This window comes from Nycticebus coucang, chromosome 14 (assembly GCF_027406575.1).
Source record: "Nycticebus coucang isolate mNycCou1 chromosome 14, mNycCou1.pri, whole genome shotgun sequence".
Taxonomy (NCBI): Eukaryota; Metazoa; Chordata; class Mammalia; order Primates; family Lorisidae; genus Nycticebus; species Nycticebus coucang.
The window spans coordinates 15,832,357-15,904,445 of record NC_069793.1 but is presented as its reverse complement, the minus strand read 5'-3'; the positions used below and the strand labels follow the sequence as shown (position 1 = coordinate 15,904,445).

Sequence of the window (72,089 nt, the reverse complement as noted above, 5' to 3'; positions counted from 1 at the left end):
AGTCTACCCTTACCGGCAAGCTTTTTGTTCTTAACTATACTCACTATTACCTAAAGCTTTTTGATCAGATAATCTCAATAATATGTAGTTCTTAAGTTATTTATTCCCATCAAGTGGTTGGTGCTTTATATCATAAACAAAGATTAATTAAAAGCACTTTCACTAGTTAAGAAAAGTTGCCAAGAAGTCTTGACTGGAAAGTAAATTGAAGGTTATTAGCAAAGCAGATGTAAAAAAGTGAAAACGGATTGACTTGTACTTATATTCAAGCCTGTGTATGTCTGTGTGCATGAGTGTAGTAATTTGAATAAAAACGTGTTTTATTCCATCAAAGCTCCTCAGAGCTACATTGTCTGTCTTCCTCCCATGTGACTTTGCACATTATTCACCAATGGAGTAAAGTTTGCTCTTTAATTGCAAGTATAACATTCATCTTTCAGCCTGATAACAGTTTCCTGGAATCAATATTTCCCAGACTGTCTTCTAGGGAAATATGAGAATATAATTACGTTTTGACATACAAGATAAAGACAAACATTTTATATGAAAGATTTAGAAAACTGGAAAACATTTTCACATGTGGGCTGGCTTTCTGGCATTTTGGATCATAAAGGGACCTTAAGAATGTAAGTTATGTTCAAAGTAACACAGGCTGAAGGGAGTCTAGAGACCAAGCCTAATAAAACTGGTCTATAGGTCAAGATCGCTGCCTCCAGACTACTTTTCTGACTTGAAAATTAAACAAAGCAAAAGTTCACTGTTTTTTTAAACTACTTTCCTGCCCCCCCAAAAAATGACTCTAGGTCATACAGCAGGAATGTGAAGGAACGGCCTAAATGGTACTTCCTACTTCTTCCCATTTCCAGCCACTTTTTTCAGGAATTTGAACCCAATCAGCAGCATAGCAGAAAGTTAGAAACTTACTGTTCATAAGCAGCCTAAAATGGAGTGTCTACCCGGTTAATATTGCATTCTACTCTTTCTAGAACTTGTTAAGCTCGTTCAAAGCTTTCATTTGCCTGGTTTCCGCTTCCCTATGACTTTCCTCAAGGCCTCTTTCACGTCCTTGTTCCTGAGGCCATAGATGATGGGATTCAGCATGGGGATCACCGTGGTGTAGAACACAGCCACCACCTTGCCCTGCTCCACCGACTCCTCGGTGGGGCGTCTCAAGTACATGCACAGGAGGGTTCCGTAGAAGATGGTGACGACCGTCAGGTGGGAGCCACACGTGGAGAAAGCTTTTCTCCTCCCTTCTGCAGATCGGCTTCGGAGGATCGCCACGAGGATGAACACGTAGGACGTGAGGATGATCAGAAGGGACTGGGCGTTGCTATAGCCGGCAACTATGAACATGGACAGCTCTTTGGCGTAGGTGTCCGAGCACGCCAGTTTGATCAGAGGAGGGTCCGCACAATAGAAATGGTTGATTTCGTTGGCACCACAGAAGGAGAGGCTGTAGGTCCTCAAGGTCTCCATCACGCTGAAGAGGAAGCCGTACACGTAAGGGACAATGACCAGGCGGACACAGACGCTCCTGGACATCTTGCTGCTGTAGAGCAGCGGACTGCAGATGGCCATGTAGCGGTCGTAGGCCATGACAGCCAGCATGCAGTGCTCCGTGAGCACCACGGCGATGACCACGTAGCACTGCACCAAGCAGCCTGCGTAGGAAATGGTCTTCTGCTCCTATAAGAAATTTTCTAGCATCTTGGGAGTGACATTGGTGGAGAAACACAGATCTAGAATGGATAAACTAGAGAGAAAAAAGTACATGGGAGTGTGAAGTCGAGAATCGATTTTGATTAAAACAATCATGCCCAGGTTTCCTACCACAGTGACCACGTAGACAAAAAGGAATAGCGCAAAGAAAGCCACTCGCAACTCTGGACGGCTCGTGAGACCCAGGAGAATGAATTCCGTCACCTGAGTGTAGTTTCTTACGGGCATCTCTGCAGCTCATTTATGAGGCATTGGTTTGATGATCTAAGGAGAAACAGGAAAGGATTTCTTTTCATCACTAAAACGCAGTTAAATTTTATACTTTGTTCTAAAAGATTGAAAAGGTTTCAGTAATATTATGTCAGTGGTGTTTTTGTGATTAGGTAGGAATAGATACACTATAAAGCAAGTCCAAATGTTCTTCATCCAGTCATTCACATTCAATCTGAATTTGTAATCATATCGTGCAAATAAGTTGGAGGTTTAAAACAAAGTTATAAACTGGACTATCTTTATAGTTGGGGAAATTTACTTTAGAACTCTAGATAATATATGCCGAAGAACAACAATAGACATCAAAATGCTTAGAACATCTATCTACATGGTTTCATAAACACATGAAGATACACAGGCATTTGGAAAGAACTTTAAGGATAACGCAAGCCAGTTTTTCATTCTGAAGTCTGAGAATTGGAATCCCAGGGAGGCAAAGTGACTTTTCCCACTGAGACCCTTGTTCGGTGATCTGCTAAGGTGGGATACATTTCACCAAGATGATAATATAACTCTTATGAGCAGTTCTTATTGTTGAACCTGACAAGAAATTCTATTTATTTGGGTTGTTTTTGCTGATGGGTATGTGTATGCTGTTTCTTTGCTTTGTAAGTTAATTGTGGGATACCTATGTAAACAAGCCCTTTTATTTGAGTCTTCAACATTCATGTTATGTTGTTAAAAACATTTCTTTCCATTTCCATACCACAATTTTGTCAATCTGCCTATTGGATTGAACAAGCATATTTATACTTATTCATGTATTCATATCTCAATTCAAGTGTGATAGTATATTCATTGCTCTTCGGTATCTTAGCATATATTTTAATTTGGTCTCACATTACAATTCCTTGCTATTTTATTATTATTTATTATTTATTCTGCTGCACAGAATCACCATTTAGTCCTCAGCTAGACTTAGAGTCCCTTTGATATTGCTGTACAAAGAGCCCTATATCGGTGAATTTTAAGGGAATTAACTCAATAACTCTAAAATGTTGAAGAATTTATTTCTTATAAGGACAGAGCCTTACTCTCTCAGCCAGGCATCATCATAACTGACTATAGCCTCCAACCATTGAGTTCAAGTGATCCTCCTGCCTCAGCCTCCCCAGTACCTGAGACTACAGGTACACACCACATACAAAGCTATTTTCTTATGTTTTGTAGAGACAGGATTTCACTATGTTTCCCAGGCTGCTTTTGAACTCCTGGCTTCAGGCAAACCTTCTGCCTTGGCCTCAAAAAGTGCTGAGATTACAGGCATGAGCCACTGCACCCAGCTGCATTTTCAGTTTCTCTAACTAAACTTACTCCCTGTTAATACCATACACACAGAAAACGCAAAGATCTGATCTGCTTTGATGCCATTTCCACATAAACTTAGGTCTGCTGAACATCTGTGTGTGTGTGTGTGTGTGTGTGCATGCGCCTTAAAAAATGGAGAGAGATGTTTTGTTCATTGAGAGCAGGAAAAGATAAATCTCTTCAAAATGATGCATAACGTCAATTAAATTACCATCAAAATTCTAACCTAATTTTTTATAAAAAAAGATTCTAAATTTATATAAAAAGTAAAGGTCTAGAAAGTTAATATCTTCCAAAACAATAAACAGAGCATCACTTATTAGATATAAAGACTTATTATAAAACTTTATATTTAGGACAGTGAGTTATTGACATACAATTGGAAAAAAAATACTGTAACCTGTATTCCAGAATAGAAATTCCAAAAACAGCTCCATACATAGATAACTCAATATATGACAAATGAGGCATTTCTGATCAGAGTTGAAATGAGGAACTATTTAAATATTTTCTGTTGGCTTAATTGATCATTTAAATGGAAAAATCATTAAATTGTATCTTTACTTCACAGCAGACACTGAAACATTTTTTAACCTTATCTGGTGGGTGTATTCTTATATTTTATGGAGCTTATAATTTATAAAGATGGGCTTTTATACTGAATTTTTTATGAACTGTTTTGAATATATAATACAACAAAACAAGGTAAAATATTGCATGTGTTGGCATGTCTTTAAACTTTAATTTACAAACAATCTCAGCATACTAATAATTGCCTAAAATAAAACTTACATCAAAATATTTCCCTGCCATGGGTTAATGCTGACATTAGAAAATGTCACTATCAGAGGACTCATCAGAAGCTATACAAAATTTATCCTTTCTAAGAAGGCTCAGTAAATCAAGGTAAAATAAACACTTAAATTTTTTACCTACCCTAAGTCTACTGGAGACATGTTAGCTATTAAATACAATAATATGAGGTCTTTTGAGAATTGTTCAGCTCTAACATGGAATGTTTTAGTTCAGAAAACACATTAAATCCCTTTGTAAAACCTTGTAAGCCATTCATTTATGTAACAAGTAATTATTGGTTATTTTTCAAGTGCCAACAGAACGATGGATGCTAGAAGTAGGGTTGTGGACAAAATAGAAGGAATAGTTTAAGTTATGTGAATAACCAGGCTCAGAGAATTTGTTTTTGGCCCCAGCTCACAGTTCAAGACCAGAAGAACAAAGAGAGGGATCATATAGGTCCCAGTGTGGTGATTTTCTTCTATAATACTCTATTTGCCCAGGAAAGTTAATCTCTTCCTTCAGTTGAATTGCCTGCTTCAGTAACAGATAACTGTTGCCTAAAGTGTTACGATTCAATTCATTCAATACTATTATCTTCCTATCCTGTTGCAATGCTTGCAGCTGTTGGCTACTGGAGGAACCAAATAGAAATAAAAGAAGTCCTGGTGTTAGGGTTTTCTTGGAGGTACAGATAGGGACAGACATTGTGACAAGGATAAGAAATAGAGGAGGAAGAAGAAAAGTCAGCCTAGGTCTCAGTGCCTTAAGAATAGGAAGAAATTTGGGCCCAGAATCTAGGATAGAGCCAGGAATTGTAATTTAATTGGCAATGAGGAAGACAAACTTCTCTTTGCACTCATAGCTGATGAACAACTTCTCCAATCTAACGTCTGTGTTTTAGAACTGACTGAGTCCCTAAGGAGCTTTGCAAAGTTGCTCAGGCCCCACTAGCCATCTAGACATGAATCCTTTTTAGTGGATGCTATTCTCACTAACCATATTTGAATTCCAGAATTGTGAGACAATAGCAAGCAGAGGCAACTAAATACAATTACAGAGCCCATGGGTAATTTATCATGCTGCTGCCCATAGGCCAGAAACACGCATAGCAAAGTGTTCAGATGCATTCTGTAAACTTGATGATGAACCAAGAATGATTCTGAGTCTGCATGAGCAGTCTAGAGAAACAGCATTCTCCACATCACCTTACTGTTCAGATTCTTGCCCTAATTAAGTTATTTGATTGTAAGTAAACTGATTCATATTTTAAGAATCTTGGTGTAAAAAAAACGAAATCAAATAATATTCTTGAAAAAAATTGGAAGTTTCCCTGGAGTACAAGTATTGCTTGGGAAAAACCAGATTCTAGACAGAAACAAGACATTGGGAAATAATTCAGAATCTTATACAATAAAAAAGAAGGACTTAGAAGATGTGCTCACCTAGATTCATTCTCTCCACACAGTGAAGCTCAGGAACAATTTTCCCATTGTTTAAGAGTCACAAGAAAAAGGTTGTTTGAGCTTCAGTTTCCTTTTTACGGGTCAGAAAAATATTTAAATGATTAAGTTACCTAGACATGAATGATTTACAATTTGTCTCTTTCATGTGGAGATTGGTAAAAGCAGACTACACTAAGACATTAGCAAATGGTAAATACAAAATTATTATTATTTGAAACTGATAATAGTGAACACGACTGTTGGAATATCCATAATAAGAATTCTACTGAAATATCTTAAAAGTGAAAGACAGCATCAAGTAAGCACCCTTCAGATTTCTTTCATGGCAAATGCATTGCTTTGCAAATTTACCTGAAATTACCTATTTCAATGCATCACTACTTAAAATATATACAATTTAATAAAGAGAATATATAAATCACTAGATATTAAAAAATAACACTAAAACACATTTCCTCTCCTACCTGTGAAAATACAGGTGTCTCCTTGATGACCTCAAGGGTCAAATTCTGGCCAGTGCTGGATGATTTATATTCACAATATTGACATCAGCATTTATGTCAGGAGGATTCCCAAATGTGTCAAGAAAAACAATTAGAAGTGGAATCCCAGTGGAGAATATCCTCTGAGGGAGAAATGCTAATTGATGGTACTGTACTGTCTTGAATCAAGATATTAGAAAAATGTCCAAATTTTATACACCTGAAGTGCAGTGTAACTGTTTATTATGAATACTATGGTGGTACTTTTGACAATACCCAAGACCATACCCTGAGGACAAGTAACTTTTCATAAAACTGAATTCAAGCAATGGTCCTCACCATTTCAAGAACACTACCGTAGTTCCTACATTAATTATCCTTCAACAAGTTCACACAAGAATATTTCCTAAGTTCAACGTTCAGTGCTGTTTAATTGGCATAATCCCTCCTCTAAAGGGGTTTGCAAGTTGCTGGTGTGCCTTATAAATAGATTATACTCATTACAAGTAATTGATTCCCAGAAAAAAATAACAAAACACAGGGAATGCCACAGATAAGAGAAACTGATAACTACCAAGGACAAAAACAGTACCTGGCATAGCCAATAGTCATTAAGGATATGTTGAATAAATTAATGACTTGCATATTTAACTTACTATATCTGTCATGCTTCCCTATTTAGAAAACTTTCCTAAAATTAACTCCAAAATTGAGCTCAGAGCATACGTGCCTCAATATGTATGGAGGAATATGTACATTACAAATAATATTTGATATTCGCAGTAACCCCATGGAACGGGTGTCAGTAGTGCTATTTTGTAGTTGAATTGACTGATACTAAGAAGCAACTTCTCTAAGTTTACATAGCTAACAAAAAAAAAATTAAGGAAAACTGGCACTCAGACTCAGTTTCAAATAATTAGGAGGCCAACCCTTTCCTACTGTACTCTTCTGTCTCAGTGTGAGGAGAATATTTTGTTAGTTGGTAATGAGAAGTACAGAGGCAGCTTGTTGGGTGGCATCAATTTTGGGATGGTTGGCCATGGAAGGCATCACACAAGAATGTACTTTCTTCTCTGTATTGAATTTTATTTTTTATCTCAGTAAGTGATCATTGATTCCCACCAAACCTCTTTCCATCCTGAGCAACAATTCTGCTTCTTAACACCTCGAATCACATCTCAGTCTTTCTTTTGTCCTGTGCTGTCTCATTTATTTCTGTCAAGTTATTATTATCATCATCATTATTGTTATTTACACATTGAATGATTTTTCAATTATAAAATTGTTATAAAAATAAATAAAATGGTATTTGTGAGAGTGATAAAAGTGATCAGATGTTTCTCAAATACTATGATAATTATAAATCAATCTCAAGGAAGATGCATTGCTACAGAGGCATTTTGCTCGAAATTCATTCCCTTAAATTCCTTCGGTATGCATGGTTCAGCATTGACTTTTGCCTGTCTCTATCCAATGAATAAACAACATATAGTGTGTGATCCTTCCTATCAGGTGCCAATAAAATTATATCCTCTAATTCTCTAATTCTTACTCAGTGTTCGATGGACATGCAATGTGTCATTTATGATAAAGAGCATGAATTTTTACTAACCCAAAGCGATCATCTGTTCTCCACCTAGAATGCATGATAGAATGGGAGAAGAGAGTATCATGGAGAAAAATCCGCAATTGGCCATAAATACAGGCAAAGGCAGAAGGAGGAAGGGGTGGCACATTATTACTCATTCAAAAACATGAGTGAACATCATCCCTTTTTGAGACTATAGTAAGTAGATTAAAAATTAAAAACATTGGTGGTGGAGTATTATGCTGGTCACTGTGGAGGATGGGTCTGAGAATTTCCTGGAGAGCTGGTTTAGTTACGGCCAATTTTTTCAACATGTGTATGTCATTAAAGTATTTGATTTCTCCATCCCAAGTGAAACTCAGTTTAGCTGGATACAGGATCCTGGGCTGAAAGTTTGATGTAAGCATTCCAAATTGTATATAAAATCAGCACATTGTACCACATAAAAGCATTGATGTATACGGTTATGATTTAATAAAAAAAAAAATAAAACATTTCCAACTGCAAAACAAAAAAAAAACAATAAAAATTAAAAACAAAGAAAAGACATGGCCCCTTTCTTTAAGAATTCTCTATATTAGTGGGAGGAACTGAGGTATATGTGAACAATTATTTTATCATGTTTAAATGCAATGATAGAATTGTAAATGTGTGGGTGAACCATAACATGGTATCTACAATGTATTAGAGAAACCTTGCAGGAGAAAACAATCCTGCAGTTAAGTCTTAATAAATGGTAAACAAAAATATCTAGTGGAGTATGGGAATTGATAGTAGAAAAGCCCATTAATTGTCCTATAGTATTCTTTTGCTTAATAAAAAGAATAATAATTTTTAAAGCTTGATTAAATTATTGTCTCATAGTTTATCTAACCTGAGGGAATATTGGTCAAATATTAGACAATAGTAACTGAAATATAGACATGTAAGCAAAGCACTGCAATCTGTTGGTCTCGGCAATGCTGGCAACCTACAGCACCATCCAGTAACATGGTCCCCTATTATTTCTCCACGTTGTTAAGCTCCAGCTATGTGGCCTTTCTTTCTGTGGCTCCAACATGCAGGCTTCGTTCCTGAAACTTTGTACTTGCTGTTAATTGTCTTGGTTACAGATCCCAGAGATCTTCTGATGTTTGCCTTCTTCTCATGATTTAGGCTTTGACTCAAATGTCGCCTCCTCCAGAGTCCTTTCCTATTCATCGAAATTAACCCATGAGCACAACCATCCCTGATGCAGCTGCCAAGTCATTCTTCAGTGAGTATTCCTGCTTTATATTCATGGCACTGACTAGTAACTGAAATGTTTCCTTGTCTGTTTGTTTAGGTATCTGACTCTCTGAGTACCCTGCCCTTAATAAATAATAAAGGGCTTTTTTCCATTTTTTTGTATTACTGAATGTCAAGTTTATAACATATTTTCCTATAATTGATAAAAGTTGGATGAACAAATCATAGGATTATTATCACTAAATTATATTATTTCTCTAATTAGTGAAGAATCCAATGGGAGGACAAAGGACTTCTGAGAAACAAATACGAAAATTATAGATCACTTATTCTTTTTGACCCTATAAGAAGAGCTTTATACGTTAATGGGAAAAGAGGAAAAGTAGCTACTATAGAAAAAGTAAAGCAAAACTAGAGACAAGTATTAACTATGAAAACCAAATAATTAAAACCAATTATCAAAACCAAAACAAATGATCATAATCATAGCATTTCTCATAGTGTGAATAATTAATATTAGCATTAGTGATGCTCATAGTATTATTTACAGGATTCTTCAGGTATTACTAAATTATGTCTATAGTAATTTTAAATATAATTATTATTAAACCAAAAATTCAAATGTTGCTCCATTGTGAAAATGAAGAAAAAGAGTGCTGGTTGTAGACTACAGGTGAAGGGATTGGTGAAAGAAAAACAACACGTTATCTCTAATAAATATCATTGTGTGTGTATATATATGTAATAATTATAATAAGCAATTTTAGCTAACCATATGTGTATATAAAACCATAGAAAAGAGACTAGAAGAACACAAAACAGAATATCAACTGTGATTTCATCAATATTTATAGAGTTTGCTGTCTATTTTACATAATTCAGACTGTTTGAATTTCTTTAGTTAATACTGCATCAATCAGAGGAGGCTATTCTGTGCCGTGGAAGGAAGCAAACTCTACATATTCTACAAGCTTATGAAAACTAAGTATACGTAGCATCCATTCTACATTTCCACTGAGAGTTGCCTGAGGCCTCTTGGTTGATGTCGCCTCACTGAGTAGCCATCATCTTAGTTCTTGCTGGTCACTAAGGGATAAAGAAAATGACCCATTGGAAAGTGCTCTCAAATGCAATTAAATGCTAACCATGGAGTGACTTATCTGAATTCTAATCTAATTTTCAATAAATAGTCATGTGCTCCCACCTAAACCCAAGGAATAGAAAAATTAAGTCATCCTTTGCACAAACAAAACAAAATGAAAAACTTAAAATACCTGGTAAACAAGATCAATGATAACTACAACACTAAATCTTTTTCATCAAAATTTTATGTGTTTTTATTTTGGAAAACAATGTTTTAATAGCCACAGAGTTCTTCATTTGTTTACCATATTTCTTTTTTTTTTTGTAGAGACAGTCTCACTTTATGGCCCTTGGTAGAGTGCCGTGGCCTCACACAGCTCACAGCAACCTCCAACTCCTGGGCTTAAGCGATTCTCTTGCCTCAGCCTCCCGAGTAGCTGGGACTACAGGCGCCCGCCACAACGCCCAGCTATTTTTTGGTTGCAGTTCAGCGGAGGCAGGGTTTGAACCCGCCACCCTCGGTATATGGGGCCAGCGCCTTACTGACTGAGCCACATTTCTTATTTCATCATTAATTCTGTCCTTAAAGTTAAGAAATAAATCTTAAGAAAAAAACCTTTGAAACCAAAATAATAGTGATTTCATTAAGAAAATTTCTTCCTTGACAGCTCTTTGATTAATGCTTCCTTCACATCTTTATTTCTAAGACTATAAATCATAGGGTTCAACATGGGGATTACTGTAGTATAAAATACAGCAACCATTTTTCCCTGTTCCACAGATTCCTTTGACGGACGTCTGACATACATAAAAAATAGAGTTACGTAGAATATAGTGACAGCTGTCAGATGGGAGCCACAGGTAGAGAAAGCTTTGTGTCTGCCTTCTATGGAGCGGATCCTCAAAATAGCAGAAAATATATAAAGGTAGGAAATAAGTATGATGCAGAGAGAAAGTGAAAGGTTGCATCCAGCCACAACAAACATTGATGTTTCTTTGTGGTGAGTGTCAGAACAAGCCAGCTTAATCAGTGGAGGGTCAGCACAGTAAAAGTGGTTAATTTCATTGTGGCCACAGAAGGACAAGTTGTAGGTCCACATGGTCTCCATCAGGCCAGTGAGGGCTCCATACACATAAGGCACAGAGACGAGGGCCATGCACACACTCCTGGACATTTTGCTGCCATAGAGCAGAGGGTTGCAGATGGCCATGTACCGATCAAAGGCCATCACAGCCAGGATATACATCTCCACGTGGACCAAGGCAATGAAAAGGTAACACTGCACCAGACAAGCAGGATAGGAGATGGTTTTCTTCTCAGAGAGGAAAATCTCCAGCATCTTTGGAGTCACATTGGAGGAGAAGCAGAGATCCACAAAGGACAAGTGGCTCAGGAAAAAGTACATGGGTGTGTGGAGCCGGACGTTGATCTGGACCAGTACAATCATGCCCAGGTTCCCTGCCACCGTGACCACATAAACTGCCAGAAAGAGCACGAAGAAGAAAACCTGTAATTCCAGGTAATCGGTCAGTCCCAGAAAAATAAACTCAGTCACCGAGGTGAAGTTTCTTCTCATAATTTCCTTCAATGGGTGATGGGAACTTTATATTACATTAGATTATAATGAAAAAAATAATAATTATTATCATTAGAGCAATGATTTTGCTGCTAAATCTCACCCTCCCTCAACAGTTTTCCTCACTCCATCAAATGTGATCTCAATGTTTGATGAATTTAAGTATCAGTCAAAAGCTATAAAATAGTGATATTCAAAGGAGCTCTCTGCCTTGTGTGACACAGCCCTTTGCTTGTCTTGTTTTATTTCCCTCTTTCTTTCCATGCACTTCTAATTCAGCTTTCATTTCCTTTTTTCTTCCCTGCTGTCTCCTCCTGTTCTTCTGCTCCTGCCTTTTATTTGAGAAAAGCATTTTATAAGTGTTCTCACCCAAAATGTAATCTTTAGAACTGAACAATCCCTTTACCCTAATTACAGTTAAGAGCAGAGAATGAGATAAGGGAGCAATAAATGCAAGATATCAAAAGAAAATTATTTTAAAATTAATTTGTTATTTTTTAATACTTTTCACCAAACCAATTTTTCTACCCTCCAAACTAAAGGGTAGAGATTTTCCAAGTAATACATGGAAGTGTTTGTTTCTTTTTGCTTAAAAAAAATATACATAGTTTTACTTTGACGATTGCCCAGTTTTTAAAATTCTCCAGCCATTAACACCTCATTAGAATTATTTTTGAGGAAATTTCTTATTGCCTAGAGATGAGGCTGATGAAAATTTTCTCTTCTTTTCCAACTTCTGGTTTCCAGCAAGGGACCAGATCCTCAATTCAGGTGGATTAGGCATGGATCAGATGCTAACTCACTGTTAAATGAGTTAGTGATTCAAAGTGGATAATATATTTTCTTTCAGAAAATTTAATACAGTGAGGTTTAAAGACCAGACCAATGCTGCAAAGGGACAGTGGCCCTGAGTGCCTTGACCTGCTCAGGCTCCAGACCTTCCTAGTTTGGTTATCTCTCAGCCTGGTCTTCTAGCTCCACATTGACTTAGAAAACCTCCATATCCTTCCAGAATATTCTTTCTTATACAGGATGACCACAGCTGTCTTCTGTTGCTTGCAACAAAGAAAAAACTGATAACACTAGTATTTACTAAAACGTGCATTTCAATTTTTTTATATGGAGTTCATTTATATTCACAAGGAGATCCCATAGAAAGCTATTCAGTGCATCCAAAATACTTAAAACAAAGAATTAATTTGTGATTTATACAACATCAAGTAAAATCTGTGTCTGCCCCTGTTAAATCAATGTAGTGATGTACCATTGTTCGATTTTGTACATCAAGCTCCCTTCATTTTTCTTCTATGATTCCTTGTTCACTATTCATTTTGAAATAAAATTTACATAAAGTGAACTTCACATGTTTTAACCACACAAGCTTCTGTAGCTGATAAATGCACACACCTATGTAATCTATAATGGGACTTTCTTAATTTGGGGGATGAAAACATGCAAATGGGTTAATATCTCAATAAAACTGTAATAGTATTAGCACAAAATAAATTCATATGTGTCATTAGATATTTCTGAGATACTGTTCTACTCACTGGACACATTCCTAATTCAGTTTTATTTATTGAACAAACAGTGTATCTCATATGCCAAGTTCTACTCTATGTGTTTTATAAATATTAACTCATTTAATCCTTATGACATTCTACCTCTAGTAGATATGGATAATGACATATTTCTCTCAAGTTTAATGCATAAAGAAATTCTTTGTGGACAGTAAAGTGTACTAGTAAAAATATGTGCTTTGGAGTCAATAGTTAAATTCACACTCTGGCATCAGCACTTATGATCTCAGTAATCTGGGACATGTTTCTTAATATTTCTGGACTATAAGTTTTTCTAATGCTAAATAGAATTAATAAATTCACTGACTATTTTGAGAATTACACAAAATAGAGTATACAATATGCATAGCACAGTGTCTAGTCCATGACCAACCTCAATAAATATTAGCTAAGTAAAAGAGCCCAGAGCACTCCAGTCAATATATTTCATCCCCTTATCTTCCATCATTAATCAGTTTTAGAAGAAAAAAATTCCTTAAATGCTAAATATCCACACTTTCTGATAACTGAAATTCTTCTCTTCATGTAGCCATTTAATCATCACAGTCATAAATCTTACTCTGATAACACATATGATTGTAGAAACAGATGGAACTTTCAGGATTGTAAGCACATTCAGAAAGAAGAAACCTACCTACCTATAGGGAAGAGCTGTCCTTACAAAAAATATATTAATGGCTTTTATGGTAAATAATATGGGAAGAATTTATAATATTTGCACATTGGTTCCATTTCCCTAAGAGCTTTCACAACTGTGCCAAGATGAAGCAATTACTTTGTTATTTTTGTTTTTCACTGAATGATATCTCTGGAGAAATAATAAGAGGCAAGATGAAGATTTAACAGGGGAGCCAACCATGGTCTAGTGCTTCTCTGCCTTAATTTTAGTCTCAAAATTATTCTTCTTATATTGAGAAGTCAATATGATATTGGTGATATCTTCTATGTATTCTCTATTGCCTTACATTTACCATGTTACTTTCGGTTCAATCCACCTTTCTGACACAGTTTCTTCTACATCATTGTCCTAACTCTGTGCCAAAATTCTATTAGCATTGCCTTTTTCACTCTGTATTATGGCTTGGATTTTGTCCACGGGGGTTAAGGCTAGAAGAATTAAAATGAAATAAAAATGGTCAAGCATTTTTTAAGGAATACAAAAAGGCAAGCACCTGTTTCCTTAACCTTTAAAGCTAAAGAAAACAATATAAAGCAGAATGCTTCACCAGTTTGAAACAGTTCAATAAGTCAGATTAGAAAATAGTAGTTTGGGCCTATTGGGATAGATCAGTAGTTTAGATGATAAGGTGGTTGACATTTACCCTCAGGTTAATGTATGTTCTTTGTTTAACGTCAATTTAAACATAATTTTCTTATCTATTTCCCCGTACTTTGTTTCTCTAGGTTTTGATGGTGATACAAGACCACCCATATACCACAAGTGTGGTCAAAATTCTTCTACCCACAAATTATCTTGATGATTTCAGTATTATTTGAAATTTCAACATTGTTAAGAACACGATAAAAAACCCATGATGTTTTAGGTCTGGGCAGTACTTTCCTGTGACCCTTTGTCCTGGTGAAGCTGTTCACCTCTCCAAGCCTCAATGGTTATTGCATTGTTAATAATGTGTTGAGTCTTCTTTACCATGTCATCCTCCTCCTCACTGGCCAGCCACTTCAGGTTGCAAAGGGAGGTTGCAACATGTCCCCATCTCCAAAAGCTTGTATTTTAAAGTTCTAACTGTAAGCACCACAGAGTATGACTATATTTAATGACAGAGTTTTTCACAGAGGAAAATAAAGGAGGTGATGTGAGTGGATGCTAATTCAATATGACTTGTGTCCTTATAAAATGAAGAGGTTGGGACACAGAGGAAACATCATGTGAAGATACATGGAAAAGATGTTCATTTGTAAACTAAAGAGAGAGGCCACACCTTGATCTTAAATTTGTAGTCTCTAGAAATGGAAGGAAATAAATTGTCATGTGGAAGACACTCAGTCTATGGTACTTAATTCTGGCAGCTTTAGCGAACCCACATACTCTGTGTACTGATGGATAAACAGAATGCTTTAATATTGGCATTGGCAAACTTTGCTTGCCCGAAGACTAGTACTATTTTTATAATTTTAAATAAAAATACCCTTCATATTGAAGTGTAATATACACAAAGAGAATGTGCACAGAATATAAGTATGCAGCTTCATGTAGTTTTAGAAAGTGACCATACTTGTTTGACCACCCTCTAAAATCATGATGTAGAACATTACCATTTCTCCACCCATCTTTTCTTTGTCTTAATTACTACTCTTCAAATTAACTACATCCTCACTTTTAACACTTTTAATTTTAAACCTAATTGTGTCTGTTTTTAATTTTGTATGATATTTATCTTACAGTGCTTGTTCAATTATGTCTAGTCTTTAAGTAAACACCATGCTGATGCTAAACTTTATGTTGGTGATTTTCATTAATGATTTTGAATGTGGTGAATATAGAGATAGTTCCTTCATTTCCATTGCTGTATAGTGAGGTACACTGGAATTATTACATACATTATATTTTTGACAGCTATGGAGAATGTTTCCAGATGTGGCTAATACTAATATAAACTTATGCATATCTCCTTATGACCACATCTATGTATTTCTTCCTATTAGAATTCTGGCTAGCAGTCCTGTATTATGGGATATAAATATGTTGAGCTTAAATTTATTCTGCCCAATAGTTTTTAACCAGTTATATAAATTTATCCTCCCACCAGCATTGGATGAGAGTTGCAATTTTTCTACCAAGTCTCCAATGTTTAATATCATCAGGATTTTTCTTTTCTTATTTTACTAATTTTCTTTTTTCTCTCTTTTGTTTCTTTTCTTTCTTTCTTTTTTTAAATTTTCTCCAAATGTTAATATCCTACTCTTCAGTTGTAAGCATTTCATTTCAGACACCAATATTGGAAGGTGGAAGATATTTCAGCACATGAAATGTTTTATAGTCCTCTTTAATTTCGTCTTACACTATTATAGATGAAATGATATAGAATATCAGGAAGACAAAAAGTGTTCTAACTAACAATTTAACACATTAAGGCTTGTTTCAGTGGGTGGGATTTATTATTTTTATTTTTAATTATGATGGGTGCATAATAGTACATCTTTATAGGATATATGTGATATCTGATATCAGCCTATAATGTGAATTAATTTTATCAGGGTAATTCTGGCATCCATAACCTCAGGAATTTAGTGTGTGTGTGTGCATGTATGTTAGGAACACTCCAATTATTCTGTTCTAATTATTTTAAAGTATGCACTAACTTCTTACTTATTATCATCATTTCATTGTGCTATCAAATATTACCCATTCTATCTAATTATTTAGCTATATTTTTACACCTACTAACCATCCCTACTTTATCCCCTTTTCCTGCTATCCTTCTCAGACTCTGATAACCATAGTTCTGCTCCATGAGATCAACTATTTCTAATTTAGTTCTCATATATGAATAAGAACAAGTAAGATACATCTTTCTGTGCTGAGCTTATTTCACTTAACATTAAGCATTCCAGTTCCCTTCATGTTGGGGATTTTATTCTTTTTTTGTGGCTGTGATTGTCCATTGTGTAATGTCACACAATTTCTTTATCCATTATTCTGCTGATGGACACTTGGGTTGATTCTACATCTTCACAATTGCGAAAGCACTTCAATAAACATGAAAATGCAGATATTCACATACTGAATTCCCTTCCTTGAATTTCTGGGTCATGTGGTAGATCTATTTTTAGTTTTTTGAGGACCCTCTATAATGCTTTCCATAGTAGCTGTATTAATTGACATTCCCACCAACAGTGTACAAGTATTCTCCTTTCTCCACATACTCACCAGCATTTGTTATTGCCTGTCTTTCTGCCACAGGCACTGCCCCCAAAAATGATTTTTCAAAAGAATTTTGTATGTTAATGTAAATAATTTATACAAAAATGTAGTCTAAAACCATATAATTTGCCCCTTCCAAAAAGAAAAGAAGAGAAAATTATGGTTTTATTGGTTGTATTCCCCAAAGTATAAATGTAATTTTCTTTACATTAACTCTTCACTATAGCAATCCCTACTTTTGGATCTGGACAGGCAAAACTCCCTTGAAGAATTAAAAATCCCTATATTCATATGGATAATCAGGTTTCTGTTATTCAAACTTCTCAATGGAAGGTTTCCCACAAATACAGATTTGGATAAATTTGCACTGAGTAATCTCTGACAAAAATATCATAAGCTATAGATCGCTTAACTGAAATTAGTAATGATGTTTATTTATAAAACAATTTCCTTTTGAACAGTTCTTTGAATAGAGCCTCTTTCACATCCTTGTTCCTCAGACTATAGATCATGGGATTAAACATGGGGATCACAGTGGTATAAAATACAGCAACCATTTTACCCTGTTCCACAGATTCACTTGAGGGGGGCCTAAGGTACATAAATATAAGAGTTGCATAGAATATAGTGACAGCTGTCAGATGGGAGCCACAGGTAGAGAAAGCTTTGTGTCTGCCTTCTATGGAGCGGATCCTCAAAATAGCAGAAAATATATAAAGGTAGGAAATAACTATGATGCAGAGAGAAAGTGAAAGGTTGCATCCAGCCACAACAAACATTGATGTTTCCTTGTGGTGAGTGTCAGAACAAGCCAGCTTAATCAGTGGAGGGTCAGCACAGTAGAAGTGGTTAATTTCATTGTGACCACAGAAGGACAAGTTGTAGGTCCACATGGTCTCCATCAGGCCAGTGAGGGCTCCATACACATAAGGCACAGAAACGAGGGCCATGCACACACTCCTGGACATTTTGCTGCCATAGAGCAGAGGGTTGCAGATGGCCATGTACCGATCAAAGGCCATCACAGCCAGGATATACATCTCCACGTGGACCAAGGCAATGAAAAGGTAACACTGCACCAGACAAGCAGGATAGGAGATGGTTTTCTTCTCAGAGAGGAAAATCTCCAGCATCTTTGGAGTCACATTGGAGGAGAAGCAGAGATCCACAAAGGACAAGTGGCTCAGGAAAAAGTACATGGGCGTGTGGAGCCGGGAGTTAACCTGGACCAGTACAATCATGCCCAGGTTCCCTACTACCGTGACCACGTAAACTGCCAGAAAGAGCACGAAGAAGACAACCTGTAATTCCAGGCGATCGGTCAGTCCCAAGAGAATGAACTCAGTCACTGATGTGAAGTTTCTTCTCATGATCTCTTTCTAAAGGAAATGAAAAGTGAGTCACATGGATGAGAACAACTCTACAAAAGGCAGAAAACCAAAAAAATTAAGTTGAAGCTCCTGGAATTTTTGGTGGAGCTGAACTGAACTTCCAGTTCACAATTTTATATAAATTGGAATTTGTTTAAGTGACTATTATTGTGTATTGTTTTTTACAGGAATGGAAACCATTATCTGACTAACACAAATTCTCTAAATCAGTGCCTAAGATTGCTGTAAGCCTGACTGCTACCCTGTTTCCCCAAAAATAAGACAGTGTTTTATTTTAAGGTGTGCTCCCAAAGATGTGCTAGGTCTTATTTTCAGGAGACGTCTTATCTTTCCTGTGAGTAGGTCTTATTTTGGGAGGATGTCTTATTTTTAGAGAAACAGGGTATATAAGATGGTAGGAAGTTACCATTATTAACTAGAATTTAATTAATCTCTCTGGTTTTATACAAGGACTATGGTGCAACTTAAAAAGCATAATGATAGTGCTAATACAATCCTGATGTCAGCTTCTTGAAACTTTTCACAATTGCCTTAACCCTCATATTCATCTGTTCCGTGCCACCTAGAAATCCAAAATGTTCATTAATACACAAACACAGACACATGTAGTATTGAAACCCCATGAAAAGTAGAATAAAGATACTTATAGCAAAAAAGGAACAAAAACTAAAATTTAAACATTAAATTTATTCTCACCTTAAAATGTTGTTGAAGGGATGTTTCTTAAGGGTTAAAAATGGTAACGTATGTAAAATCTGACAACATATGTAAGATACGTAAAGCTAACACAACACATTTTAATTTCTTCCTGTCTTTTGCTTAATCTTTAGAGCAAATACAAATTCTCAGATTTGGGACATTGGCACAACACAGACAACCACTCCTTTCTATAAAATCATTCGACTATCTCTAACCATGCACTCATTTCTAGCAAATAAGTCTATGGATTCTGAGTAGAAATAATAATACTTTGCTTAGTTCATAACAACACAAAATAGACAGCTCTACCTATAAAGAAGTAGGAAAACCAATGGGCCTCTAAGAATAATACAGAAAATTTCCTTGCGTTTATAAAGTCAATTTCTTTTCTCTAATGCATTAGACAAATCATAATGAAGCAATCATCTCTGCCAATTAAAGTTCCCCAAAGAAAGCTCAGGGTTTTAACATGGGAGTTAGAAATGGTTTGGAATCTCTTCTGAGTCACATCCTTCATTTTTCTTGGCACCTTCTGTACTACCTATGATCTCAGTCCCTCCATTCCTCATCAGAAAAGGCTACTTGCAAGGCAGAGCAAGTCATTCACGTATTTCACTTGACACCAATGAAGCAATAGCATGTTCTACCACATAGTGTCATTACAGAAAAAAGAGGGTTTTGTTTGTTAGGTTGGTTGGGGGGTTCTGTTGGGGGGGAGCTTTGTATTTGTATTGCTTTCTTTTTTAGAAAAATCCAAGAGAAAATGATTGAGATGATATTTACAGTGCTTTATTTTTAATTTTCCTGAGCCGTGATGTACGTTGTACAGTTGTCGAATTTCTCATTGATTAGATATTTTTAAAATATCTGATAAGAAAGTAGCTAATGTTCATAAAGAACACATTGAGCATTTTTTGCATATAATTCTATTGGAAATATTAAAAATCTGAGATGAGATTATGTATCTCCTTTATCTTGAAAAACATGGGCCTTAGAGAAAGTAATCGACTTTCCCATATTTAAAATGCTTGTGAGTAAACTGGATGAGGAAAAATGAAAACCTTACTATGAACCTCCTATCTTTAGTCACTAACATGCATGACTTCCTTGATGTTAATTCATCTCATTTGATGATTAAAATCAAAAATGTCAATGTTTTCCAGATATTTGGAACCAAGGCCTGATAAATTTATTCCAACATTTAACTAAAGGGTGAATCAAGAAAATAATTGTAGTTGAACTAAGCAATTCTGCTTTCACCGTGTCTGTGGAGAAGAAGCCATGCTCTGTAGATAATTTAAAGAAGTTTATTCTGAGCCAAATAGGACAGCTACCATTTTAGTTTTGCTATTGATTTCTTTAAGGAGTTGACATTACCTAGCCATATTTATAAGGTAAAATTAAAAAAACAGAGAGGTTGGCATACAAAGAGTAGAAAGATTCCAAATTTGTTGGTAAAATGAAAAGTGGGGCTCCCAGATACTTCCAAGCACAATCTGAAGATTGAATTGAACGTAGTCAGGTAAAAATCATATTTAATTGGTGTGAGCAGCCACAAGGTGGCAAGACGCGAGGATGTTCCATGTTGTCAGCTCTCGGAGAAAACCATCAGGATCTTAAATAAGTTTGCGTACAGCCACAGACATAGTCAACGGCAGCCACATAGACGTGGAGCACCTTGGACCCAAAATTGCGATTACACAGAACATAAATGACCACACAGGCTTGACTGCCACAGATAGTGACGAGGACCAAACATTGCCTTAGCAGGGATGCGACCATATGATGTTGTTCAAATAAACTGGTAGTGAAAATTATCCTTTCAAATAAAAAGTGAACTAGAATATGTGGAATTGGCAGATTTGTGAGGAGATAGTTTGAGGGTGTAACGTGCAGATGTAGGTCCAAGTTTTTCACCAAAATGAGAACACAAATTATTGGAGATGAAATCAAGAAGATAAGCTGCAGCACGGGACAACTGGTCAACCTCAGGAAGCTAAATTTCTTCTCTCTGGTCTGATTTATTCTGAACATTTCCAAATGAATTCTTCTATTTAACAAAACAAAAGCAGACAAATTATAAATGAATAAACAGTGCACATTTAATAAATTGTCAGTGTATTTGATATGTTTTGTAGAAACATCCCCTCACCTTAAAAATTAATGTGATAATCTCCGATTATTTTAGCTTTTCCTTCTTTCATCCATCTATCTATCTATCTATCTATCTATCTATCTATCTATCTATCTATCTATTTTTTAGAAAGCACGAACTACGTAATACCCAATAACTGCCTTCAAAATATTGTTTTTAACCTCGCAGCATTTATAATATTGTAGAGAACACTGTAGAGAACACATACACTAAATACATCTAAACAGTGATAAATTTATTCAAGGAAAATATATAGAAAATTATGAGAAGAAATTGAGTCTAAGCTAGATGAAGCAACTTTCTGTCCACTAATAAAAAGCTTCCCTAATTTTTAAGCTTTTAAACTCAAGCTGAATTAAATAAGTAGTTCAATCACCTTTATTGGTAAATGTTACATATCAGGTACTGTTTTTAGTGCTTTGTATGTATTAATCATTATCTCCTACACAGCACTCTTGTGAGAAAGTCTTCACCTTAAGGCGCATCTTCACCCTAAAAAAAAGAAAACTGAGCCAGAGGGAAGTCGTATAAGTCTATGAGTTAGTCAGATTCCAGAGTTCATGCTCTTGATTATTCATGTAGCTGATAAATGATGGAGTCAAGATCTGACTACAAAGGTCACCTTACTGAACAAGTTAATTTATCTACATGTTATAAAACACCATGTATTTTTCTACTGGATTGTATGACTCGAAGTGCATATGGCTGTTAAATACCTGATGTAAAACATTTTCAGAAAACAGGAAAAGATTGTATTACACACTGCATAGATTTTCCATTCAAAAAGGTATAGTGGGGAAAATTATATTCTAAAAGAAGAAACTTAACAACAAACTTTGAAGTCAAGCCAGTTTGACTCTTCATTTTGATCTACTTATGTGGTTTTACATTAACAATCTTAATTCCCTGTTTTCTTATCTTTAAAGTGGGTCCAGCAATACAGAGCTGATAATGCTGAAGGGCAGTCAAGTGGAACAACACACATTAAAATAGTGTCTGAACTTTGAAAATAAATATTATTTCTTTCTCTCCTCTTTGTATGTGCATGTGTGAATGTGTGTAAACATTTTTTGCATATCCCTTGTTTCCAAGAAAATACCTAATATATGAATAAAGATATTAGCCTTATTACATTACCATTTCCTAAAACATCTATTATTTTATACGCATGGATAAGGTTTCCTAAGAGAAATATCAATTAGAGTAATTGTTTTTTACACAGGTGGGGAATAAATATAAAATGTTTTATGATAATTATAGCTCCTTAAGGAAGTATGGTAAAAATTCTCTGTTTTTTCTAGATTCTTTCTACATGCTGTTATCCAATTTGATCAATAAATACGAAATCTAACATAATTAACTTTAAAAGAAGGGCATGAAATTGGTGAGTTCTTAAAATCCTTCATGACAAACTTTAATGAGAGCATTTTTAGTAAGTTATTAATAAGAAAAATATTCGACAATGTTTAGATAAATAAAATCAAAGGTTAGCAAAATAATTTATTAATACAAAAAATTTTCTGAGCGTACATTCTATGTCCATTACCATGCCATACACACTATAGATGATTTTGACAGGTAGATGGCACTATCCCTGACAACCAGTCAATTTATGAAAGAACTTGGTTTAATTCTTTTATCTCAGAATTGTGTGTATATAGGCCTGAGTTTCACGTTGATAACGTCATTCATAAATATAAATGACATAGGCACTTGTATTTCTGAAAAATACTTTGCCTGATGACTAATAATATGTTTTCTGAGTCCTTTGCTAGTCCACTCAAAGACATTTTTCTTGATTATCCTAAAAAGGATACACTTTGTTCACTTTTCAAACGGGAATTTGTTTACTTTTTAAAGTTATAATCATTGCTGAATCTTTGTTTGGTGTCAAGGTAGGCTGTAAAGATAGAAGCTTGGATCCTGAGATGAGAAAATTTATAAAAATAAAGGGGCTGTTTTGCATAACAAACTTATATGTGGTATGTGTTTAGGTTGAATTCAACTAACTTAATTAAATGTAAAAAAAGTTGCAAAAAATGTTTAACGTGTGCTTTAACAGAATTTGTAGGCCATGTGACTTTGATTTAGATAGCAACATCTAGTACAGAAAATAGAAATAATTGTATGTCATGATGTAGAATGAATAAATCTAAAAATTACTGTAGAAAGCAGTGAGCAGAAAAGTCAGTCCACTGACTTCAATCAAGAGGGAGGAGGAAGGGATGAGAGAAGAAAGAAGGACGAGAAAAAGGGAAAAAATCTACCTAATGGGTACAATGAATGCTATTTGAGTGATGGACACACCTGCAGCTAACACTCAAGCATTGCAAAAATGATCTATGTAACCTAAAACATTTACACCACCTTAAGGTTTTTTAATTTTAAAAAAATCAACTCTAAAGTAGAAAGATTTGAAATACAACTGAGAAAAACTATGTCTGTCGTGGGAGTGATGAATTACAGTTTTGTGGCTTTCCACTTTTCATTGAAAGTAACATCACATATGGGACCAATTGATCGCAAGACGGGTTTTGCTCAGATCCTGCCCATCAGCATAGGGGCAGGCTGGAGAGGGTGCACAAATGATGAACAAATTACCGTCTTGTAAAATAACACAGCAACCTTCATTGCTCAGGTTTAATCGCTTCCTCCCATTGTTGCATCAACACGTCACATTCGTACACTGTAACCCTTAACAATTTGGGTTGATTTTTCTCTTCATAGTGACGAGACGCCTACATACCTTGCTAGAGCTCCTTGAGAATGGTATTAGAAGCAGTGTGACTTACTATAGACGGTGATACTCAGTAAACATTCATCTGTTTCTTACACTCTGCAACTGCAAATTCATTGGAAATGCTACATTTTTAAAAAATCAAGTTGCACACCATGGCTTTGCAGTACAGACTAAAATCTGGTATGCCTATGCCCCCAGCTTTATTTTTATTACTAAGAACTGCCTTAGCTATACGGGGTTTTTTCCGGTTCCATACAAAACGCAGAATCATTTTTTCCAAATCTTGAAAGTACAATGTTGGTATTTTGATAGGAATGGCATTGAATAGGTAGATTGCTTCGGGAACTATAGACATTTTAAAAATGTTGATTCTTCCCATCCATGAGCATGGTGTGTTCTTCCATTTGTTAATATCCTCTGCTATTTCCTTTCTGAGGATTTCATAATTTTCTTTATAGAGGTCCTTCACCTCCTTCGTTAGGTATATTCCTGGGTATTTCATTTTCTTTGAAACTATGGTAAAGGGAGTTCTGTCATTAATTAGTTTCTCATCTTGACTGTTATTGGCATATACAAAGGCATGGTACTTGCACAAAAATAGAGACATAGACACTTGGAATTGAATAGAAAACCAAGAAATGAAACTAACATCTTACAACCACCTAATCTTCGATAAACCAAACAAGAACATACCTTGGGGGAAAGACTCCGTATTTAATAAAGGGTGTTGGGAGAACTGGATATCTACATGAAAAAGACTGAAACTGGACCCACACCTTTCCCCACTCACAAAAATTGATTTAAGATGGATAAAGGACTTAAATTTAAGGCATGAAACAATAAAAACCCTCAAAGAAAGCATAGGAAAAACACTGGAAGATATTGGCCTGGGGAAAGACTTCATGAAGAAGACTGCCATGGCAATTGCAACAGCAACAAAAATAAATAAATAGGACTTCATTAAACTGAAAAGCTTCTGTACAGCTAAGGAGACAACAACCAAAGCAAAGAGACAACCTACACAATGGGAAAGGATATTTGCATATTTTGAATCAGACAAAAGCTTGATAACTAGGATCTATAGAGAACTCAAATTAATCCACATGAAAAAGCCAACAATCCCATACATCAATGGGCAAGCGATCTGAATAGTACCTTCTCTATGGATGACAGACGAATGGCTAACAAATATATGAAAAAATGTTCATCATCTCTATATATTAGAGAAATGCAAATCAAAACCACCCTGAGATACCATCTAACCCCAGTGAGAATGGCCCACATCACAAAATCTCAAAACTGCAGATGCTGGCGTGGATGTGGAGAGAAGGGAACACTTTTACACTGCTGGTAGGACTGCAAACTAGTACAACCTTTCTGGAAGGAAGTATGGAGAAACCGCAAAGCACTCAAGCTAGACCTCCAATTTGATCCTGCAATTCCATTACTGGGCATCTACCCAGAAGGAAAAAAATCCTTTTATCATAAGGACACTTGTAGTAGACTGTTTCTTGCAGCTCAATTTACAATTGCCAAAATGTGGAAACAGCCTAAATGCCCACCAACCCGGGAATGGATTAACAAGCTGTGGTATATGTATACCATGGAATACTATTCAGCCATTAAAAAAAATGGAGTCTTTACATCCTTCGTATTAACCTGGATGGAAGTGGAAGACATTATTCTTAGTAAAGCATCACAAGAATGGAGAAGCATGAATCCTATGTACTCAATCTTGATATGAAGACAATTAAGGACAATTAAGGTTATGGCGGGGGAGGAAAAGCAGAGAGAGGGAAGGAGGGAGCAGGATAGGGCCTTGGTGTGTGCCACACCTTCTGGGGGCAAGACATGATTGCAAGAGGGACTTTACCTAACAAATGCAATCATTGTAACCTGGCTTTTTGTAGCTTCAATGAATCCCCAACAATAAAAAAGAAAAGAAAAGAAAAGAAAAAAAAAATCAGCTTGCCATTTGCTCTCATTAGCATTAACATAGACACAAGTGAACACATTTCATTCTAAAATTAGACATATAATAACTCATGGTGACAAAGGACCACTGTGGAAAGAAAATGGACTATGGAACAAATATTAAACATCTGGTCCATTATGAAATAGAGATTAATAAGAAACAGTTGAGGGAAAGCATGAAGTACTCCAGACCTCAGAGGTGTGGAAAGTCGCTGATAACTCTACAGAAGGCACAAGTCTTTAAGGCCATCTATCCTTATAAGAGATATTCTTTGTCTATTTTAGGAATTGATATCTAAGAAATAACTGCTTTAATTGGGGTAAAGCACATCTTGTCATGGCTGGAGGAGGTCTTACTGAAAGTAACTCTCACAAGTGAGGGTACATAAATGGATGTCAGGGCTGAACATGCAGCTTTTGTAAGTTTTCTCTCTTAGAGGTGAGAGCAAGTTTCATCAGCACTTATGACATTCCTCTAGAACATGAGATCGAAGCCGCTGCATGGTAAATTCTACAGAACTATACACCTCTGAAAAGCATCTCATGAAAGCGAACTTGTGTTTTAACAATTTTATATGGATATATGTGTACATATATAATCACCCTTTTGTCCATAGATAAATAGAAATTTGCTGGAAATGCAAACGGCTAACAGTGGTAACTTTCAGAAGAGAGAATAAATGATCAGAGTAGAGGAATGACTAACGGACTTACTTTATACGTTCTATAGAACCAAATGCTTTACTATAAAAACATAATTTTATAATATATTGATAATATACTAAATATATAAAGTTATCAATGTAAAATCAAATAAAAGAACTTAAGTATAATTATTCTCTATACATACTTACCATACCCTTCACACACACATACACACACTGTACTCATAAGTTGTATGTAAACTATAAATCTTCTGTACCTATGTCTTTATGCGTTGTTATTAGATTACAGTTTTTCATGATGAATTTAAAGTTGAAATATATTAAATTTGAATATAGATCTCATTAGTAATAGATATTTTATTTGATTTATAAAGAAAATACACTGTGATTTTACTTTGAAAGCACATTTCTTCTCATGAGTTTCCAAAAAGCTTGTTTCACATCCTTGTTCCTCAGACTGTAAATGATGGGGTTGAACATAGGGCTTACAAAAGTGTAGAAAACAGCAATGATTTTGGACTGTTCCACTGATTTGTCTGTGGGTGGTCTAACGTACATGCAGAACAGGGTCCCATAAAACACAGTCACCGCCACCAGGTGGGACCCACAGGTGGAGAAAGCCTTGCGCCTGCCCTCAGCAGAACGCATCTTCAGGATGGCGATGAGAATGAAGACGTAGGAGATGAGGATTATGAGGAGGGAGTTGGAGAGGTTAAATCCTGCCACCACGAACATGGATGTCTCCTTAATGAAAGTGTCAGAGCAGGAGAGTCGGATGAGGGGTGGGTCGGCACAATAGAAATGATTAATCACATTGGAGCCACAGAAGGTCAAGCGGTACGTCCACATGGTTTCCATCAAGCCGCTAAGGAACCCATAGACATACGGACCAGCGATCAGGCGGATACAGAGACTTTTGGACATTTTGCTGCTGTAAAGCAAAGGGTTACAGATGGCCACGTACCTGTCATAGGCCATTACAGCGAGCATATAATACTCAGTAATCACCATGGCAATGAAAAAGTAGCACTGGACTAAACAAGCAGCATAGGAAATGGTCTTCTTCTCTGATAAGAAGTTCACCAACATCTTGGGAGTCACATTAGTGGAATAGCACAAATCCAGGCAGGACAAACTGGCAAGAAAGAAGTACATGGGGGTGTGGAGACGTGAATCTATCCTGATCAACACCGTCATTCCCAGGTTCCCCCCCACAGTGATCAGGTAGATCACCAGGAACAGGACGAAGAGGATGGGCTGAAGCTCTGGAAGATCCGTTAATCCCAAGAGAATAAATTCCGTCACCAAGGTGGAATTTCCTCTGACCATTTTCCTAGGTACTGGCACTTGTCACTTAGATGATTTAAAACAAATTAAGAAGGTAAATAAGAATGGAAGAAAAAGTGTACTTTTCCAGTGTACTCAGCCCTACTATGAAACTAATTTAGGGTTTTCACATGAAAGCTATAACCCAGTTACAACCTAAGAATAGGGGGAAGGGGGAAAAGGAGGGGATGGTGGGGGAGGTGGATAGAGGGAAGGGGATTGGTGGGATTACACCAGCGGTGAAACTTGGTAAACGGTCTGTGAAGCTGGTGAATGATGCCCAATGATTATTATACATAGCTATGATTTAATAAAAAAAGGGGGGAGAAGAAGGTAAATAAGAATATCATCAGATCTTTTCCCTCTCTTCTTCTCTTATTCTCCTTGATTCTTTTTATTTCTCTCTCATTCACCCTCACACAGCTATATCCAGGAGAGTCTGAGAACATAGGCGCTGGTTGTCTAAAGAATGCCAAGCCCTCATTTAGTTGGGTAGATAATGTGAAGGTAATTCCTAAAGGAAATAGCTCCTATCTACCAGTTTGCATTGGAATGAGGAAATTGTGACCCAAAATATTTCTAATAGTGGATTGAACTGCCAACTTTCCTTTACAGGTTAGTATAAAATCACCAGCTTCTAAAATTTCTGCCCAGGACTGGTCCTGGACAAAAAGACAGCACATATTTGTAAAAATTTGAAGTTACTAACAATGTGTACACATACAGAAGCTCTGCCTTTGAAAATTTCATTCCTTAGGTGCTGTATTGAAGAACCCAGAATCATAGGGGAAAGAAATTTGGTTTTGTACTTTTCCAATTTCTATATCAATGAGATACAATAGTGTTTCAATCATTATGTGAAGAGACCAAGGATAAGGCCCCCAAATTTAGAATAACAAAGACCTATGGTGTTCAAGGTTATCTTCAGTTAGAGAAATTTGTACGAATAAAGTAAACAATATATGAATAGAAGAAAGAGAAATTTTCAGTTCTTAAATCATAGTTTTATGTGCATATCCTTTTTATTGCAGAAATTAAGGGGTTTATAGCAAGTAACAAAAAATGGAAAATTTGTGCTCGTCTCAGAACATGAATGTGGCTCATCTTTCTAGTACCATTTGTAAATAACTCAAGCTTCTTCATTATAGCATTATAAGGGGCAGCATTCTAAAACACTAATCAGGAAGACAGAATTATACTCAGTACAGAGTTCAAACAATACTAATTACAATGAACAGATTCTACTTTCAGATAGTATTATTAGGTCAGTAATACTTAGTATAATGAAAGGAAAAATGAAAAGTTGTTCTACTGGGAGTATAGAGAATACAATTTTGTTATGGAGTCTCAATGCTGCTTTGGGTTATATTACAAATAAGATCAGAGATCAAAACTCAAATGCCTATGGAAGGCATTTAGACAATAAAAATGAGTGGTGTAGATTGGGCTTAAGAGTCAACCATAGTGAACTAGGGAGTGGTTCCCAGTGAAAAAGGAGTCATTTAGCAACTATTGGGGCCAAAAGAATTTTTGCAACCTAGTAACACATCTTAAGAATTTTAAATACTACAATTCATTATTTTTATGTAAAATATCTCAAAGATACTGTTGCCAATTAATTAGCTTTTTTCTTTTAGTGTTATTATAACAATAATAACCCTTCCAGCTAATTAACTAGATTTTTAAATCTATCATTCACCAGGGAAGAAGCAGAAGTCTGTAGACTTGATCAAGTGTGATACAAAGAACAATTCCATAGACTGCCAATGACACCAATTAGCTACGTCCAATGTGTTGCTGAAAATTGAATCAAGCACCCTGACAAGTAAGCTACTTTGATTTTGTGATGTTTTCAGGCCCCTGTATGATTTCATCATTGTAAGAGGCTAAACTTCGTACATCAACAGTATGGAATACCACACACATCTAAGTACTGGTAACCATGGTTGCCTTGAAAATGCTTGTTCATCTTCATAGTTAGGAACACAAAAGTGATGTTAGATGTGATTAGTTCTCTACTAAAAACTTAACAATGTAGCTAATTGTATTTCAGAATTAAGGTAAGCATCAAAGGCCAAAGGGGCTTGAAGAGTAACTAGGAATTTTCTACAAGAGTGGGGAGAGTTTTAGGAGGTATGAACGGTACATGCAGAGACATTTCTCAGTAGGCTTTCAAGAGAAAACCCCAACATTTCACATAGGAATAAGAACGACTTTTCTATTGTGGCAAATAAGAATGTAAGATAATGGTAAGAAACCCAGCAAACTCAAAGTCTTCATCAATGGCCAAGAAATGGGAACACTCTTCCTGAAATGTACAAGGGGGCATATCTTTGAATTTGTCTTTGATACTTCACTTACCAGTGTGTGTGCCTATGATGATGAGTTAGAACTGCCATTCTCTGTTACTTTGAAACAGAAGTAACTTCAGGGATTAAATCTACAATTAGGACCTTTGGGAGAAAAATGCTGTAAAGAGTAAAAGTTCATTTTCCTCACTCCCCATTAGATGCATGATTTTGAAAAATATTTACCTTCTTATCTTTTATATTTACCTGTATATCTTTTGTTTCAATAGAACAAGGATGACTAGATATCTATTTAATCTTTATATCTATGCAATGAACCTTAAATATCATCACCTGGTTATTCATTCTATCATATTTAACAGAGAATAACAAATAAAATATAAATTCTAAAGAAAAAAGAAATGGGAATTTAATTTTTTATTTCCTATTTTCCTTCAAATAAATACAACACCCACCTCACATTTTAAGAAGAAACAAACTCTTATTTTGATACTAGTGCCCCCTCCTGTGAACATGAGCTCCAGGTTTACAAGTAACTACACTGATTACATTTCATTTCATCTCTAGAAGATTCCAGCAACTGATAAAGAACAAGTACAAATAAGAATAAGGAAAATGGGTTAGAAATATACATTAAGAATTTCCATAACTTTTTTCTGTAGAACCACTGGATATTAGGCAACAAAATAGGTCTATGGTAAAATAATTTTTGAAAACATTGGATTTTGGAAAAAGAAAAAAAAAAAGACTTCTCCATTGTAGGAAACCTCAGACCCTTTCCCATGTGTCTGCGTGTTGCCAACCTACAGAAGGAGGGAAAGAACGTGCAGCATTTTCCAAGTTTACTCTTTAAAGACTAAAGAATTGTAGAGTTTTCTCCTTGGGCTAAAAGTCCCTAATTCCATACTAGCCTCAGGGAATACCTAAATCCTAGAATCTCAACAACCAAACAAAATGCAAGGAAGTAAGCTATACCCTGCACTGCTCAGAAAACCACCCTCAATCCAGTTTGGCTACTGGTAGGATAATAAAGCACTTCCCAAGTTATCACTGATTTTCAAATGAAAAGTTTGAGCAGCTACATAAAGAGCATGGAGAAGGCAGAAATGAAATAGGTAGAAAAATTAAAGAGCTCTGAGGAAAACACAGTAGAATATGCTATCAGAGCTCTGAACATTAATCACAGGGGGGCACGAATCTGTTCTGCCTTCAAACATGCGATCTGTGCAGCAAAATCCTAACTAGTCTCTGTTTTCTCATCATGTAACATTTAAAAATACCAACGGTTGCTTATTCAGTATCTATTGAGGCAAGGCATAAGTCAAATCACTCTATATATATATGGATGAAACCTGAGAGCCATGCCTCACATATTTAAAATACTCAAGTAATTAGCAGGCATTTTAAAACTTTTCTCTTGAAGTTTTTACAATTCAAATTCTCTTGTGCATCCCCAGTTTCTTCTCTCCTCTCTTTTCTCTTATTATCCATGACCCTCTTCCTAAGACCCTCTCTAATTGAGTTTCTTGCTCGATTCACATTTTAATGGCCAAAAGTACTTGGAAACATCATTATCAATGTCTGAATAAAGAAAAGCTCTTTGAGAGCTTTAATGTCTTTAAGACTTTATAACCTGGACAGGTGCTCTACTCACATATCAAATCATATTAAAAAGATCCTGGTTCATTTCTAGAAAATGTCAGTGTAAGCACACAAGCACCTACACATGTGTGTATGTCTATGTGTGTGTGTGTGCTAAAATAAACAAGATTTTTAAAAGTCTGCATATGACAAATACTTCTACAAAAATTGAAAATACTGTGACGAATCCTCATGATACAGTCAAACTTGGTGCATTAGAGCTAAAGCCTTTATTCTCCTGAAAGTTAATATCTGAATGATTATGATATACCTGACAGAAATACATCTGAAGATTATTTATAGTTCTGTAAACAAATGCGGTGAGATGGCACTGATGGAATATGTCAAGGGCTCACGGGATCGCCTTTGTAGCTTCCTGTTTCATGTTTCATGTAAGCCCAGTGTGTTCTCTGGTGAGAAAGTTTGTTCCATTAGATGACATTTATGCAAGCAGTAGCAAAATTTATCCTTCACGATTCTTACCATTTTTAAACTCCTATCTCATTATCAAGTGACAAGTAATTCACAATAAAATATTGGAGAGATTGCTGAATCAATTTTGTCAAAGCCATAGATAGTTTGCTTTCAAGAGGAGAAATATCGCCAAGAAAATTAATTAAACCTTAGCCAGGCAAGAAACTAGACATTTGTCTAAAACCAGACATTTTGCTGTGACGTGGTGCTTAATCTGAAATTTGGGGGTAATTGGGAGTCTGTGTAGATAGCAATGTGTTTTTAAAAGTCTACATTCCTTCTTGCAAGAAATATAATCAAAGTAAAACTCCACATAAAGTTTCATTGACTCAATGATGTCAAATTTCTTTCTTCTGGATTAGAATGATTGAAAATATCATATAATAAAGTCAATGGTGAGGTATTCATGTTAATGAATTTATCCGTAAGGGTCACTATATACACATGCTTATTTTCATTATGTAAAAATATAAATAAAATAAAGCATTACTTGTCTTTTGTAGGTTATTTAGTATCTGTCATGGAGCAGAAAACTAGAGGTGCCATTTGGGAACTTAGTAAATGAGGTAAACATTTGGATGAATTCAGAGTTCACAGATTTAACTATTCTATGATCACAAAAACAAAGAAAAACACAAGCTACAATCAATCAATGCAAGTGCCAAGTTCACCTCTACAAGTGTCACTGGTACCTGAAATATGACTTGCTGAAAGGTTCATTTGGGGATAAGTTTGTCCCCTTCAGGTTGCAGTTAAAATGCAAATGTTCAATGTGTCAGGAAAGCATGGAACTGCTGTCATGGTGACCAGCCCTTCTGGGCATAAGGTCACCATTATGTAGGTATACAAAGTGGACTGACTAGGAGATTAGGAGAGATTGAAGTCAAGGAAAAGCCACATAAAACAGAAGTAAGGATGAGTGAAGTTTAATTTTGGTAATTGCCCCAAGAGCCACTCCAACTGGACATTAAGATGTAGCTAAGCCAATAATAATAATAATAATAATAATGTAGGAAATGAAGGCAAGTGGGACAATCTTGTCTTCGTTGAGCCAAGTGCCTCACTTGAAAGCTGATTTCCCAGAAAGAAGACCCTCCCTTCTCCACTCCATACTATAGAGCCTTCCTCCTCTCTTGGTTTCTTACTCCAATGTCTCACTAATTCAAGGACAAGGGCACATTACCTGATTACAACACATGAACCTAAATTCTATGTCATGATATGCATTGTGGCTTCATATTCACCCAAGAAAAGTCAGTACAATTCTTTTGCGTCTTTGTTTAGAAATCTATTTTCCTGTATACAGTGACTTTCCTATGATGGTAATAGAGTCTTCATCTTATTTCTGACATTGATTAAATAATTTATAAAATGTCCGTCATTTATAACATTCATATTTTGCATTCATGAGCTTACCAATCCTACCTACTCATGCACTTCTGAGTCAATTTCAAATCTTTCCTCCAATTTTCTCTCTCCAATGACTTAATGATAGATATATAAAGCTCCATAAAATGCTATTTTTGCAAAAATAAGTAAAATTTCTTCTTGAATTCATGTCTTTTTTGATTTTTCCTTTTGCTTTATATTTTTAAATGATATATAATTATACATATTTATGTTGTACATGGTGAGATTTACTTTGATACTTGTAATGTATACCTATAATAAATTAATTGATATGCTAATTTCAGATCAGAGAAATGAGCATAACTCTTAACTTGAATAATTTATCATTTATTTTGTTAGGAACACTCAATATCTTCCCTCTAAGTATTTGAAACTATTAGTGTATAATGTACTATTAACTACAATTATCCTATAGTCTTATATACCCCTAGAACCTATTCTTCCTACATAGCTGTAATTTTATATTCCCTAAAAAATCTCTCCCTGTCCCTCTTGCTTCCTCTCCTTTCCATGCTCTAGTATTCTCTGTTCTACTCTTTATTTTTGTGAGATGACCTTTTCTAGCTTCCACATATGAATAAGAATATATATAGTTTTTAACTTTATGTTTCTAGATGATTTTACTTAATGTAACATCTTCCCGGCCCATCCATGATAGAGTGGAATACTATTTGGCCAGGAAAAAAGAATAAAATTTCTTTCAAATTTTTTTTTATTAATTAATAATAGCTGTGTACATTAATGCAATCATGGGGTACCATGCACTGGTTTGTATACAATTTGAAATTTTTCATTCTACTGGTTAACATATCCTTTCTGGCTTTTTCTTAGTTATTGTGTTAAAACATTAACAGTCTACATTTAGTAAGTTAACTTTTTTTGGAGGGGTTTCCTTTTTTTTTTTATTTTTGTGGAGACAGTTTTTAGTTAATCGCCCTCAGTAGAGTGCCGTGGCATCCCACACCTCACAGCAACCTCCAACTCCTGGGCTTAAGCAATTGTCTTGCCTTAGCCTCCCAAGTAGCTGGGGTGCCCACCACAATGCCCAGCTATTTTTGTTATTGTTGTTGCAGTTTGGCAGGGGCTTGGTTCAAACCTGCCACCCTCGGTATATGGGGCCGGCACCTTACCCACTGAGCCACAGGCGCCACGTGGGTTTCTCTTAAAACAAATATTATTCTAAAAGTATTAATAAGATAAACAATCAGTTGTTTTTCCCAAAATGGTTTGCATTGTGCGTTCAATCCTTGAGTGAAAGTAAGAATGCTACTTGTAAAATGGCTATTGCCAGTGTATAATTCTAATTAAACCATCATTTCTAGTGACCAATCTAGATAAAACACACATATTAACTCATTTTTATTAACTAAAAATCTAAGACTGCATTCAAGCTTTTGTCATCATCTGACTGCTCCTGACAAAAATCTAAAACTAAAACGAAAAGAGAAAATACAAGTAAGTATACAAGTCAGAATTTCCATTCCTACCTGACCCAGGGAAGATTCTCCCAGGGACACCAGTGGTCAAAGCTATGAGTTATGGAGAATGATTTATACCCAAGCTGTAATTTGGAGCATTTTTCCCCAAAGTATTTTTTCAACACACCCTGAAGAAATAATGACAATGTTACTTCAAAAGATAACTCCAGGGAAAAACAATAACTGGCACAGACTCGCACCCAATAGACTCAAGATGTGAGCAATGTGATTGCATCAGTTTAACAATCATTTGAAGCAATTGCTTTGGTTGATCAGGAGATTATTCTCAGGTGAGTTTTGCACTTTAGGTCCCCAATTATTCCAGTTAAATGAATAGAGCAATTAATAAAGATGTAAAAAAATGACATAATTCATGGACTTCGATGTTCCTGGGATACCTTTTAAGTATGAATTGTGCATTGCACAACACCATCCACAGAATACAAAAATGGTGAAATTATAAAATCCAGTAAGCAATTTGTATGAGACCTCATAATGAGTTGTAGTAGAGTTAATTCAAAGTGTTTGAATTAAGAATTAAAAATTAATATTTTATGGAAAACTGGGTGAGCAAGTAATTTAGCAATATGTCATTTATTTGTCAACACTTGAAAACAAAGAAGGTAAAAATAAAATTATTTTATCTACCTTTTGCTTTCCATTTTCCTAGATGTTCACTTTCTTGTATCCAAGAGTTATAAATATGAATTAGATGTACCATGTACACGAGCTCAATTAGTATTAATATTTAGTCTAATTATGAAGGCAAAACAGACACAGGTGTCCTTCACCAAGGGCACATTCTCCAAACAACATACTGAAATCAAAGGTTCTATACACAAAAGAAAATATCTACTTGATTCCATTTATGTGAAATAGTAAAATACATTTAAAAAAATTGGGGGTTAGGAGAGCCGATCAGTGATAATCAGGGGCTTGGCATCCATGGAAGAAACTGTTTGCTAAGGGATAAAAAGGAATTTTAGGGGTGTTGTAAATTTTCTATCTCAATTGTAGTGTGTGTATATAGGTGTACGCATTGGTCAAAACACATTGCTTGTAGTTAAGAGTTAAATATGTTTTGTTGCTGGTAAATTATAGAATAAGAAAATACAGTTTTCAAAAATCTCTACAATGTGGAAGGCACCTGTGGCTCAGTGGGTAGGGCGCTGGCTCCATATACCGAGGGTGGCAGGTTCAAACTCGGCTCTGGCCAAACTACAACAAAAAGTAGCCGGGCGTTGTGGTGGGCGCCCATAGTCTCAGCACCTTGGGAGGCTGAGGCAAGAGAATCACCTAAGCCCAGGAGTTGGAGAGGTTGCTGTGAGCTGTGATGCCATGGCACTCTACCGAGGGCAATAAGGTGAGACTCTCTCTCTAAAAATAAATAACTAAATAAATAAACAAATAAAAAGTCTACACTGTGTTATTATGATTCCCAAGTAAGACTAAGTTAAGTAACAAAAAATAAATAAATTAATAAACAGTAACTTGCCCAAAAGACATGTAGCAAACTTGAGAAAAAATACTAAAATTCATTTATATGGCAAATCTATTATATTACAGTGTCTCCATGTGGAGCAGTAGATGGTGAAGAAATGAATGCATCTGAGTTTGTTTTAACACATAGCATCATGTACTCGACATAGGTCCCAGTCGGTCAAATCCATTTGTTCTTTGTTTGGGTTTTCTTCAGTTACTTGCAAAAATTGAGAGACTTCCAACTCCAGATTGTCTTCCAAAAAGCTAGTTACCCATATTCCACAGAATCTAAGGAATTCAGATTTTTGCCTAACATTTCACAGCTCATGAAAGGCTCAACTACACATTGGAATTTCACCTGACAAACACAAACAATGTGACCTAATCATTTGTACCCATGTACTAATCTGAAATAAAAATAAAATATGAAATCAAGATGTATCTTAAAAGCACTGTTGTCCAAGCAACTATCATGTGGTAGATGACATATGTGCAGAAAAACTTGGAGAATGGATTTTTGTTTTCAATCATGTTAGAATATTACTGGCACTAAATTAATTTCCCCATTGAAAATAAATATAAATCTGGCCATATATAGGAGCAGCATTTTTATGCCTCAACATCTGCATCAGGGATCTGCCTAAAAATAGTATCTAGGTTTCCTGTAGTTACCAGAGACCAGTTACAGTGGCACAGTGAGAATAGCAGAAATGCTGTGAAATGCTGGGTTTCACACTCTAGAGAAGGGGAGGGATTTTGCTAAAACCCTGGGTATCCAGCTGAGACACTATTAACGTGTGACAGTAGGTGGAAGACCCATATCATGTAGACCTGCCTTAAAAACCAAAAACCTAGCTTCTTCAGTGTCAAAGACAACCATTAGGACCAAGTGTCTGCCAAAATAAAATTCAATACTTCTTAAAGGAAAACAACACAATTTCAAACATTTTATATCACTCATAATTTCCACCATACAATATAAAAATATTAAATATGTAACTCTACAGAGAAAACGTGGATCATAATTACAAATAAGATTGTTTAATAGAAACAAATCCCTCAATGATTGAGATGCTGATATTAGCAGAAAAGGGACTCTAAAGGACAATAGCTATTACAAATATGGTCATGGATTTCAATCAGAGTGTTGTTTGTTTTTGTGTTTTATGATTGATGAGATAATGAAGCCAGTAGAGTATTAAAGATTATTTAAAAAGAAACATGAAAATTCCAGAACTAAGAAACTAATATCTGAACTGAAAAATTCAGTAATAAACTAAAGAAAAATATTAGAAGTGGAAACCTGAAAGGTCAAGGAATGAAAAAAGAAATTCAAAGAAATGGCTCGATAGGAAGAATAGAATAGAAAAAGTGAAAAAAATAGACTCACTGACTAGTGGACAATGCAAACTGCTTAGCTTACAAATTATAGGGCAAAAACTGGAGAAATAATAGTTAAATTTTTACCGAATTTGTCCTTTCCTTTCAGTGAACTCCAAGCCACTTATGTGTAGAGAAAGCTCTACTTAACCTTAGTCAAAATACTTTGGACTTTTGACTTTTTGACTTTTGACTTTTGACAAACTCTGATAAAGAAAAACTGCTGAAAAAGGAAAAGATAATGGTAAAATAAAGGACAGTTTTCTTCATACATGTATCTATAAAAAAGATAGGTAACAGTGAAACAGTATTTTTAAAATACTGAAAGAAAAAAAATGTCAGCTCAGAATTTTACAGCTGATAAAAGTATCCCATCACAAGAAAGAAAGTAAAATTAAGGTAACATATGATAAATTAAAGCTAATTAAATTTGTTGCCAGGATACTTGCCTATAAAAAATAATAGTATTTTATCTTACAACTCCAGCACAATGAAATGCCATAGCAATTCAGAACTACAGGAAGAAAGGAAGAACCCTAGATGTAAATGTTAAGGTAAATATAAAAATCTATTCTTTTATTTCTCTACTTCTTTTTTTAATTTACTTTATTTTTCTTTTTGGTTTTTTTTTTTTTTTTTTGGTGAGGGCTGGTTTGAACCTGCCACCTCCAGTATATGGGGCCAGCGCCCTACTCCTTTGAGACACGGGCACCACCCTACTTTATTTTTCTTTAACAGTATAATGACTTTCACCAAAAATATACTCATTATAAAACAGGATTCATAAGTTATGTAAAAGCAAAATATATGTCAAAAATAACATAAAAGGGGGCGGCGCCTGTGGCTCAGTGAGTAGGGCGCTGGCCCCATATGCCGAGGGTGGCGGGTTCAGGCCCAGCCCCGGCCAAACTGCAACAACAAAAAAAGAGCCGGGCGTTGTGGCGGGTGCCTGTAGTCCCAGCTACTCGGGAGGCTGAGGCAAGAGAATCGCTTGAGCCCAGGAGTTGGAGGTTGCTGTGAGCTGTGTGAGGCCACGGCACTCTACTGAGGGCCATAAAGCGAGACTCTGTCTCTACAAAAAAAATAAAAAAAAAAAAAAAATAACATAGAAGGGTAAGTTTATATGGACTTATGCTAAAGGAAGTCCTTTAGGAAGTGGTGAAACATGAACTGCAGATGTAATTTAATATATTAAAATGTATATTTACTCTGTAGAGCACCAGAAAAATTTTTCACAAGAGATGTAGTTCAAAATTTTGGCAATAAAGAAATAAAATGAAATATGAAAACTACATTGGCTTAATTCAAAGATGTCACGAAAAATGGAACAGAGGAAAGAACAGAACAACAAAGGCAAATCCAAATAGTTATTAATAGATAATAAATACAGCATTGTTGCATTTACACCAATGTAGCAATATTTCCCATATATCAATAATTACATTAAATGAAAATAGACTAAATCCATGTATCAAAAATCAGAAATTTCCAGGCTATTAAAAATTAATAACCAAAAGTATAGTCTCCATAGATATTTTACTTTTAAAATGAAAAAAAACACAGATAAATTGAAATGAAAATGACAAAAAAAAGTAAGGTAACATACAACAGGTGAGCCTAAGAAAGCTAGTATAGTTATTTTAGTGTTAAAAAATATATACTTCATGATGAGAAGCACAACCAGAAATGAAGAGAAATGTTTCATAATGGAAAAGGCTCATTCAAAGACAGACATCAAAATCCTAAATATGTATGCATTTACTGAAAGACCTTCAAATTTCTTGAAGTAAAAACTAAGAGGAAAGTAGACACAATCAAAATTAGACATTTTAACACCACTGGTAAATGTTAGTGCCAGTAAATCATAAACTAGCAAGATATATAATATCTGAAGTACTATTATTGAATTTTACTTAATCACAATTATCTAACACGCTTCCCTACAACTTCAGATGTATATTTCTTTTTTCTTTTTTTTTTTTTAAATTCTCTGATGAATTTTTCTTTTTTTATTGTTGGGGATTCATTGAGGGTACAATAAGCCAGGTTACACTCATTGCAATTGTTAGGTAAAGTCCCTCTTGCAATCATGTCTTGCCCCCATAAAGTGTGCAGAATGTGTATTTCTTTTTCTATAGAAGAAATTTTGACCAACTTACACTATATTCTAAGATGTACAACAAATTCTCAATGAATTTTAACTGATGAAAATTATAAGGGATGTATTCTTAGAAGATAATAGAATTAAATTTGAAACAAAATAAAATGTTTTATATTTTCAAATAAGATATATTTTAAAATCCCTAAATATGGAGTAATTAAATAACACTCTCCCAATAACCCATATTGTAACATAAGTCATCAAAAAAATAAAAACAAAATATATTGCAAACTGAATAAAGACATTTTATGCAAATTAAAGCAATGTGTGGAGAAAATGTACTTATATGAAAAAAGAAGAAAGCCTCAAATCAATAACCCAAACTTCCATTTTAAATGTCCATTAAAAAGTTTAAATTAAACACCATAAAAATAAGGAAGCAACTGCAAAAATTAAGAAAGTAGAAAAAATAAGCAATTTAAAACAAATTAAAAATTGATTATTTGAAAAGTTTTATTAAATCAATAATCCTACCACTGGAATAACCAATAAAAGAAAAAAAGCCACCATTATTCAGCTCAGGAATGGAAGATATTGAAAAAAAGAGATATTAGAGTTATCATGGTCTCATAAACTGAATTGGACATGTTCCTCCTTCCTCTATTTTTCTGAAAAACTTTGAGTAAAGTGCTGTTATTTCTTTCTTAAATGTGTGTTAGGATTTACAAGTAGAATTAATGACATCTAGAGTTTCCTGTGTGCAAAGTTTTTGATTGTAAATACAATGTTAAAAATAGATATAGAGCCAATCAGGTGTTCTGCTATTGTCTGTTTTGGTATTTTGTGTCTTTCAAGGAATTTGTCCATTTCTTTTATGCTAATATTTATCATAATAGTCCTTTATTATCCTGTTTCTACTATCTTTTTAAATATCTTCTATTCTTGACGTGAATAAAAACAACTGTAGAGATCTTACTAATATAGCAGTTAGCATACAACTTAATATATATTTAGATACGTATAACATTGTACACCTTTTTTTTAATAACAGTGGCATAGTAGGGTTTGTCTTCCAGGTAATAAATTTGGGAAATATTCAGCATTCTGAGGCAATTAAAGAGTTTTTGAACAAATTTATTTGTCCCTTAAATCATTGATTTTTGCACAAAACCTGGGGGAAAATACATTTCGTTTTGTTGGGGTTTATGAAGATGCAACTTATTTTCCCCTCCTATCAAATCCTCACCTTCATGGCATGTATAAAGAGGCTATGTTGGGTCTATGCTCAGGAAGGAAAAGTTTAATGCTGCTTACCTAACCATAATTAGGAGTAGAAAACATGGTCAAAACAAGGTAAATACTTAAATTCTTACTCTCTGATCAAGTTGTTTAAAAGTAAGGGAAACAAAGTGGTCACCCTAGACTAGAGGTCAGAGGAAGAGATGGGTTCATGTAGCTCAGAGGGCTGGATCCACGCACTCCAGTCTAGGGAAAATGCGATCACTGCCACCTCTTCACTACGTAAGTGCATTCGTAAGTACAGGGAACAAGTACTATGAACTGCAAATGTTCATAGTCAAGAGAAAAGTACAGAAGGATGTTTCTTAAAGACTCCTCTATCAAAAGGACAGATGAGAATGAGAACAGAATAAATTCAAGAAACTGAGCTGAGAGCTTGCCTATTCTGGTGACCACTGCAAGCAGTAAGAGCACATGAGTGTTGCATGGCATGCAGGTTCCGAACTACTGTCTAAAACAGACTTCTTAAAATTTAATGTGCTTGAAAATCACCTGAGGATTTAATTAAAATATGTATTTAGATACAGTAGAACTGAGGTGGAGAATTCAATTCAACATGTGTAACAATCACCAAGGTAACACATGTGCTGCTGATTCATGGGACATTTGTTGAGAAAAAAGGCCCCCCCCATAAAATAATGCATCTCATTTTTCCATAAACGTGAGATTCTTTACCTGAGAAGCTTTCAACAAAACTATAGAGAATATTAAATCTCACAATCAACCTCCAATATATTTTTAATTTCAAAATATTAGGAGGGTAACATCATACTTCACAGATGTAGAAAAAACAATTCTATGTTTCATTTAGACCCAGAAAAGAGCCTGAATAACCAAAGCTATCCTTAGCAAATAGAACAAATCTAGAGGCATCGCATTATTAGACTTCAGACTATACTATGGGGCGATACTAACCCAAACAGCATGATATTAGTACAAAATAGAGACATATGACATCATATGGCAATGGAACAAAACAACGAACCCAGATACAAAACCATCTACCTACAAACAACCGATCTTCAACAAAGCAGACAACAACATGTACTGGGGAAAAGAAGCCCTATTTGATAAATGGTCCTGGGACTATTGGATATTTAAGATTATTTTTTGTCAAATATTTAGAGTTGTGGACTAGCAATTATTTTTTGTCAAATATTTAGAGTTGTCAGCTAGCACAGTGGCTCACTCCTGTAATCCTCTGAGAGGCCAAGGCACGAAGATAACTTGAGTTCAAGAGTTCAAGACCAGCCTGAGCAATAGTGAGACCCCATCTCTACTAAATATAGAAAAAATTATCCAGGCACTGTGGCAGGCAGCTCTAGTTCCAGCCACTTGGGAAGCTGAGGCAGGACGATTGCTTGAAACAGGAGGATCACTTGAGGTTGCCCTTAGCTAGGCTGATAACATGTTTCTCTAGCCTAAGATAACAAAGTGAGATTCTGTCCCTAAATAAATAAATAAGAGTTATGCTTTATTGAAAAGTAAAGGTGTTGTCACAGTGGTGACTATATTTCATCTCAGCACATTCCTGAAAGCCTGTTTAACATCTCTCTTCCACAGACTGTAGATGAGTGTAGTAAGCACTGAACTGACAAAGGTATAGAAGACAGACATTATTTTGGATTCTTCCACCGTCTTATCTGTCAGAGGTCTTACATACATGCAGAAGAGTGTCCCGTAGAACAGGGTGACAGCCAACATGGGGGAAGCACAGGTGGAGAAGTCCTTGTGCCTCCCCTCTGCTGATTTGATCCGGAGGATGGCAGCAATAATGAAGGCATAGGACACCAGGATGATGGTGAGGGAGCTGGAGAGAATGAAGCCAGATGAGATGGGCATGGCACGTTCTTTGACATAGGGATCAGAGCAAGAAAGCTTAATGAGTGGCGGGTCTGCACAGTAGAAGTGGTTGATGACGTTGGATCTGCAGAAGGTCAGACGGAAGGTCAGGATGTCCTGGAATAGCCCATCTGAGAAGCCATAGACGTAAGGAAACGTGGCCAGGCAAATGCAGACTCGCCTAGACATCTGCACACTGTACCGCAGAGGGCTGCATATGGCCACATAGCGGTCATAGGCCATTGCTGCCAGAATGTAATACTCCGTGAGGAGAAGCACAATGAAAATGTAACACTGTGTAAAACAGCCACCAAAGGAAATGGTCTTCTTCTCTGATAAGAAATTAGTCAGCATCTGTGGGGTTGCATCCAGTCTGATCAGCATTATCATGCCCACATTGCCCAAGAGGGTGAGGAGGGAAACCTCCAGGAACAGCATGAAGAGGACAGGCTGGAGCTCTGGACGATCCGTGAGCCCAAGTAGAACAAACTCGGTTACTGCACTGCCAGTCATGTTCCTCATCTTCTAAGAGTCTGTCTGCACTTCACACTGTGACAATCAAGCAAAGGGACCAGTGTGAAGTGCCGTTAGTGACAGCTAGAATTATTTTCCTCTAAAAATATATCATCCAATCGTATAGAATGGAGTTAAATTGAAATCATTTCCACTCAGATCAGGAACCAGACAAAGCTGCCTATTGTCTCCACTGCTCTTTAACATTGTAATGGAAGTTTTAGCCACCGTAATTAGGGAAGAAAAGGTGATCAAGGGTATCCATATAGGGTCAGAAGAGACCAAACTTTCGCACTTCGCAGATGATATGATTGTATACCTGGAAAACACCAGGGATTCTACTATAAAACTCTTAGAAGTGATCAAGGAATATAGCAGCATCTCAGGTTACAAAATAAACTTTCATAAATCGGTAGTCTTTATATATACAAACAATACTCAAGCTGAAAAAACAGTTAAGGACTCTTATTCCATTCACAGTAGTGCCAAAGAATATGAAATATTTGGAAGTTTATCTAACAAAGGACGTGAAAGATCTCTATAAAGAGAACTATGAAACTCTAAGAAAAACAATAGCTGAAAATGTTAACAAATGGAAAAACATACCATGCTCATGGCTGGGAAGAAATAACATTGTTAAAATGTCCATACTACCCAAAGCAAATTACACTTTTAATGCAATCCCTATTAAAGCTCCACTGTCATACTTTAAAGATCTTGAAAAAATAATACTTCATTTTATATGCAATCAGAAAAAAAACTTCTTATAGCCAAGACATTACTCAGAAATAAAAACAAAGCAGGAGGAATCACGCTACCAGACCTCAGACTACACTATAAAATTATAGGGATCAAAACAGCATGGTACTAGCACAAAAACAGAGAAGTAGATGTCTGGAACAGAATAGAAAACCAAGAGAAGAATCCAGCTACTTACCGTTATTTGATCTTTGACAAGCCAATTAAAAACATTCAGTGGGGAAAAGATTCCCTATTTAACAAATGGTGCTGGGTGAACTGGCTGGCGACCTGTAGAAGACTGAAACTGGACCCACACCTTTCACTTTTAACTAAGATAGACTCTCACTGAATTAAAGATTTAAACTTAAGACATGAAACTATAAAAGTACTAGAAGAGAGTGCAGGGAAAACCCTTGAAGAAATCGGTCTGGGTGGTTTTTTGTGAGGAGGACCCCCCAGGCAATTGAGGGAGCTTCAAAAATACACTACTGGGCCCTAATCATACTAAAAAGCTTCTGCACAGCCAAGAACAAAGTAAGTAAAGCAAGCAAACAGCCCTCAGAGTGGGAGAAGATATTTGCAAGTTATGTCTCCAACAAAGGTTTAATAACCAGAATCCACAGAGAACTCAAACGTATAAGCAAGAAAAGAACAAGTGATCCCATCGCAGGCTGGGCAAGGGACTTGAAGAGAAACTTCTCTGAAGAAGACAGGCGCGCAGCCTTCAGACATATGAGAAAATGCTCATCATCTTTAATAATCAGAGAAATGCAAATCAAAACTACTTTGAGATATCATCTAACTCTAGTAAGACTAGCCTATATCACAAAATCCCAAGACCAGAGATGTTGGCGTGGATGTGGAGCAAAGGGAACACTTTTGCACTGCTGGTGGGAATGCAAATTAATACGTTCCTTTTGCAAAGATGTTTGGAGAACACTTAGAGATCTAAAAATAGATCTGCCCTTCAATCCTATAATTCCTCTACTAGGCATATGCCCAGAAGAACAAAAATCACATCACAACAAAGATATTTGTACCAGAATGTTTATTGCAGCCCTATTCATAACTGCTAAGTCATGGAAAAACCCCAAGTGCCCTTCGATCCACGAATGGATTAATAAATTGTGGTATATGTACACCATGGAATATTATGCAGCCTTAAAAAAAGATGAAGACTTTACCTCTTTCATGTTTACGTGGATGAAACTGGAACATATTCTTCTTAGTAAAGTATTCCAAGAATGGAAGAAAAAGTATCCAATGTACTCAGCTCTACTTTGAAACTAATTTATGGCTTTCACAGGAAAGCTATAACCCAGTTACAAAGTAAGAATAGGGGGAAGGGGAAAAGGGAGGGGAGGGAGCAGGGAGGTGGGCAGAGGGAGGAAGATCGGTGGGATTACACCTGCAGTGCATCTTACAAGGGTATATGTGAAACTTAGTAAATGTGGAATGTAAATGTCTTAGCACAGTAACTAAGAAAATGCCAGGAAGGCTATGTTAACCAGTGTGATGAAAATGTGTCAAATGATCTATGAAACTAGTGTATGGTGCCCCATGATCACATTAATGTACACAGCTATGATTTAATAAAAAAAAGAAAGAAAGAAATCTACTGTACAATAAGTGATCATTACAATAGAAAATATATATATATCTGATAAGAAAGTAGTTAATGTTCATAAAGAACACATTGATCATTTTTTGCATACAATTTTATTGGAAATATTAAAAATCTGAGATGAGATTATGTATCTCCTTTATCTTGAAAAACATGGGCCTTAGAGAAAGTAATCTACTTTCCCATATTTAAAATGCTTGTGAGTAAACTGGATGAGGAAAAATGAAAACCTGACTATGAACCTCCTATCTTTACTCACTAACATGCATGACTTCCTTGATGTTAATTCATCTCATTTGATGATTAAAATAAAAAATGTCAATGTTTTCCAGATATTTGGAGCCAAGGCCTGATAAATTTATTCCAACATTTAACTAAAGGGTGAATCAAGAAAATAATTGTAGTTGAACTAAGCAATTCTGCTTTCACCGTGTCTGTGGAGAAGAAGCCATGCTCTGTAGATAATTTAAAGAAGTTTATTCTGAGACAAATAGGACAGCTACTATTTTAGTTTTGCTATTGATTTCTTTAAGGAGTTGACATTACCTAGCCATATTTATAAGGTAAAATTAAAAAAACAGAGAGGTTGGCATACAAAGAGTAGAAAGATTCCAAATTTGTTGGTAAAATGAAAAGTGGGGCTCCCAGATACTTCCAAGTACATTCTGAAGATTGAACGTAGTCGGGTAAAAATCCCATTTAACTGGTGTGAGCAGCCACAAGGTGGCAAGACGCGAGGATGTTCCATGTTGTCAGCTCTCGGAGAAAACCATCAGGATCTTAAATAAGTTTGCGTACAGCCACAGACATAGTCAACGGCAGCCACATAGACGTGGAGCACCTTGGACCCAAAATTGCGATTACATAGAACATAAATGACCACACAGGCTTGACTGCCACAGATAGTGACGAGGACCAAACATTGCCTTAGCAGGGATGCGACCATATGATGTTGTTCAAATAAACTGGTAGTGAAAATTATCCTTTCAAATAAAAAGTGAACTAGAATATGTGGAATTGGCAGATTTGTGAGGAGACAGTTTGAGGATGTAACGTGCAGACGTAGGTCCAAGTTTTTCACCAAAATGAGAACACAAATTATTGGAGATGAAATCAAGAAGATAAGCTGCAGCACGGGACAACTGGTCAACCTCAGGAAGCTAAATTTCTTCTCTCTGGTCTGATTTATTCTGAACATTTCCAGATGAATTCTTCTATTTAACAAAACAAAAGCAGACAAATTATAAATGAATAAACAGTGCACATTTAATAAATTGTCAGTGTATTTGATATGTTTTGTAGAAACATTCCCTCACCTTAAAAATTAATGTTATAATCTCCGATTATTTTAGCTTTTCCTTCTTTCATCCATCTATCTATCTATTTTTTAGAAAGTACGAACTACGTAATACCCAATAACTGCCTTCAAAATATTGTTTTTAACCTCACAGCATTTATAATATTGTAGAGAACACATACACTAAATACATCTAAACAGTGATAAATTTATTCAAGGAAAATATATAGAAAATTATGAGAAGAAATTGAGTCTAAGCTAGATGAAGCAACTTTCTGTCCACTAATAAAAAGCTTCCCTAATTTTTAAGCTTTTAAACTCAAGCTGAATTAAATAAGTAGTTCAATCACCTTTATTGGTAAATGTTACATATCAGGTACTGTTTTTAGTGCTTTGTATGTATTAATCATTATCTCCTACACATCACTCTTGTGAGAAAGTCTTCACCTTAAGGCGCATCTTCACCCTAAAAAAAAGAAAACTGAGCCAGAGGGAAGTCGTATAAGTCTATGAGTTAGTCAGATTCCAGAGTTCATGCTCTTGATTATTCATGTAGCTGATAAATGATGGAGTCAAGATCTGACTACAAAGGTCACCTTACTGAACAAGTTAATTTATCTACATGTTATAAAACACCATGTATTTTTATACTGGATTGTATGACTCGAAGTGCATATGGCTGTTAAATACCTGATGTAAAACATTTTCAGAAAACAGGAAAAGATTGTATTACACACTGCATAGATTTTCCATTCAAAAAGGTATAGTGGGGAAAATTATATTCTAAAAGAAGAAACTTAACAACAAACTTTGAAGTCAAGCCAGTTTGACTCTTCATTTTGATCTACTTATGTGGTTTTACATTAACAATCTTAATTCCCTGTTTTCTTATCTTTAAAGTGGGTCCAGCAATACAGAGCTGATAATGCTGAAGGGCAGTCAAGTGGAACAACACACATTAAAATAGTGTCTGAACTTTGAAAATAAATATTATTTCTTTCTCTCCTCTTTGTATGTGCATGTGTGAATGTGTGTAAACATTTTTTGCATATCCCTTGTTTCCAAGAAAATACCTAATATATGAATAAAGATATTAGCCTTATTACATTACCATTTCCTAAAACATCTATTATTTTATACGCATGGATAAGGTTTCCTAAGAGAAATATCAATTAGAGTAATTGTTTTTTACACAGGTGGGGAATAAATATAAAATGTTTTATGATAATTATAGCTCCTTAAGGAAGTATGGTAAAAATTCTCTGTTTTTTCTAGATTCTTTCTACATGCTGTTATCCAATTTGATCAATAAATACGAAATCTAACATAATTAACTTTAAAAGAAGGGCATGAAATTGGTGAGTTCTTTAAATCCTTCATGACAAACTTTAATGAGGGCATTTTTAGTAAGTTATTAATAAGAAAAGTATTCGACAATGTTTAGATAAAATCAAAGGCTTAGCAAAATAATTTATTAATACAAAAAATTTTCAGAGCGCACATTCTATGTCCATTACCATACCATACACACTATAAAATAGATGATATCGACAGGTAGATGGCACTATCCCTGACAACCAGTCAATTTTTGAAAGAACTTGGTTTAATTCTTTTATCTTAGAATTGTGTGCATATAGGCCTGAGTTTCACGTTGATAAGGTCATTCATAAATATAAATGACATAGGCACTTGTATTTCTGAAAAATACTTTGCCTGATGACTAATAATATGTTTTCTGAGTCCTTTGCTAGTCCACTCAAAGACATTTTTCTTGATTATCCTAAAAAGGATACACTTTGTTCACTTTTCAAACGGGAATTTGTTTACTTTTTAAAGTTATGATCATTGCTGAATCTTTGTTTGGTGTCAAGGTAGGCTGTAAAGATAGAAGCTTGGACCCTGAGATGAGAAAATTTATAAAAATAAAGGGGCTGTTTTGCATAACCAAACTTATATGTGGTATGTGTTTAGGTTGAATTCAACTAACTTAATTAAATGTAAAAAAAGTTGCAAAAAATGTTTAACGTTGCTTTAACAGAATTTGTAGGCCATGTGACTTTGATTTAGATAGCAACATCTAGTACAGAAAATAGAAATAATTGTATGTCATGATGTAGAATGAATAAATCTAAAAATTACTGTAGAAAGCAGTGAGCAGAAAAGTCAGTCCACTGACTTCAATCAAGAGGGAGGAGGAAGGGATGTGAAAAGAAAGAAGGACGAGAAAAAGGGAAAAAATCTACCTAATGGGTACAAGGAATGCTATTTGAGTGATGGACACACCTGCAGCTAACACTCAAGCATTGCAAAAATGATCTATGTAACCTAAAACATTTACACCACCTTAAGGTTTTTTAATTTTAAAAAATCAACTCTAAAGTAGAAAGATTTGAAATACAACTGAGAAAAACTATGTCTGTCGTGGGAGTGATTAATTACAGTTTTGTGGGTTTCCACTTTTCATTGAAAGTAACATCACATATGGGACCAATTGATCCCAAGACGGGTTTTACTCAGATCCTGCCCATCAGCACTACGGGCAGGCTGGAGAGGGTGCACAAATCATGAACAAATTACCGTCTTGTAAAATAATACAGCAACCTTCATTGCTCAGGTTTAATCGCTTCCTCCCATTGTTGCATCAACACATAACATTCGTACATTGTAACACTTAACAATTTGGGTTGATTTTTCTCTTCATAGTGACGAGACACCTACATACCTTGCTAGAGCTCCTTGAGAATGGTATTAGAAGCAGTGTGACTTACTATAGACGGTGATACTCAGTAAACATTCATCTGTTTTCTTACACTCTGCAACTGCAAATTCATTGGAAATGCTACATTTTGAAAAAATCAACTTGCCCACTATGGCTTTGTAGTACAGACTAAAATCTGATATGCTGATACCCCCAGCTTTAATTTTATTATTAGAACAGCCTTAGCTATACGGGTTTTTTTCTTGTTCCATACAAAACGCAGAATCATTTTTTCCAAATCTTGAAAGTACAATGTTGGTATTTTGATAGGAATGGCATTGAATAGGTAGATTGCTTTGGGAAGTATAGACATTTTAACAATGTTGATTCTTCCCATCCATGAGCATGGTATGTTCATCCATTTGTTAATATCCTCTGCTATTTCCTTTCTGAGGATTTCATAATTTTCTGTATAGAGGTCCTTCACCTCCTTTGTTAGGTATACTTCAAGGTATTTCATTTTCTTTGAAACTATGGTAAAGGGAGTTGTGTCCTTAATTAGCTTCTCATCTTGACTGTTATTGGCATATACAAAGGCATGGTACTTGCACAAAAATAGAGACATAGACACTTGGAATTGAATAGAAAACCAAGAAATGAAACTAACATCTTACAACCACCTAATCTTCGATAAACCAAACAAGAACATACCTTGGGGGAAAGACTCCGTATTTAATAAATGGTGTTGGGAGAACTGGATATCTACATGTAAAAGACTGAAACTGGACCCACACCTTTCCCCACTCACAAAAATTGATTTAAGATTGGTAAAGGACTTAAATTTAAGGCATGAAACAATAAAAATCCTCAAAGAAAGCATAGGAAAAACACTGGAAGATGTTGGCCTGGGGAAAGACTTCATGAAGAAGACTGCCATGGCAATTGCAACAGCAACAAAAATAAACAAATAGGACTTCATTAAACTGAAAAGCTTCTGTACAGCTAAGGAGACAACAACCAAAGCAAAGAGACAACCTACACAATGGGAAAGGATATTTCAATATTTTCAATCAGACAAAAGCTTGATAACTAGGATCTATAGAGAACTCAAATTAATCCACATGAAAAAGCCAACAATCCCATACATCAATGGGCAAGAGATCTGAATAGAACCTTCTCTAAAGAAGACAGACGAATGGCTAACAAACACATGAAAAACTGTTCATCATCCCTATATATTAGAAAAATGCAAATCAAAACCACCCCGAGATACCATCTAACCCCAGTGAGAATGGCCCACATCACAAAATCTCAAAACTGCAGATGCTGGCGTGGATGTGGAGAGAAGGGAACACTTTTACACTGCTGGTGGGACTGCAAACTAGTACAACCTTTCTAGAAGGAAGTATGGAGAAACCGCAAAGCACTGAAGCTAGACCTCCCATTTGATCCTGCAATTCCATTACTGGGCATCTACCCAGAAGGAAAAAAATCCTTTTATCATAAGGACACTTGTACTAGACTGTTTATTGCAGCTCAATTTACAATCGCCAAAATGTGGAAACAGCCTAAATGCCCACCAACCCAGGAATGGATTAACAAGCTGTGGTATATGTATACCATGGAATACTATTCAGCCATTAAAAAAAATGGAGACTTTACATCCTTCGTATTAACCTGGATGGAAGTGGAAGACATTATTCTTAGTAAAGCATCACAAGAATGGAGAAGCATGAATCCTATGTACTCAATCTTGATATGAAGACAATTAATGACAATTAAGGTTATGGCAGGGGAGGAAAAGCAGAGAGAGGGAAGGAGGGAGCGGGGTGGGGCCTTGGTGTGTGCCACACCTTCTGGGGGCAAGACATGATTGCAAGAGGGACTTTACCTAACAAATGCAATCATTGTAACCTGGCTTTCTGTACCTTCAATGAATCCCCAACAATAAAAAAAGAAAAGAAAAAAAAATCAGCTTGCCATTTGCTCTCATTAGCATTAACATAGACACAAGTGAACACATTTCATTCTAAAATTAGACATATAATAACTCATGGTGACAAAGGACCACTGTGGAAAGAAAATGGACTATGGAACAAATATTAAAAATCTGGTCCATTGTGAAATAGAGATTAATAAGAAACAGTTGAGGGAAAGCATGAAGTACTCCAGACCTCGGAGGTGTGGAAAGTTGCTGATAACTCTACAGAAGGCACAAGTCTTTAAGGCCATCTATCTTTATAAGAGATATTCTTTGTCTATTTTAGGAATTGATATCTAAGAAATAACTGCTTTACAATTGGGGTAAAGCACATCTTGTCATGGCTGGAGGAGGTCTTACTGAAAGTAACTCTCACAAGTGAGGATACATAAATGGATGTCAGGGCTGAACATGCAGCTTTTGTAAGTTTTCTCTCTTAGAGGTGAGAGCAAGTTTCATCAGCACTTATGACATTCCTCTAGAACATGAGATCGAAGCCGCTGCATGGTAAATTCTACAGAACTATACACCTCTGAAAAGCATCTCATGAAAGCGAACTCGTGTTTTAACAATTTTACATGGATATATGTGTACATATATAATCACACTTTTGTCCATAGATAAATAGAAATTTGCTGGAAATGCAAACGGCTAACAGTGGTAACTTTTAGAAGAGAGAATAAATGATCAGAGTAGAGGAATGACTAACGGACTTACTTTATACGTTTCTATAGAACCAAATGCTTTACTATAAAAACATAACTTTATAATATATTGATAAAATAATATACTAAATATATAAAGTTATCAATGTAAAATCAAATAAAAGAAATTAAGTGTAATTATTCCCTATACATACTTACCATACCCTTCACACACACATACACACACTGTACTCATAAGTTGTATGTAAACTATAAATCTTCTGTACCTATGTCTTTATGCATTGTTATTAGATTACAGTTTTTCATGATGAATTTAAAGTTGAAATACATTAAATTTGAATATAGATCTCATTAGTAATGGATATTTTATTTGATTTATAAAGAAAATACAGTGTGATTTTACTTTGAAAGCACATTTCTTCTCATGAGTTTCCAAAAAGCTTGTTTCATATCCTTGTTCCTCAGACTGTAAATGATGGGGTTGAACATAGGGCTTACAAAAGTGTAGAAAACAGCAATGATTTTGGACTGTTCCACTGATTTGTCTGTGGGTGGTCTAACGTACATGCAGAACAGGGTCCCATAAAACACAGTCACCGCCACCAGGTGGGACCCACAGGTGGAGAAAGCCTTGCGCCTGCCCTCAGCAGAACGCATCTTCAGGATGGCGACGAGAATGAAGACGTAGGAGATGAGGATTATGAGGAGGGAGTTGGAGAGGTTAAATCCTGCCACCACGAACATGGATGTCTCCTTAATGAAAGTGTCAGAGCAGGAGAGTCGGATGAGGGGTGGGTCGGCACAATAGAAATGATTAATGACATTGGAGCCACAGAAGGTCAAGCGGTACGTCCACATGGTTTCCATCAAGCCGCTAAGGAACCCATAGACATACGGACCAGCGATCAGGCGGATGCAGAGACCTTTGGACATTTTGCTGTTGTAAAGCAAAGGGTTACAGATGGCCACGTACCTGTCATAGGCCATTACAGCGAGCATATAATACTCAGTAATCACCATGGCAATGAAAAAGTAGCACTGGACTAAACAAGCAGCATAGGAAATGGTCTTCTTCTCTGATAAGAAGTTCACCAACATCTTGGGAGTCACATTAGTGGAATAGCACAAATCCAGGCAGGACAAACTGGCAAGAAAGAAGTACATGGGGGTGTGGAGACGTGAATCTATCCTGATCAACACCGTCATCCCCAGGTTCCCCCCCACAGTGATCAGGTAGATCACCAGGAACAGGACGAAGAGGATGGGCTGAAGCTCTGGAAGATCCGTTAATCCCAAGAGAATAAATTCCGTCACCAAGGTGGAATTTCCTCTGACCATTTTCCTAGGTACTGGCACTTTTCACTTAGATGATTTAAAACAAAGTAAGAAGGTAAATAAGAATGGAAGAAAAAGTACCCAATGTACTCAGCCCTACTATGAAACTAATTTAGGGTTTTCACATGAAAGCTACAACCCAGTTATAACCTAAGAATAGGGGGAAGGGGGAAAAGGAGGGGAGGGTGGGGGAGGTGGATAGAGGGAAGGGGATTGGTGGGATTACACCAGCGGTGAAACTTGGTAAACGGTCTGTGAAGCTGGTGAATGATGCCCAATGATTATTATACATAGCTATGATTTAATAAAAAAAGGGGGGAGAAGAAGGTAAATAAGAATATCATCAGATCTTTTCCCTCTCTTCTTCTCTTATTCTCCTTGATTCTTTTTATTTCTCTCTCATTCACCCTCACACAGCTATATCCAGGAGAGTCTGAGAACATAGGCGCTGGTTGTCTAAAGAATGCCAAGCCCTCATTTAGTTGGGTAGATAATGTGAAGGTAATTCCTAAAGGAAATAGCTCCTATCTACCAGTTTGCATTGGAATGAGGAAATTGTGACCCAAAATATTTCTAATAGTGGATTGAACTGCCAACTTTCCTTTACAGGTTAGTATAAAATCACCAGCTTCTAAAATTTCTGCCCAGGACTGGTCCTGGACAAAAAGACAGCACATATTTGTAAAAATTTGAAGTTACTAACAATGTGTGCACATACAGAAGCTCTGCCTTTGAAAATTTCATTCCTTAGGTGCTGTATTGAAGAACCCAGAATCATAGGGGAAAGAAATTTGGTTTTGTACTTTTCCAATTTCTATATCAATGAGATACAATAGTGTTTCAATCATTATGTGAAGAGACCAAGGATAAGGCCCCCAAATTTAGAATAACAAAGACCTATGGTGTTCAAGGTTATCTTCAGTTAGAGAAATTTGTACGAATAAAGTAAACAATATATGAATAGAAGAAAGAGAAATTTTCAGTTCTTAAATCATAGTTTTATGTGCATATCCTTTTTATTGCAGAAATTAAGGGGTTTATAGCAAGTAATAAAAAATGGAAAATTTGTACTCCTCTCAGAACACGAATGTGGCTCATCTTTCTAGTACCATTTGTAAATAACTCAAGCTTCTTCATTATAGCATTATAAGGGGCAGCATTCTAAAACACTAATCAGGAAGACAGAATTATACTCAGTACAGAGTTCAAACAATACTAATTACAATGAACAGATTCTACTTTCAGATAGTATTATTAGGTCAGTAATACTTAGTATAATGAAAGGAAAAATGAAAAGTTGTTCTACTGGGAGTATAGAGAATACAATTTTGTTATGGAGTCTCAATGCTGCTTTGGGTTATATTACAAATAAGATCAGAGATCAAAACTCAAATGCCTATGGAAGGCATTTAGACAATAAAAATGAGTGGTATAGGTTGGGCTTAAGAGTCAACCATAGTGAACTAGGGAGTGGTTCCCAGTGAAAAAGGAGTCATTTAGCAACTATTGGGGCCGACAGAATTTTTGCAAGCTAGTAACACATCTTAAGAATTTTAAATACTACAATTCATTATTTTTATGTAAAATATCTCAAAGATACTGTTGCCAATTAATTAGCTTTTTTCTTTTAGTGTTATTATAACAATAATAACCCTTCCAGCTAATTAACTAGATTTTTAAATCTATCATTCACCAGGGAAGAAGCAGAAGTCTGTAGACTTGATCAAGTGTGATACAAAGAACAATTCCATAGACTGCCAATGACACCAATTAGCTACGTCCAATGTGTTGCTGAAAATTGAATCAAGCACCCTGACAAGTAAGCTACTTTGATTTTGTGATGTTTTCAGGCCCCTGTATGATTTCATCATTGTAAGAGGCTAAACTTCGTACATCAACAGTATGGAATACCACACACATCTAAGTACTGGTAACCATGGTTGCCTTGAAAATGCTTGTTCATCTTCATAGTTAGGAACACAAAAGTGATGTTAGATGTGATTAGTTCTCTACTAAAAACTTAACAATGTAGCTAATTGTATTTCAGAATTAAGGTAAGCATCAAAGGCCAAAGGGGCTTGAAGAGTAACTAGGAATTTTCTACAAGAGTGGGGAGAGTTTTAGGAGGTATGAACGGTACATGCAGAGACATTTCTCAGTAGGCTTTCAAGAGAAAACCCCAACATTTCACATAGGAATAAGAACGACTTTTCTATTGTGGCAAATAAGAATGTAAGATAATGGTAAGAAACCCAGCAAACTCAAAGTCTTCATCAATGGCCAAGAAATGGGAACACTCTTCCAGAAATGTACAAGGGGGCATATCTTTGAATTTGTCTTTGATACTTCACTTACCAGTGTGTGTGCCTATGATGATGAGTTAGAACTGCCATTCTCTGTTACTTTGAAACAGAAGTAACTTCAGGGATTAAATCTACAATTAGGACCTTTGGGAGAAAAATGCTGTAAAGAGTAAAAGTTCATTTTCCTCACTCCCCATTAGATGCATGATTTTGAAAAATATTTACCTTCTTATCTTTTATATTTACCTGTATATCTTTTGTTTCAATAGAACAAGGATGACTAGATATCTATTTAATCTTTATATCTATGCAATGAACCTTAAATATCATCACCTGGTTATTCATTCTATCATATTTAACAGAGAATAACAAATAAAATATAAATTCTAAAGAAAAAAGAAATGGGAATTTAATTTTTTATTTCCTATTTTCCTTCAAATAAATACAACACCCACCTCACATTTTAAGAAGAAACACACTCTTATTTTGATCCTAGTGCCCCCTCCTGTGAACATGAGCTCCAGGTTTACAAGTAACTACACTGATTACATTTCATTTCATCTCTAGAAGATTCCAGCAACTGATAAAGAACAAGTACAAATAAGAATAAGGAAAATGGGTTAGAAATATACATTAACAATTTCCATAACTTTTTTCTGTAGAACCACTGGATATTAGGCAACAAAATAGGTCTATGGTAAAATAATTTTTGAAAACATTGGATTTTGGAAAAAGAAAAAAAAAAAGACTTCTCCATTGTAGGAAACCTCAGACCCTTTCCCATGTGTCTGCGTGTTGCCAACCTACAGAAGGAGGGAAAGAACGTGCAGCATTTTCCAAGTTTACTCTTCAAAGACTGGAGAATTGTAGAGTTTTCTCCTTGGGCTAAAAGTCCCTAATTCCATACTAGCCTCAGGGAATACCTAAATCCTAGAATCTCAACAACCAAACAAAATGCAAGGAAGTAAGCTATACCCTGCACTGCTCAGAAAACCACCCTCAATCCAGTTTGGCTACTGGTAGGATAATAAAGCACTTCCCAAGTTATCACTGATTTTCAAATGAAAAGTTTGAGCAGCTACATAAAGAGCATGGAGAAGGCAGAAATGAAATAGGTAGAAAAATTAAAGAGCGCTGAGGAATACAGAATAGAATATGCTATCAGAGCTCTGAACATTAATCACAGGGGGGCACGAATCTGTTCTGCCTTCAAACATGCGATCTGTGCAGCAAAATCCTAACTAGTCTCTGTTTTCTCATCATGTAACATTTAAAAATAGCAACGGTTGCTTATTCAGTATCTATTGAGGCAAGGCATAAGTCAAATCACTCTATATATATATGGATGAAACCTGAAAGCCATGCCTCACATATTTAAAATACTCAAGTAATTAGCAGGCATTTTAAAACTTTTCTCTTGAAGTTTTTACAATTTAAATTCTCTTGTGCATCCCCAGTTTCTTCTCTCCTCTCTTTTCTCTTATTATCCATGACCCTCTTCCTAAGACCCTCTCTAATTGAGTTTCTTGCTCGATTCACATTTTAATGGCCAAAAGTACTTGGAAACATCATTATCAATGTCTGAATAAAGAAAAGCTCTTTGAGAGCTTTAATGTCTTTAAGACTTTATAACCTGGACAGGTGCTCTACTCACATATCAAATCATATTAAAAAGATCCTGGTTCATTTCTAGAAAGTGTCAGTGTAAGCACACAAGCAACTACACATGTGTGTGTACGTCTATGTGTGTGTGTGTGCTAAAATAAACGAGATTTTTAGAAGTCTGCATATGACAAATACTTCTACAAAAATTTAAAATACTGTGATGAATCCTCATGATACAGTCAAACTTGGTGCATTAGAGCTAAAGCCTTTATTCTCCTGAAAGTTAATATCTGAATGATTATGAAATACCTGACAGAAATACATCTGAAGATTATTTATAGTTCTGTAAACAAATGCGGTTGAGATGGCACTGATGGAATATGTCAAGGGCTCACGGGATCGCCTTTGTAGCTTCCTGTTTCATGTTTCATGTAAGCCCAGTGTGTTCTATGGTGAGAAAGTTTGTTCCATTAGATGACATTTATGCAAGCAGTAGCAAAATTTATCCTTCACGATTCTTACCATTTTTAAACTCCTATCTCATTATCAAGTGACAAGTAATTCACAATAAAATATTGGAGAGATTGCTGAATCAATTTTGTCAAAGCCATAGATAGTTTGCTTTCAAGAGAAGAAATATCACCAAGAAAATTAATTAAACCTTAGCCAGGCAAGAAACTAGACATTTGTCTAAAACCAGACATTTTGCTGTGACACTGGTGCTTAATCTGAAATTTGGGGGTAATTGGGAATCTGTGTAGATAGCAATGTGTTTTTAAAAGTCTACATTCCTTCTTGCAAGAAATATAATCAAAGTAAAACTCCACATAAAGTTTCATTGGCTCAATGATGTCAAATTTCTTTCTTCTGGATTAGAATGATTGAAAATATCATGTAATAAAGTCAATGGTGAGGTATTCATGTTAATGAATTTATCCGTAAGGGTCACTATATACACATGCTTATTTTCATTATGTAAAAATATAAATAAAATAAAGCATTACTTGTCTTTTGTAGGTTATTTAGTATCTGTCATGGAGCAGAAAACTAGAGGTGCCATTTGGGAACTTAGTAAATGAGGTAAACATTTGGATGAATTCAGAGTTCACAGATTTAACTATTCTATGATCACAAAAACAAAGAAAAACACAAGCTACAATCAATCAATGCAAGTGCCAAGTTCACCTCTACAAGTGTCACTGGTACCTGAAATATGACTTACTGAAAGGTTCATTTGGGGATAAGTTTGTCCCCTTCAGGTTGCAGTTAAAATGCAAATGTTCAATGTGTCAGGAAAGCATGGAACTGCTGTCATGGTGACCAGCCCTTCTGGGCATAAGGTCACCATTATGTAGGTATACAAAGTGGACTGACTAGGAGATTAGGAGAGATTGAAGTCAAGGAAAAGCCACATAAAACAGAAGTAAGGATGAGTGAAGTTTAATTTTGGTAATTGCCCCAAGAGCCACTCCAACTGGACATTAAGATGTAGCTAAGCCAATAATAATAATAATAATAATGTAGGAAATGAAGGCAAGTGGGACACGTCTTGTCTTGGTGGAGCCAAGTGCCTCACTTGAAAGCTGATTTCCCAGAAAGAAGACCCTCCCTTGTCCACTCCATACTATAGAGCCTTCCTCCTCTCTTGGTTTCTTACTCCAATGTCTCACTAATTCAAGGACAAGGGCACATTACCTGATTACAACACATGGACCGAAATTCTATGTCATGATATGCATTGTGGCTTCATATTCACCCATGAAAAGTCAGTACAATTCTTTTGCATCTTTGTTTAAAAATCTATTTTCCTGTATACAGTGACTTTCCTTTGATGGTAATAGAGTCTTCATCTTATTTCAGACATTGATTAAATAATTTATAAAATGTCCATCATTTATAACATTCATATTTTGCATTCATGAGCTTACCAATCCTACCTACTCATGCACTTCTGAGTCAATTTCAAATCTGTCCTCCAATTTTCTCTCTCCAATGACTTAATGATAGATATATAAAGCTCCATAAAATGCTATTTTTGCAAAAATAAGTAAAATTTCTTCTTGAATTCATCTGTCTTTTTTGATTTTTCCTTTTGCTTTATATTTTTAAATGATATATAATTGTACATATTTATGTTATACATGGTGAGATTTACTTTGATACTTGTAATATATACCTATAATAAATTAATTGATATGCTAATTTCAGATCAGAGAAATGAGCATAACTCTTAACTTGAATAATTTATCATTTATTTTGTTAGGAACACTCAATATCTTCCCTCTAAGTATTTGAAACTATTAGTGTATAATGCACTATGAACTACAATTATCCTACAGTCTTATATACCCCTAGAACCTATTCTTCCTACATAGCTGTAATTTTATATTCCCTAAAAAATCTCTCCCTATCCCTCTTGCTTCCTCTCCTTTCCATGCTCTAGTATTCTCTGTTCTACTCTGTATTTTTGTGAGATGACCTTTTCTAGCTTCCACATATGAATAAGAATATACATAGTATTTAACTTTATGTTTCTAGATGATTTTACTTAATGTAACATCTTCCCGGCCCATCCATGATAGAGTGGAATACTATTTGTCCAGGAAAAAAGAATAAAATTTCTTTCAAATTTTTTTTATTAATTAATAATAGCTGTGTACATTAATGCAATCATGGGGTACCATGCGCTGGTTTGTATACAATTTGAAATTTTTCGTCATACTGGTTATCATAGCCATTCTGGCTTTTTCTTAGTTATTGTGTTAAAGTATTAACACTCTACATTCAGTAAGTTAACTTTTTTTGGAGGGGTTTCCTTTTTTTTTTTTTTGTGGAGACAGAGTTTTACTTTATCGCCCTCGGTAGAGTGCCGTGGCATCCCACACCTCACAGCAACCTCCAGCTCCTGGGCTTAGGCAATTGTCTTGCCTTAGCCTCCCAAGTAGCTGGGGTGCCCACCACAACACCCGGCTATTTTTGTTATTGTTGTTGCAGTTTGGCAGGGGCTTGGTTCGAACCTGCCACCCTCGGTATATGGGGCCGGCACCTTACCCAATGAGCCACAGGCGCCACCCGGGTTTCTCTTTTAACAAATATTATTCTAAAAGTATTAATAAGATAAACAATCAGTTGTTTTTCCCAAAATGGTTTGCATTGTGCGTTCAATCCTTGAGTGAAAGTAAGAATGCTACTTGTAAAATGGCTATTACCAGTGTATAATTCTAATTAAATCATCATTTTCTAGTGACCAATCTAGATAAAACACACATATTAACTCATTTTTATTAACTAAAAATGTAAGATTGCATTCAAGCTTTTGTCATCATCTGACTGCTACTGACAAAAATCTAAAACTAAAATGAAAAGAGAAAATACAAGTAAGTATACAAGTCAGAATTTCCATTCCTACCTGACCCAGGGAAGATTCTCCCAGGGACACCAGTGGTCAAAGCTATGAGTTATGGAGAATGATTTATACCCAAGCTGTAATTTGGAGCATTTTTCCCCAAAGTATTTTTTCAACACACCCTGAAGAAATAATGACAATGTTACTTCAAAAGATAACTCCAGGGGAAAACAATAATTGGCACAGACTCGCACCCAATAGACTCAGGATGTGAGCAATGTGATTGCATCAGTTTAACAATCATTTGAAGCAATTGCTTTGATTGATGAGGAGATTATTCTCAGGTGAGTTTTGCATTTTGGGTCCCCAATTATTCCAGTTAAATGAATAGAGCAATTAATAAAGATGTAAAAAAATGACATAATTCATGGACTTCGATGTTCCTGGGATACCTTTTAAGTATGAATTGTGCATTGCACAACACCATCCACAGAATACAAAAATGGTGAAATTATAAAATCCAGTAAGCAATTTGTATGAGACCTCATAATGAGTTGTAGTAGAGTTAATTCCAAGTGTTTGAATTAAGAATTAAAAATTAATATTTTATGGAAAACTGGGTGAGCAAGTAATTTAGCAATATGTCATTTATTTGTCAACACTTGAAAACAAAGAAGGTAAAAATAAAATTATTTTATCTACCTTTGCTTTCCATTTTCCTAGATGTTCACTTTCTTGTATCCAAGAGTTATAAATATGAATTAGATGTACCATGTACACGAGCTCAATTAGTATTAATATTTAGTCTAATTATGAAGGCAAAAAAAACACAGGTGTCCTTCACCAAGGGCACATTCTCCAAACAACATACTGAAATCAAAGGTTCTATACACAAAAGAAAATATCTACTTGATTCCATTTATGTGAAATAGTAAAATACATTTAAAAAAATTGGGGGTTAGGAGAGCTGATCAGTGATAATCAAGGGCTTCGCATCCATGGAAGAAACCGTTTGCAAAGGGATAAAAAGGAATTTTAGGGGTGTTATAAATTGTCTATCTCAAATGTAGTGTGTGTATATAGGTGTACACATTGGTCAAAACACATTGCTTGTAATTAAGAGTTAGATATGTTTTGTTGCTGGTAAATTATAGAATAAGAAAAGACAGTTTTCAAAAATCTCTACAATGTGGAAGGCACCTGTGGCTCAGTGGGTAGGGCGCTGGCTCCATATACCGAGGGTGGCAGGTTCAAACTCGGTTCTGGCCAAACTACAACAAAAAGTAGCCGGGCGTTGTGGTGGGCGCCCATAGTCTCAGCACCTTGGGAGGCTGAGGCAAGAGAATCACCTAAGCCCAGGAGTTGGAGAGGTTGCTGTGAGCTGTGATGCCATGGCACTCTACCGAGGGCAATAAGGTGAGACTCTCTCTCTAAAAATAAATAACTAAATAAATAAACAAAAACTCTACACTATGTTATTATGATTCCCAAGTAAGAGTAAGTTAAGTAACAAAAACTAAATAAATTAATAAACAGTAACTTGCCCAAAGGACATGTAGCAAACTTGAGAAAAAATACTAAAATTCATTTGTACGGCAAATCTATTATATTATAGTGTCTCCATGTGGAGCAGTAGATGGTGAAGAAATGAATGTATCTGAGTTTGTTTTAACACATAGCATCATGTACTCGACATAGGTCCCAGTCGGTCAAATCCATTTGTTCTTTGTTTGGGTTTTCTTCAGTTACTTGCAAAAATTGAGAGACTTCCAACTCCAGATTGTCTTCCAAAAAGCTAATTACCCATACTCTACAGAATCTAAGGAATTCAGATTTTTGCCTAACATTTCACAACTCATGAAAGGCTCAACTACCCATTGGAATTTCACCTGACAAATACAATGTAACCTAATCATCTGTACCCATGTACTAATCTGAAATAAAAATAAAGTATGAAATCAAGATGTATCTTAAAAGCACTGTTGTCCAAGCAACTGTCATGTGGTAGATGTCATATGTGCAGAAAAACATGGAGAATGGATTTTTGTTTTCAATAATTTTAGAATATTACTGGCACTAAATTAATTTCCCCATTGAAAATAAATATAAATCTGGCCATATATAGGAGCAGCATTTTCATGCCTCAACATCTGCATCAGGGATCTACCTAAAAAAAGTATCTAGGTTTCCTGTAGTTACCAGAGACTAGTTACGGTGGCACAGTGAGAATAGCAGAAATATTAGGGGTACACAGCACTGTGAAATGCTGGGTTTCACACTCTAGAGAAGGGGAGGGATTTTGCTAAAACCCTGGGTATCCAGCTGAGACACTATTAACGTGTGACAGTAGGTGGAAGACCCATATCATGTAGACCTGCCTTAAAAACCAAAAACCTAGCTTCTTCAGTGTCAAAGACAACCATTAGGACCAAGTGTCTGCCAAAATAAAATTCAATACTTCTTAAAGGAAAACAACACAATTTCAAACACTTTATATCACTCATAATTTCCACCATACAATCCAAAAATATTAAATATATAACTCTACAGAGAAAACGTGGATCATAATTACAAATAAGATTGTTTAATAGAAACAAATCCCTCAATGATTGAGATGCTGATATTAGCAGAAAAGGGACTCTAAAGGACAATAGCTATTACAAATATGGTCATGAATTTCAATGAAAGTGTTGTTTGTTTTTGTGTGTTTTTGTTTGTTTGTTTTTGTGTTTTATGATTGATGAGATAATGAAGCCAGTAGAGTATTAAAGATTATTTAAAAAGAAACATGAAAATTCCAGAACTAAGAAACTAATATCTGAACTGAAAAATTCAGTAATAAACCTAAGAAAAATATTAGAAATGGAAACCTGAAAGGTCAAGGAATGAAAAAAGAAATTCAAAGAAATGGCTCGATAGGAAGAATAGAATAGAAAAAGTGAAAAAATAGACTCACTGACTAGTGGACAATGCAAAGTGCTTAGCTTACAAATTATAGGGCAAAAACTGGAGAAATAATAGTCAAATTTTTACCAAATTTGTCCTTTCCTTTCAGTGAACTCCAAGCCACTTATGTGTAGAGAAAGCTCTACTTAGCCTTAGTCAAAATACTTTGGACTTTTGACTTTTTGACTTTTGACTTTTGACAAACTCTGATAAAGAAAAACTGTTGAAAAAGGAAAAGATAACAGGGAAATAAAGGACAGTTTTCTTCATACATGTATCTGTAAAAAAGATAGTTAGGTAAGAGTGGAATAGTATCTTTAAAATACTGAAAGAAAAAATATGCCAGCTCAGAATTTTACAGCTGATAAAAGTATACCATCACAAGAAAGAAAGTAAAATTAAGGTAACATATGATAGATTAAAGCTAAATAAATTTGTTGCCAGGACACTTGCCTATAAGAAATAATAGTATTTTATCTTACAACACTAGCACAATGAAATGACATAGAAATTTGGAACTACCGGAAGGAAGGAAGAACCCTAGATGTAAATATTTAGGTAAATATAAAAATCTATTCTTTTATTTCTTTACTTCTTTTTTTAAATTACTTTATTTTTCTTTTTGTTTTCGTTTTTTTTTTTGGTGGGGGCTGGTTTGAACCTGCCACCTCCAGTATATGGGGCCAGCGCCCTACCCCTTTGAGCCACAAGCGCCACCCTACTTTATTTTTCTTTAACAGTAAAATGACTTTCACCAAAAATAAACTCATTATAAAACAGGATTCATAAGTTATGTAGAAGCAAAATATATGTCAAAAATAACATAAAAGAGTAAGTTTATATGGACTTATGTTAAAGTGTGTAATAGGAAGTGATGAAACATGAATTACAAATGTAATTTAATATATTAAAATGCATATTTACTCTGTAGAGCACCAGAAAAATTTTTCACAAGAGGTGCAATTCAAAAATTTGGCAATAAAGAAATAAAATGAAATATGAAAACTACATTGGCTTAATTCAAAGATGTCACGAAAAATGGAACAAAGGAAAGAACAGAACAACAAAGGCAAATCCAAATAGTTATTAATAGATAATAAATACAGCATTGTTGCATTTACACCAATGTAGCAATATTTCCAATATATCAATAATTACCTTAAATGAAAATAGACTAAATCTATGTATCAAAAATCAGAAATTTCCAGACTATTAAAAATTAATAACCAAAAGTATAGTCTCTATAGATGTTGTACTTTTAAAATAAAAAAACACAGATAGATTGAAATGAAAATGATAAAAAAAAAAAGTAAGGTAAAATACAACAGGTGAGCCTAAGAAAGCTAGTATAGTTATTTTAGTGTTAAAAAATATATACTTCATGATGAGAAGCACCACCAGAAATGAAGAGAAATGTTTCATAATGGAAAAGGCTCATTCAAAGACAGACATCAAAATCCTAAATATGTATGCATTTACTGAAAGACCTTCAAATTTTTTGAAGTAAAAACTAAGAGGAAAGTAGACACAATCAAAATTAGACATTTTAACACCACTGGTAAATGTTAGTGCCAGTAAATCATAAAGTAGCAAGGTATATAATATCTGAAGTACTATTATTGAATTTTACTTAATCACAATTATCTAACATGGTTCCCTACAACTTCAGAATGTATATTTCTTTTTCTATAAAAGAAATTTTGACCAACCTACACCATATTCTAAGATGTACAACAAATTCTCAATGAATTTTAACTCAATGAAAATTATAAGGGATGTATTCTTAGAAGATAATAGAATTAAATTTGAAACAAAATAAAATGTTTTATATTTTCAAATAAGATATATTTTAAAATCCCTAAATATGGAGTAATTAAATAACACTCTCCCAATAACCCATATTGTAACATAAGTCATCAAAAAAATAAAAACAAAATATATTGCAAACTGAATAAAGACATTTTATGCAAATTAAAGCAATGTGTGGAGAAAATGTACTTATATGAAAAAAGAAGAAAGCCTCAAATCAATAATCCAAACTTCCATTTTAAATGTCCATTAAAAAGTTTAAATTAGGGTGGCGCCTGTGGCTCAAGGACTAGGGCACTGGTCTCATATGCTGGAGGTAGCAGGTTCAAACCCAGCCCCGGCCAAAAACCACACACACACACAAAAAAAGTTTAAATTAAACACCATAAAAATAAGGAAACAACTGCAAAAATTAAGAAAGTAGAAAAAATAAGCAATTTAAAACAAATTAAAAATTGATTATTTGAAAAGTTTTATTAAATCAATAATCCTACTATCAGAATAACCAATAAAAGAAAAAAAGCCACAATTTTTCAGCTCAGGAATGGAAGTTAATGAAAAAGAGAGATATTAGAGTTATCATGGTCTCATAAACTGAATTGGAGATGTTCCTCCTTCCTCCATTTTTCTGAAAAACTTTGAGTAAAGTGCTGTTATTTCTTTCTTAAATGTGTGTTAGGATTTACAAGTAGAATTAATGACATCTAGAGTTTCCTGTGTGCAAAGTTTCTGATTGTAAATACAATGTTAAAAATAGATATAGAGCCAATCAGGTGTTCTGCTATTGTCTGTTTTGGTATTTTGTGTCTTTCAAGGAATTTGTCCATTTCTTTTATGCTAGTATTTATCATAATAGTCCTTTATTATCCTGTTTCTACTATCTTTTTAAATATCTTCTATTCTTGACATGAATAAAAACAACTGTAGAGATCTTACTAATATAGCAGTTAGCATACAACTTTATATATATTTATATACGTATACCATTGTACACGTTTTATTTTATAACAGTGGCATAGTAGGGTTTGTCTTCCAAGTAATGAATTTGGGAAATATTCAGCATTCTGAGGCAATTAAAGAGACTTTTGAACAAATTTATTTGTCCCTTAAATCATTGATTTTTGCACAAAACCTGGGGGAAAATACATTTTGTTTTGTTGGGGTTTATGAAGATGCAACTTATTTTCCCCTCCTATCAAATCCTCACCTTCATGGCATGTATAAAGAGGCTATGTTGGGTCTATGCTCAGGAAGGAAAAGTTTAATGCTGCTTACCTAACCATAATTAGGAGTAGAAAACATGGTCAAAACAAGGTAAATACTTAAATTCTTACTCTCTGATCAACTTGTTTAAAAGTAAGGGAAACAGAAAGTGGTCACCCTAGACTAGAGGTCAGAGGAAGAGATGGGTTCGTGTAGCTCAGAGGGCTGGATCCACCCACTCCAGTCTAGGGAAAATGCGATCACTGCCACCTCTTTACTACATAAGTGCATTCGTAAGTACAGGGAACAAGTACTATGAACTGCAAATGTTCATAGTCAGGAGAAGAGTACAGAAGGATGTTTCTTAAAGACTCCTCTATCAAAAGGACAGATGAGAAAGAGAACAGAATAAATTCAGAAACTGAACTGAGAGCTTGCCTATTCTGGTGACCACTGCAAGCAGTAAGAGCACATGAGTATTGCATGGCATACAGGTTCTGAATTACTGTCATTTAATGTGCTTGAAAATCACCTGAAGATTTAGTTAAAATATATATTTAGATACAGTAGAGCTAAGGTGCAGAATTCGATTCAACATGTGTAACAATCACCAAGGTAACACATGAGCTGCTGATTCATGGGACATTTGTTGAGAAAAAAGCCCCCCCTATAAAATAATGCATCTCATTTTTCCATAAACGTGAGATTCTTTACCTGAGAAGCTTTCAACACAACTATAGAGAATATTAAATCTCACAATCAACCTCCAATATATTTTTATTTTCAAAATATTAGAGGGTAACATCATACTTCACAGAGGTAGAAAAAACAATTCTATGTTTCTTTTTTTTTTTTTTTTTTTTGCCAGGGCTGGGTTTGAACCAGCCACCTCTGGCATATGGGACAAGTGTCCTACCCCTTTGAGCCACAGGCACCGCCCTCTATGTTTCTTTTAGACCCAGAAAAGAGCCTGAATAACCAAAGTGATCTTTAGCAAATAGAACAAATCTAGAGGCATCACATTATTAGACTTCAAACTATACTATGGGGCGATACTAACCCAAACAGCATGGTATTAGTACAAAATAGAGACATATGACATCATATGGCAATGGAACAAAACAACAAACCCAGATACAAAAACATCCACCTACAAACAACTGATCTTCAACAAAGAAGACAACAACATATACTGGGGAAAAGAAGCCCTATTCGATAAATGGTCCTGGGACTATTGGATACTTAAGATTATTTTTTGTCAAATATTTAGAGTTGTGGGCTAGCACAGTGGCTCACTCCTGTAATCCTCTGAGAGGCCAAGGCAGGAAGACCACTTGAGTTCAAGCGTTCAAGACCAGTCTGAGCAAAAAGTGAGACCCCATCTCTACTAAATATAGAAAAAATTATCCAGGCACTGTGGCAGGCAGCTATAGTTCCAGCCACTTGGGAAGCTGAGGCAGGAGGATCACTTGAAGCAGGAGTATGAGGTTGCCCTTAGCTAGGCTGATACCATGGTTCTCTAGCCTAAGATAACAAAGTGAGATTCTGTCCCTAAATAAATAAATAAGAGTTATTCTCTATTGGAAAGTGAAGGTGTTGTCACAATAGTGACTATATTTCGTCTCAGCACATTCCTGAAAGCCTGCTTAACATCTCTGTTCCGCAGACTGTAGATGAGTGGATTAAGCACTGGACTGACAAAGGTATAGAAGACAGATATTATTTTGGATTCCTCCACAGTCTTATCTGTTGGAGGTCTTACATACATGCAGAAGAGTGTCCCATAGAACAGGGTGACAGCCAACATGTGGGAACCACAGGTGGAGAAGGCCTTGTGCCTCCCCTCTGCTGATTTGATCCGGAGGATGGCAGCAATAATGAAGGCATAGGACACCAGGATGATGGTGAGGGAGCTGGAGAGGTTGAAGCCAGCTGAGATGAGCATGGCATGTTCTTTGACATAGGGATCAGAGCAAGAAAGCTTAATGAGTGGCGGGTCTGCACAGTAGAAGTGGTTGATGACGTTGGATCTGCAGAAGGTCAGACGGAAGGTCAGGATGGCCTGGAATAGCCCATCTGAGAAGCCATAGACGTAAGGAAACATGGCCAGGCAAATGCACACTCGCCTGGACATCCTCGCACTGTACCGCAGAGGGCTGCATATGGCCACATAGCGGTCATAGGCCATTGCTGCCAGAATGTAATACTCGGTGAGGAGAAGCGCAATGAAAATGTAACACTGTGTAAAACAGCCAGCAAAGGAAATGGTCTTCTTCTCTAATAAGAAATTAGTCAGCATCTGTGGGGTTGCGTTTGAGGTATAGCACAGGTCTACAAAAGCTAAGTTACTGAGGAAGAAGTACATGGGCGTGTGAAGGCGGGAGTCCAGTCTGATCAGCATTATCATGCCCATATTGCCCGAGAGGGTGAGGAGGTAAACCGCAAGGAACAGCACGAAGAGCACAGGCTGGAGCTCTGGACAATCCGTGAGCCCAAGGAGAACAAACTCGGTTACTGCACTGCCAGTCATGTTCCACATCTTCTAAAAGTCTGTCTGCACTTCACACTCTGACAATAAAGCAAAGGGACAGGGGTGAAGCCCGGTTAGTGACAGCTGGAATTATTTTCCTCTAAAAATATATCATCCAATCGTATTGAATGGAATTAAATTGAAATCATTTCCACTCAGATCAGGAACCAGACAAGGCTGCCCATTGTCTCCACTGCTCTTTAATATTATAATGGAAGTGTTAGCCACCGCAATTAGGGAAGAAAAGGTGATCAAGGGTACTCATATAGGGTCAGAAGAGACCAAACTTTCACTCTTTGCAGATAATATGATTGTATATCTGGAAAACACCAGGGATTCTACTACAAAACTCTTAGAAGTGATCAAAGTATACAGCAGCATCTCAGGTTACAAAGTCAACATTCATAAATCGGTAGTCTTTATATATACCAACAATAGTCAAGCTCAAAAAACAGTAAAGGACTCTATTCCATTCACAGTAGTGCCAAAGAATATGAAATATTTGGAAGTTTATCTAACAAAGGACGTGAAAGATCTCTATAAAGAGAACTATGAAACTCTAAGAAAAACAATAGCTGAAAATCTTAACAAATGGAAAAACATACCATGCTCATGGCTGGGAAGAATCAACATTACTAAAATGTCCATACTACCCAAAGCAATATACAATTTTAATGCAATCCCTATTAAAGCTCCACTGTCATACTTTAAGGATCTTGAAAAAATAATACTTCGTTTTATATGGAATCAGAAAAAAACCTCGAATAGCCAAGACATTACTGAGAAATAAAAACAAAGCAGAGGGATCACGCTACCAGACCTCAGACTATACTATAAAGATAGTGATCAAAACAGCATGGTACTGGCACAAAAACAGAGAAGTGGATGTCGGGAACAGACTAGAGAACCAAGAGAAGAATCCAGCTACTTACTGTTATTTGATCTTTGACAAGCCAATTAAAAACATCCAGTGGGGAAAAGATTCCCTATTTAACAAATGGTGCTGGGTGAACTGGCTGGCAACCTGTAGAAGACTGAAACTGGACCCACACCTTTCACCATTAACTAAGATAGACTCTCACTGGAGTAAAGATTTAAACTTAAGACATCAAACTAGAAAAGAGTGCAGGGAAAACCCTTGAAGAAATTGGTCTGGATGAGTGTTTTATGAGGAGGACCCCCTGGGCAATTGAAGCAGCTTCAAAAATACACTACTGGGACCTGATCATACTAAAAAGCTTCTGCACAGCCAAGAACACAGTAAGTAAAGCAAGCAAACAGCCCTCAGAATGGGGGAAGATATTTTTAGGTTATGTCTCTGACAAAGGTTTAATAATCAGAATCCACAGAGAACTCAAATGTACAAGCAAGAAAAGAACAAGTGATCCCATTGCAGGCTGGGCAGGGGACTTGAAGAGAAACTTCTCTGAAGAAGACAAGCGCACGGCCTACAGACATATGAAAATATGCTCATCATCCTTAATTATCAGAGAAATGCAAATCAAAACTACTTTGAGATATCATCTAACTCCAATAAGATTAGCCCATATCACAAAATCCCAAGACTAGAGATGTTGGCGTGGATGTGGACAAAAGGGCACACTTCTACACTTCTGCTGGGAATGCAAATTAATACATTCCTCTTGGAAAGATGTTTGGAGAACACTTAGAGATCTAAAAATAGATATGCCATTCAATCCTATAATTCCTCTACTAGGCACATACCCAGAAGACCAAAAATCACATCATAACAAAGATATTTGTACCAGAAGGTTTATTGCACCCCAATTCATAATTGCTAAGTCATGGATAAAGCCCAAGTGCCCTTCAATCCATGAATGGATAAATAAATTGTGGTATATGTACACCAAGGAATATTATGCATCCTTGAAGAAAGATGGAGACTTTACCTCTTTCATGTTTACATGGATGAAACTGGAACATATTCTTCTTAGTAAAGTATCTCAAGAATGGAAGAAAAAGTATCCAATTTACTCAGCCCTACTATGAAACTAATTTATGGCTTTCACATGAAACCTATAACCCAGTTATAACCTAAGAATAGGGGGAAGGGAGAAAGGGAGGGGAGAGAGGGGGGAGGTGGGCGGAGGGAGGGTGATTGGTGGGATTACACCTGCAG

The 72,089-nt window shown here is 35.6% G+C and overlaps 6 protein-coding genes and 1 pseudogene across 6 annotated transcripts; all 7 read right to left on the bottom strand.

The window, feature by feature from the left end:
* Nucleotides 1–1,011: 1,011 nt before the first annotated feature.
* On the bottom strand, nt 1,012–1,950 carry LOC128565691 (olfactory receptor 1030-like; annotated as a pseudogene).
* An 8,620-nt stretch (nt 1,951–10,570) lies between these two features.
* LOC128565469 (olfactory receptor 5M8-like) lies at nt 10,571–11,543 on the bottom strand. Its single transcript, XM_053561943.1, has one exon. The coding sequence runs from the start codon at nt 11,522–11,524 to the stop codon at nt 10,592–10,594; it is 933 nt and encodes a 310-aa protein (XP_053417918.1). The 5' UTR covers nt 11,525–11,543; the 3' UTR covers nt 10,571–10,591.
* A 5,875-nt stretch (nt 11,544–17,418) lies between these two features.
* LOC128565570 (olfactory receptor 5M8-like) lies at nt 17,419–18,360 on the bottom strand. Its single transcript, XM_053562111.1, has one exon. It carries the CDS (start codon nt 18,355–18,357, stop codon nt 17,419–17,421), a length of 939 nt encoding a protein of 312 aa, XP_053418086.1. The 5' UTR covers nt 18,358–18,360.
* An 8,641-nt stretch (nt 18,361–27,001) lies between these two features.
* LOC128565459 (olfactory receptor 1030) lies at nt 27,002–27,952 on the bottom strand. The gene has a single exon (XM_053561931.1). The coding sequence runs from the start codon at nt 27,938–27,940 to the stop codon at nt 27,002–27,004; it is 939 nt and encodes a 312-aa protein (XP_053417906.1). The 5' UTR covers nt 27,941–27,952.
* Nucleotides 27,953–43,026: 15,074 nt separating this feature from the next.
* Nucleotides 43,027–43,875, bottom strand: LOC128566004 (olfactory receptor 5M11-like). The gene has a single exon (XM_053562890.1). The coding sequence runs from the start codon at nt 43,873–43,875 to the stop codon at nt 43,027–43,029; it is 849 nt and encodes a 282-aa protein (XP_053418865.1).
* Nucleotides 43,876–53,271: 9,396 nt separating this feature from the next.
* Nucleotides 53,272–54,222, bottom strand: LOC128565514 (olfactory receptor 1030-like). Its single transcript, XM_053562010.1, has one exon. The coding sequence runs from the start codon at nt 54,208–54,210 to the stop codon at nt 53,272–53,274; it is 939 nt and encodes a 312-aa protein (XP_053417985.1). The 5' UTR covers nt 54,211–54,222.
* A 14,767-nt stretch (nt 54,223–68,989) lies between these two features.
* On the bottom strand, nt 68,990–69,977 carry LOC128564314 (olfactory receptor 5M11). The gene has a single exon (XM_053559807.1). It carries the CDS (start codon nt 69,956–69,958, stop codon nt 68,990–68,992), a length of 969 nt encoding a protein of 322 aa, XP_053415782.1. The 5' UTR covers nt 69,959–69,977.
* Nucleotides 69,978–72,089: the final 2,112 nt, after the last annotated feature.

Bases quoted from the DNA above. Each gene is read 5' to 3' on its own strand.
- LOC128565469 (XM_053561943.1), bottom strand. From the start codon at position 11,524: ATGAGAAGAAACTTCACCTCGGTGACTGAGTTTATTTTTCTGGGACTG.
- LOC128565570 (XM_053562111.1), bottom strand. From the start codon at position 18,357: ATGAGAAGAAACTTCACATCAGTGACTGAGTTCATTCTCTTGGGACTG.
- LOC128565459 (XM_053561931.1), bottom strand. From the start codon at position 27,940: ATGGTCAGAGGAAATTCCACCTTGGTGACGGAATTTATTCTCTTGGGA.
- LOC128566004 (XM_053562890.1), bottom strand. From the start codon at position 43,875: ATGAGGAACATGACTGGCAGTGCAGTAACCGAGTTTGTTCTACTTGGG.
- LOC128565514 (XM_053562010.1), bottom strand. From the start codon at position 54,210: ATGGTCAGAGGAAATTCCACCTTGGTGACGGAATTTATTCTCTTGGGA.
- LOC128564314 (XM_053559807.1), bottom strand. From the start codon at position 69,958: ATGTGGAACATGACTGGCAGTGCAGTAACCGAGTTTGTTCTCCTTGGG.